Raw genomic sequence first — 72,089 nt, 5'->3', positions numbered from 1 at the left:
AGATTGGGTACTGCAAAAACATTTACAACTAATGAATAAATGGTTTAAAAGCAAGTGTGAAAGCCTGCATAAGTACTTGCAGTGTTACAAACAGGCCAAAACATGAAATAGCCAGTTTTACAGACTTACAACTCATGCATATGATTAATAAAACATATGTAACTAATATTGAAAGACATTTGTCACTGTTCGTCTAGATATTAATGAATGCAATATACCAACATGAGTAATGTGCTATCAAATTGTAAAAAATGCCTTACTAGCCATTTGTTAAATAATTTGAAAATGTTTAAAAGTTTATTACCTAAAGCATGAATTATCATTTAATGACATTTATAACTATTTGGATGACACAAATTCATGGTCTGTTAAACATTACATAATGCTTGTTAATACTTTATTAATGAAAATTATTAAGTGTTATCACTGCTTCTTCTTTGTCTGCTCTACAAACATCGATTCTGCTAAATTTATTTTAAACAATTACTGTTCGTTTCTTCATCTTTACATTCATCTGCATAAGAACATTAGGAATTTGACAAACAAGATTAGATCATTGGTGTACCGAAACATGTGTTTTTTGCATTACAGCAAATGCTGCTGGGAAAATAATAATGCAGTTATTTTTACTTAAGTAAAAAACAGTACTGTGTTAGGTTATTCATTATTTTAACAGTAATCAGACTACATTATAAACGTTACCTTTAACATGTTACTCTACTGCTCTTGAGACTGTACTGCTGATCTTAACACGGTATGTTGAACTCATCAACATCGACAAGTTTAGCAATTTCTGAAATACGGAGACCGATTATGTCTACCACAAGAAGGAACAATGCTATCGTTCGAGCATTTGCCTCTGGAAATTTATTTTGTGGAAGCTTCTGCCCTTGGCTGCTGAATGTGTGTGTGAAGCAAATACATGTACAGGCTGACAGTGCAACGGAAATGCGCAGACCACAAAATCTTTAACAGTAACCCAGTTAAGGGTTTACATGGATTTATAATCACGTTACTCATGGAGGACTGTACTCCCGTTAACCTGATTTCTCAAAGACCAATACCCTGGTTTCTCTAACTGAAATATATGTTGACATGGCATTTTTTAAATATGTTTTCTGTTTAATAACTGTGTTTTTAAAGTTCATGTAAACACACCGAGTGTTTCAAATCTCTTCTACACACTCACTCTTCTTATGCTTTCTTCACAGTTCCTTCTTTGATTTTGACTGCATCACCTGGAGGTTTTTTGACAGAGAAAATCTCCCTCACCCTGACTTGCACATGGAAGGGAAATGGAAGCTTGAATTCTAACTCCAACTTCACGTTTTGGAGAGATGGCATGATTGTGAGGAATAGCAGTAGCTTTTCAGTGTTTCAGATCAAGCACATTGATAAACATCATGCTGGATGCTACACGTGTACTACAGAGCTACAAGGAGGAGTGACAGAACACAGCAACAGACTTGAGGTCAAAGTACAAGGTGGGGACAAGCATTCTGCCATGGAATAATATTGTTATATTTAATCCAATGCAGGTTCGTAAGAGGTCAGACCCTATAACAGTAGTAGACATTGGTTAGGATTATGAAATTAGAATAAATATTTTTCTTCTTAAAATTCTATCAAGGTAACATGAAAAGAAAAGTATTTGAGATGAGTCCAAACTATAACTTCTAAACTAGCCTCACTGAAACCAGATATATAATATAAACATCTGGAGACAACCATGATTGAATTTTGCTTAAAAACAGGTGGGAACAATTAGATGGTTCACTGAGTGTCACATTTCTAAACCAATCCAACAACACTGAAGATAGCGCTCAAAGAACAGGCGGTGATTTTGAACTGCAAAGAGCTGTGGTGTTCTTGTTAACTTGTTCTGACAGACAGCAAGCTTCTGTTTACGATGAATCGTCTAAAGTCAAAAAGTCTCCCAAAAAACCCTATTTGACATGCAAATGTGTGTCATGTGTGCAGAAAGTAAACTGCACAATTCAAAAACAAACATAACTTCTTGCAAGGGAAAACCTTTCTGTAGATCATTCTTTGGCATTCAATGGCATCAATAGACGGTTGGTGAAAGTGAAGGATATTTTGTTGCAATGATGTCAGAGTCAATGTAGGCCCGAAAGAATTCACAGCCATATTGATGAAAACATTAACTATAAACACTCCATGATATGAAGTTTCACACCCGTTAAAAAGACTGCCATTTAGAGAGCTGATAACACAGAACCACAGGAGATGCAGATTTGAGTACTAAAAACATTCAAATCACTAAACCTTGTAACAATTCATCCCGCCACACTGACACGAGACGATCGCTACCATTAACCTGTCCTAAGTGGCGGCAGATGATAAAAGGATAGGCCAATATCACACCCCAAAAAATTCCCCGTATACCCCTTATTCTGAAAGGTTCAGTCATCCCTGATGCCGGCGCATTTATAGTCCTCAAAAAAAAAAAACTAATGGCAAATCTGTATGATCACATGAGGAATATATTACATCAAAAAACAAGAATACAATTCCTTACATATTAAATAACCCTTATATGTGGCGCTACAAATATATTTACATATATATATTGTCAGGGATGCCAGGGGCCATGACCCGGCCGGGACGTCATGAGGGACCGGATGTGGGTCTGTGCCCACCCTGGATCACGTGGGGGTTGCCTTCCGGGTTGCTCTGGGGGCCACGGGTACAGGGCATGGAAGCTCCACCCTGTAGGGGCCCGTGGTCACCGCCAGGAGGCGCCCCAATGCCTTGGGGACCTGTTACCCCAGCACTTCCGCCACACCAGGAAGTGCTGGGGAAGATTTAGGGCGGTGCCGGAGAGCAGCCGGGAGGACAGCCGGCACTTCTGCCACGCTGGGGCGTGGCCAGAGGAGGAATGCCGGGAACACCTGGTGCTCATCCGGGAACTGTATAAAAGGGGCCGTCTCCATTCATTCGAGGCTGGAGTCGGGAGGTGGAAGGACGAAGCTCAGGAGAGCTGTGGAGACAGCCCGAAGAAAGGCATTGTGGCCAGGATTGTGTGATTGGGGTAATTGTGCACGTGACTGGGGTCTGAGTGACCAATGGACTGGGGTCTTTGTGACCATATCATTTGTAAATATTGTAGAATAAACGTGTGGTGGTTTGATAACAACATGTCTGCCTGTCTGATATACATACTTTGTATGTTTTCCTTAATTTTTCACTTAAGTTGGTACTGAAGTCTTCAATCTGCCTCAAGAATGATTTAAGATATGAAGAGGTAGGGGATGTTATGGCAAAGGTGGTAGGGAATGAGAACGACGCCTGTACGCATGCCACATGGCCTCCCTGCTGGCCGCTGCTAAGAGTTGATTCTACAATAAAATAATAAGAGGAATAACCTTGGTGGTCAATCATCACCCCGAAAGCGTATAGTAGACTTCACGTAGTATTTCTGTACCAAATTTCAGGTCAATAGTTCAAACGGTTTGCGAGCTACAGGTGATTTAAAATCTTGGACAGACATATGGACAGCTACGGTAGCGTATTATATAAGAAGATTTATTTGTTCTCAGTGTTAAGTCTTTTGTTCAGTATGTTTTGATCTCTCCCTGAATCCCTGGCGGTGGTTAAAAACTCCTAGACTGGCGGGTGTTTTAGGAAGAATCCCTGTGGGTGAAGCGTTTGCAGTGCAGGATTTCGTTGCTATTCACTACTTTTTTTTTTTCTGGTTTATCGCTAGACATTTATTCTCACTTGAGAATCATTTCTGGCCCTGTAAGACAAGAGAATAAAAAAAAAACTTTCATAACCACCAACATGAGATTTCCTTTTCTATAAAGGTCTAATTCATTAACTGCGACAATGGCCTTTGTTCTGTTCTGTTTTCGTTAGACCTCTCAGCTGCATTTGATTCTGCAAATCACGAGATTCTTTTGCAGTGCTTGAGTATTCATCTGACTGTATCAGGAACTGCATTAAAATAGTTTTCCTCTGATGTATCAAATTGAGGGCAGTTTGTCGAAATTTATAATTTTAAATCTGCTATCGCCCCACTCTCATGTAGAGTTCCTCAGGGGATCGATTCTTGGCCTCATTGTACTTATAATATGTTAACTATCTCTGGGGAAAATCACTTGTCGGTTTGGAATTCATTTTCATATCTATGTTCTTGATATTCAGCTTTATGGATCATTTAGTAATCATCCCTCTGCACATTCTTTTCTTTTTTGCTAAATGTTTTAATGAACTCCACATTTTATTGTGTTTTAACTATCTGCACTTAATTGTACATACAACTGAGGTGATATTTATGGGACCCAGAACAAATCTTACTTCCATATTTTTAATTTCAATTAGTTTAAGAAGAATTACGTTTAGTGTTAGCACAGGTGTGCAAAACCTGGAAGTTGTGTTTGATTCTGAATTATCACTCTAAGCTCATATAAAAGGTCTTTACAAATCTGCTTATTTTCACCTTAGCAACATTTGCATATTCTGTCCTTTTTTGTAACTCCACACATCCATCTCAACATTGTCATTTCTGACACATCCAACTTCTCCCACACTGCTTTTACTGCCCACGTCTCAGCACCAAAGGAAAATAGCGAAATGGATGTGTGGAGTTACAAAAACAAACAGAATAAGAAATGAGATAATAAGAGGGGGCGGCACGGTGGCGCAATGGGTAGCACTGCTGCCTCGCAGTTAGGAGACCCAGGTTCGCTTCCCAGGTCCTCCCTGTGTGGAGTTTGCATGTTCTCCCCGTGTCTGTGTGGGTTTCCTCCCAAAGACATGAAGGTTAGATAGACTGACGACAAAATTGTCCCTAGTGTGTGCTTGGTGTGTGGGTGTGTATGTGTGTGTGCCCTGCGGTGGGCTGGCACCCTGCCTGGGGTTTGTTTCCTGCCTTGCACCCTGTGTTGGCTGGGATTGGCTCCAGCAGACCCCCGTGACCCTGTAGTTAGGATATACAGTGGTGTGAAAAACTATTTGCCCCCTTCCCGATTTCTTATTCTTTTGCATGTTTGTCACACAAAATGTTTCTGATCATCAAACACATTTAACCATTAGTGAAATATAACACAAGTAAACACAAAATGCAGTTTTTAAATGATGGTTTTTATTATTTAGGGAGAAAAAAAAATCCAAACCTACATGGCCCTTGATGGACATGTGATGAACAGAGACAAGCAATATGTGGGCAAAAGAATGATGGGAATGGAAGTCCTGGGAAAGGGAAAGTGAGGAAGACCAAGGCAGAGGTGGAAAAATAAAGTTAAAGAAGATTTGAAGAAAAAGGCTTGACTGAACTATTTGGGGAAAATTGATCAGGCATATCGACCCCACATAGAGGTGGGAAAAGATAAGAGAAGAAGAATGTGTTACATATTTGATCTTATCTAGACTATCCTGTGTCTAACTTTCTGATTCATGCTTTTATTTTTTTCACATTTTTACTGTAAAGCTCTTTTTATCTGATCTTCGTAAGCATTTATTACATGAACTTCAGACGTTTCAAAATGTAGCCAGTCGCTTGCTAACACCCACAACCACAAGAGAGTGTCAATGGAGTACTGTGTCATTTTAATATAAAGAGATTCAATTACAAATCTTAATGTTTTATATTTAAAGGTTTATGTGGAAATTCACCAATCTAATTGCCAATACGATTAGTCCAGTGCAACACCGTTACATTGATAATACAAATAGTATCATACAGTCATCTGATCAGTGGGTATTACACAGTTGTCACTTGTCAAGTGCAGTAAAGTTCATCCTCAACAACCTGCACTTAGGCCCAGACATTCTCAACAGAAAGGCCAGACATTACCTTAACATTTTTCTTAAACAAGAAAACAGGAGTACAGATGTGAACAAGTTTACCACAAAAGGCTGGAAGTGTTTCTTCAACCCAAAAATTGTAGATATTTGGTACAAATTAGATTTGGAGGTGTGTACAACAGCCTGGAAATAGATAAAAACAAATATGATATGCCAGGTCCTACTGAAGAACAAGTAAACCAGTGAATGCATTTAGTACGCCAATTGACCTGCAACTCATTTTATCGATGTGTTTATGTAATTTGTGTCTCTGTCGTTCTTAGTTTCTCTGTCAGGGTGTCTGTCTCAAGTGCAGTACCTCCAGGTCATCATTTTGTCACCAAGTTATTGAGAATGTCCTTTAAGCCATTGGTTCTCAACCTGTAGGGCAGGCCCCACTAGGGGGGCGCGAAGTAACAAAAAGGGGGCGAGAAGATGTAAAACAATGAAAACAAGAATCAAAAATATGAAAAATTCATCTGTTGAAACCAAAACAAATGAACTTAAACTACATTCTGATACTAGAAAAATAAATATAGAGTTAGATAAATGTTGATAAAAGTTAAGTAGGTATAATAAAATATGCATCTACGTTTCAAAAAAACGTTGGGGGTGGCGCAATTAAAACTGTTATGAAAACTCGGGTCGCAAATACTTAAAGGTTGAGAAACGCTGCTTTAAGCCGATGTCATATTAAGTGACTTATTGTCATAGAGTCGCTACCCCACTTCAAATAACCCAAAGCCTGACTTGCACATGGAAGGGAAATGGAAGCTTGAATTCTAACTCCAACTTCACGTTTTGGAGAGATGGCATGATTGTGAGGAATAGCAGTAGCTTTTCAGTGTTTCAGATCAAGCACATTGATAAACATCATGCTGGATGCTACACGTGTACTACAGAGCTACAAGGAGGAGTGACAGAACACAGCAACAGACTTGAGGTCAAAGTACAAGGTGGGGACAAGCATTCTGCCATGGAATAATATTGTTATATTTAATCCAATGCAGGTTCGTAAGAGGTCAGACCCTATAACAGTAGTAGACATAGGTTAGGATTATGAAATTAGAATAAATATTTTTCTTCTTAAAATTCTATCAAGGTAACATGAAAAGAAAAGTATTTGAGATGAGTCCAAACTATAACTTCTAAACTAGCCTCACTGAAACCAGATATATAATATAAACATCTGGAGACAACCATGATTGAATTTTGCTTAAAAACAGGTGGGAACAATTAGATGGTTCACTGAGTGTCACATTTCTAAACCAATCCAACAACACTGAAGATAGCGCTCAAAGAACAGGCGGTGATTTTGAACTGCAAAGAGCTGTGGTGTTCTTGTTAACTTGTTCTGACAGACAGCAAGCTTCTGTTTACGATGAATCGTCTAAAGTCAAAAAGTCTCCCAAAAAACCCTATTTGACATACAAATGTGTGTCATGTGTGCAGAAAGCAAACTGCACAATTCAAAAACAAACATAACTTCTTGCAAGGGAAAACCTTTCTGTAGATCATTCTTTGGCATTCAATGGCATCAATAGACGGTTGGTGAAAGTGAAGGATATTTTGTTGCAATGATGTCAGAGTCAATGTAGGCCCGAAAGAATTCACAGCCATATTGATGAAAACATTAACTACAAACACTCCATGATATGAAGTTTCACACCCGTTAAAAAGACTGCCATTTAGAGAGCTGATAACACAGAACCACAGGAGATGCAGATTTGAGTACTAAAAACATCCAAATCACTAAACCTTGTAACAATTCATCCCGCCACACTGACACGAGACGATCGCTACCATTAACCTGTCCTAAGTGGCGGCAGATGATAAAAGGATAGGCCAATATCACACCCCAAAAAATTCCCCGTATACCCCTTATTCTAAAAGGTTCAGTCATCCCTGATGCCGGCGCATTTATAGTCCTCAAAAAAACTAATGGCAAATCTGTATGATCACATGAGGAATATATTACATCAAAAAACAAGAATACAATTCCTTACATATTAAATAACCCTTATATGTGGCGCTACAAATATATTTACATATATATATTGTCAGGGATGCCAGGGGCCATGACCCGGCCGGGACGTCATGAGGGATCGGATGTGGGTCTGTGCCCACCCTGGATCACGTGGGGTTGCCTTCCGGGTTGCTCTGGGGCCACGGGTACAGGGCATGGAAGCTCCACCCTGTAGGGGCCCGTGGTCACCGCCAGGAGGCGCCCCAATGCCTTGGAGACCTGTTACCCCAGCACTTCCGCCACACCAGGAAGTGCTGGGGTGAAGATTTAGGACGGTGCCCGGAGAGCAGCCGGGAGGACAGCCGGCACTTCTGCCACGCTGGGGCGTGGCCAGAGGAGGAATGCCGGGAACACCTGGTGCTCATCCGGGAACTGTATAAAAGGGGCCGTCTCCATTCATTCGAGGCTGGAGTCGGGAGGTGGAAGGACGAAGTTCAGGAGAGCTGTGGAGGCAGCCCGAAGAAAGGCATTGTGGCCAGGATTGTGTGATTGGGGTAATTGTGCACGTGACTGGGGTCTGAGTGACCAATGGACTGGGGTCTTTGTGACCATATCATTTGTAAATATTGTAGAATAAACGTGTGGTGGTTTGATAACAACATGTCCGCCTGTCTGATATACATACTTTGTATGTTTTCCTTAATTTTTCACTTAAGCTGGTACTGAAGTCTTCAATCTGCCTCAAGAATGATTTAAGATATGAAGAGGTAGGGGATGTTATGGCAAAGGTGGTAGGGAATGAGAACGACGCCTGTACGCATGCGCCACATGGCCTCCCTGCTGGCCGCTGCTAAGAGTTGATTCTACAATAAAATAATAAGAGGAATAACCTTGGTGGTCAATCATCACCCCGAAAGCGGATAGTAGACTTCACGTAGTATTTCTGTACCAAATTTCAGGTCAATAGTTCAAACGGTTTGCGAGCTACAGGTGATTTAAAATCTTGGACAGACATATGGACAGCTACGGTAGCGTATTATATAAGAAGATTTATTTGTTCTCAGTGTTAAGTCTTTTGTTCAGTATGTTTTGATCTCTCCCTGAATCCCTGGCGGTGGTTAAAAACTCCTAGACTGGCGGGTGTTTTAGGAAGAATCCCTGTGGGTGAAGCGTTTGCAGTGCAGGATTTCGTTGCTATTCACTACTTTTTTTTTTTCTGGTTTATCGCTAGACATTTATTCTCACTTGAGAATCATTTCTGGCCCTGTGAGACAAGAGAATAAAAAAAAAACTTTCATAACCACCAACATGAGATTTCCTTTTCTATAAAGGTCTAATTCATTAACTGCGACAATGGCCTTTGTTCTGTTCTGTTTTCGTTAGACCTCTCAGCTGCATTTGATTCTGCAAATCACGAGATTCTTTTGCAGTGCTTGAGTATTCATCTGACTGTATCAGGAACTGCATTAAAATAGTTTTCCTCTGATGTATCAAATTGAGGGCAGTTTGTCGAAATTTATAATTTTAAATCTGCTATCGCCCCACTCTCATGTAGAGTTCCTCAGGGGATCGATTCTTGGCCTCATTGTACTTATAATATGTTAACTATCTCTGGGGAAAATCACTTGTCGGTTTGGAATTCATTTTCATATCTATGTTCTTGATATTCAGCTTTATGGATCATTTAGTAATCATCCCTCTGCACATTCTTTTCTTTTTTGCTAAATGTTTTAATGAACTCCACATTTTATTGTGTTTTAACTATCTGCACTTAATTGTACATACAACTGAGGTGATATTTATGGGACCCAGAACAAATCTTACTTCCATATTTTTAATTTCAATTAGTTTAAGAAGAATTACGTTTAGTGTTAGCACAGGTGTGCAAAACCTGGAAGTTGTGTTTGATTCTGAATTATCACTCTAAGCTCATATAAAGGTCTTTACAAATCTGCTTATTTTCACCTTAGCAACATTTGCATATTCTGTCCTTTTTTGTAACTCCACACATCCATCTCAACATTGTCATTTCTGACACATCCAACTTCTCCCACACTGCTTTTACTGCCCACGTCTCAGCACCAAAGGAAAATAGCGAAATGGATGTGTGGAGTTACAAAAACAAACAGAATAAGAAATGAGATAATAAGAGGGGGCGGCACGGTGGCGCAGTGGGTAGCACTGCTGCCTCGCAGTTAGGAGACCCAGGTTCGCTTCCCAGGTCCTCCCTGTGTGGAGTTTGCATGTTCTCCCCGTGTCTGTGTGGGTTTCCTCCCAAAGACATGAAGGTTAGATAGACTGACGACAAAATTGTCCCTAGTGTGTGCTTGGTGTGTGGGTGTGTATGTGTGTGTGCCCTGCGGTGGGCTGGCACCCTGCCTGGGGTTTGTTTCCTGCCTTGCACCCTGTGTTGGCTGGGATTGGCTCCAGCAGACCCCCGTGACCCTGTAGTTAGGATATACAGTGGTGTGAAAAACTATTTGCCCCGTTTCTGATTTCTTATTCTTTTGCATGTTTGTCACACAAAATGTTTCTGATCATCAAACACATTTAACCATTAGTGAAATATAACACAAGTAAACACAAAATGCAGTTTTTAAATGATGGTTTTATTATTTAGGGAGAAAAAAATCCAAACCTACATGGCCCTGTGTGAAAAAGTAATTGCCCCCTGAACCTAATAACTGGTTGGGCCACCCTTAGCAGCAATAACTGCAATCAAGCGTTTGCGATAACTTGCAATGAGTCTTTTACAGCGCTTTGGAGGAATTTTGGCCCACTCATCTTTGCAGAATTGTTGTAATTCAGCTTTATTTGAGGGTTTTCTAGCATGAACCGCCTTTTTAAGGTCATGCCATAGCATCTCAATTGGATTCAGGTCAGGACTTTGACTAGGCCACTCCAAAGTCTTCATTTTGTTTTTCTTCAGCCATTCAGAGGTGGATTTGCTGGTGTGTTTTGGGTCATTGTCCTGTTGCAGCACCCAAGATTGCTTCAGCTTGAGGTGACGAACAGATGGCCGGACATTCTCCTTCAGGATTTTTTGGTAGACAGTAGAATTCATGGTTCCATCTATCACAGCAAGCCTTCCAGGTCCTGAAGCAGCAAAACAACCCCAGACCATCACACTACCACCACCATATTTTACTGTTGGTATGATGTTCTTTTTCTGAAATGCTGTGTTCCTTTTACGCCAAATGTAATGGGACATTTGCCTTCCAAAAAGTTCAACTTTTGTCTCATCAGTCCAAGGTATTTTCCCAAAAGTCTTGGCAATCATTGAGATGTTTCTTAGCAAAATTGAGACGAGCCCTAATGTTCTTTTGCTTAACAGTGGTTTGCGTCTTGGAAATCTGCCATGCAGGCCGTTTTTGCAGGCCAGTCTCTTTCTTATGGTGGAGTCGTGAACACTGACCTTAATTGAGGCAAGTGAGGCCTGCAGTTCTTTAGACGTTGTACTGGGGTCTTTTGTGACCTCTCGGATGAGTCGTCTCTGCGCTCTTGGGGTAATTTTGGTCGACCGGCCACTCCTGGGAAGGTTCACCACTGTTCCATGTTTTTGCCATTTGTGGATAATGGCTCTCACTGTGGTTCGCTGGAGTCCCAAAGCTTTAGAAATGGCTTTATAACCTTTACCAGACTGATAGATCTCAATGACTTCTGTTCTCATTTGTTCCTGAATTTCTTTGGATCTTGGCATGATGTCTAGCTTTTGAGGTGCTTTTGGTCTACTTCTCTGTGTCAGGCAGCTCCTATTTAAGTGATTTCTTGATTGAAACAGGTGTGGCAGTAATCAGGCCTGGGGGTGGCTACGGAAATTGAACTCAGGTGTGATACACCACAGTTAGGTTACTTTTTAACAAGGGGGCAATTACATTTTCACACACGGCCATGTAGGTTTGGATTTTTTTTCTCCCTAAATTATAAAAAACATAATTTAAAAACTGCATTTTGTGTTTACTTGTGTTATATTTGACTAATGGTTAAATGTGTTTGATGATCAGAAACATTTTGTGTGACAAACATGCAAAAGAATAAGAAATCAGGAAGGGGGCAAATAGTTTTTCACACCACTGTAGTGGGTTGGATAATAGATGGATGGATAGATAATAAGAGGTACAGCAACAGTGGGAGAGAAATTTAAGAAAGTACCAGAAAGTAGGTTGCGGTGGTATGGACATGTGATGAACAGAGACAAGCAATATGTGGGCAAAAGAATGATGGGAATGGAAGTCCTGGGAAAGGGAAAGTGAGGAAGACCAAGGCAGAGGTGGAAAAATAAAGTTAAAGAAGATCTGAAGAAAAAGGCTTGACTGAACTATTTGGGGAAAATTGATCAGGCATATCGACCCCACATAGAGGTGGGAAAAGATAAGAGAAGAAGAATGTGTTACATATTTGATCTTATCTAGACTATCCTGTGTCTAACTTTCTGATTCATGCTTTTATTTTTTTCACATTTTTACTGTAAAGCTCTTTTTATCTGATCTTCGTAAGCATTTATTACATGAACTTCAGATGTTTCAAAATGTAGCCAGTCGCTTGCTAACACCCACAACCACAAGAGAGTGTCAATGGAGTACTGTGTCATTTTAATATAAAGAGATTCAATTACAAATCTTAATGTTTTATATTTAAAGGTTTATGTGGAAATTCACCAACCTAATTGCCAATACGATTAGTCCAGTGCAACACCGTTACATTGATAATACAAATAGTATCATACAGTCATCTGATCAGTGGGCATTACACAGTTGTCACTTGTCAAGTGCAGTAAAGTTCATCCTCAACACCTGCACTTAGGCCCAGACATTCTCAACAGAAAGGCCAGACATTACCTTAACATTTTTCTTAAACAAGAAAACAGGAGTACAGATGTGAACAAGTTTACCACAAAAGGCTGGAAGTGTTTCTTCAACCCAAAAATTGTAGATATTTGGTACAAATTAGATTTGGAGGTGTGTACAACAGCCTGGAAATAGATAAAAACAAATATGATATGCCAGGTCCTACTGAAGAACAAGTAAACCAGTGAATGCATTTAGTACGCCAATTGACCTGCAACTCATTTTATCGATGTGTTTATGTAATTTGTGTCTCTGTCGTTCTTAGTTTCTCTGTCAGGGTGTCTGTCTCAAGTGCAGTACCTCCAGGTCATCATTTTGTCACCAAGTTATTGAGAATGTCCTTTAAGCCATTGGTTCTCAACCTGTAGGGCAGGCCCCACTAGGGGGGCGCGAAGTAACAAAAAGGGGGCGAGATGTAAAAAAATGAAAACAAGAATCAAAAATATGAAAAATACATCTGTTGAAACCAAAACAAATGAACTTAAACTACATTCTGATACTAGAAAAATAAATATAGAGTTAGATAAATGTTGATAAAAGTTAAGTAGGTATAATAAAATATGCATCTACGTTTCAAAAAAACATTACGGGGGGGCGCGATTAAAACTGTTATGAAATCTCGGGTCGCAAATACTTAAAGGTTGAGAAACGCAGCTTTAAGCCGATGTCATATTAAGTGACTTATTGTCATAGAGTCGCTACCCCACTTCAAATAACCCAAATGAAGATCTCAGCCCATGTCACATTTACTGACGGAGTGCTGATCTTTAAGCACAGTCGTGCTTGCCCCTTTAATAACATGCTGCCTTATGGAGTCAGTGATTTACAAAGAGTTAATATCTGCAGCACATTTGGCAGCAATCTCTGCCCTTTGTTTCTCTGTTCCATTCTGTTATGGCATGTGAAATACAAGACATCAAACAGACAAGCTTCTCTTCTATTTGTGCAGTCCACGACTCCCATGCTGCCTGGTGGAGCTGGCACTGTGTGAATGGTTAATAGCTGTGGTGCGCTGGGCCCCAGTTTCAGGCCTTTTTTTCCCATTCACCATTAGTGCATAAAACAATAGATATCAGACAGACAATCTTTTCTTGCATTTGTGTCAAATGCATGTTCCTTATTCCTCGTCGCTACATTCTATGCAATGTACTGCTAGCTGAACACTCACTGATTCCCAACTCTTACAAGCAAAGAGCCTGCTCCTCTGACCAAGAAAAAAAATCAAAACTGTTAGATTTCATCCTAGCCAGTCGAAGACTAGTTGGTTTCCGTCATTGGGTAAGTCACATTAGATTGACCGGTTTCACAGGAACGTGCTGCTGGCTGCCTCTGACTGATTAAGTTTATGTAGAAGAAAGCTAAGACTGAAAATCACTTGAACAGTCGCATAATGTTACATGGCCTTTAAAGAGCTGAGAACTTTATTAAACTGTTTGAGTTCCCACATTTCTGATTTTGAAATAATTTGTCCTGAGTGACCTATTGGTGGTAACATCTGTGACAATTTATGATTGATAGTGACTCTTCTTGATGCAAATGTTTTACTGTACAATGGACAATTGAGCAGTCATTTTTTTCTAGATTTCTTTCATTAAATCAAATTCACACTGTCTCTTCTGTCTTTTATTTCAGCAGATTGCTTAACAGAGAATGGCATAAGGCTGGTATTATCAAGTCTGGTGCTAATTGTACTGCTGATCCTTGTAACTAATTGCTTCTGGATAAGGGTGACCTTGTTTTTTAAATCCCATGAAGAGATCTACCCCACCGAGCAGCAAGAGCCACAAAGTGACCTGGAACTGTGAATCAAACTAAGAGGACATTACGGGAGATGACAACACATCAGAGAGACTGACTGTAATTTAGACAGATTAGACCCACTTTAACTTTTTCCATTTTATTTCTACAATTGTATTAGATTGCAGACTTCAAAAAGAAATTATTAAGATTAGTTTCAATTTTTATTTAGCATACATTACCAACATTGGAAGGTTCATGTGTTGTCCAACACACCAAGCATATTAGGTTAAGGAAAAATTAGCTTACACAGCCCCATCCCTTTACTGACAGTTCATATCTATTAGCAGGGTGCTGCATCTTTTAACAGACATGGAACCTACAAATTATAGACATTGACTTATTGTGGTAGACATCACAGTTTGTGGCTGGCTTCCAAAACAGCAGCCTTAAGTGGGTTTTAACCAACACAAATGGCGTGATCCGCCATCTAAATGCACTTCCAGGCAAAGGCAGACTCTTGAGAAAAAGGGCCAGGGTGGCCTTATACAACACAAGGAGTAACAGACGGTTTATAGTCCATTAATCAACTACTGAGTTCAACATAGGTCCAAAAATAGATATACAGCATTACGACAAAAAAAACTGGTGGATTGAGGAGGGCAAAGATGACATTATTGATGGCAGCATTCAGCCAGTGGATGTGAAGGTGGTGCACTGCTACAGGTACTTGGGGTTAAACATCAGTGACGGGCTGGGCTGGCCATGTAACACAGAGAAAATACATATGAAAGGGGAAACTGAGTGCCATTATAAACAGTGCTGCACATCCTGACTCTGATACACCAACACTGAAGACTTTCAGCCATCGAATCATTAAGCAGAGAAGAAATGTGATGGGGTTCTCTATACCAATAGCAATACACCTGTATAGTGCCTCGCTGGGACTGCTCTCTTATCATTAGCCAAAGCAGACTTTGTTTTTCTTCTTTTTTGTAAATCCATTCTGTATTTGAAGTGGGTTGCTGTTTTTACTTGTTATAGTATTTATTGATCTCCGATCTTCAGGTTTGACTGGTCTCGGAACACAGAGGAACTATATAAGAAAGGGCAGATCAGACTCTTCTTCTTTAGGAGACGATGTTCCTTTAATACAGAACGTGACATGCTTCACATCTTCTACAGCCCTGAGATGGCCATTACTGGTCCAGTAACATCACTTCAAGAGAGGCCCACCAAACGAATGAATTAGCCTTAAGCTGAGTTAAAAGTGCAGACTCTGTATTAACCCCTACTCTCTCTTCTGTTTCCTTTTCCGGTGTCCTTTTGATGGTGCCTTGCGCCACCACCATCTACTCAAAGCACCGTGATGTTCCCACAATGATGGATGGATTAAAAGCCAGAAGTCTGTATGATCATCAACATCAAGTGACTCCGTGAGAACCCTAAAAACAAAGAGGACTATTTCATTTATGTTAGGTAGAATGCCCAGAGGGGACTGGGTGGTCCCGTGGCCTGGAACCCCTGCAGATTTTATTTTTTTTCTACAGCTGTCTGGAGTTTCTTTTTTGTTTTTTCTGTCCACCCTGGCCATCGGACCTTACTCCTTTTCTATGTTAGCTAATGTTGTTTAGTTTAATTTCTTATTTTGTCTTTTTTTCTTCATTATGTAAACCACTTTGAGTTACTTTTTGTATGAAAATGTGCTATATAAATAAATGTTGTTGTTGTTTTTGTTGACTCAGTTATGGGATGCCAGGTAGTGGCAAAGGAGGGAAATTGAAACAAAAGAATGAGTGCCACTATGAACAATGCTGCAAATTCTTTCTGTGACACAACAACACTGAGGACTTTCAGTCAATGACACAATCAGCAGCTGTGTGTCAAGACACTAACTAACAGCAATATGCCTGTATAGTGCCACAATGGGACTGGGGCTGCCAAGTCAGACATTTTCTTTCTTTTCAGTCATTCTGGTGCGTATTCAGACCATTATGTGTGTGTGTATATACATTTATTTCTTCTTTTATGACTTAAAGAGCTTCTGTAAAAAGTCAAATTTCCCCCTGGGGACAAACAAAGTTATATCTATCTATCTATCTATCTATCTATCTATCTATCTATCTATCTATCTATCTATCTATCTATCTATCTATCTATCTATCTATCTATCTATCTATTATATAGTGCCTTTTGTCTGTCTATCTATCTATCTATCTATTATATAGTGCCTTTCACTCTATCTATCTATTATATAGTGCCTTTCACTCTATCTATCTATCTATCTATCTATCTATCTCTATCTATCTATCTATCTATCTATCTGTCTGTCTGTCTGTCTGTCTGTCATGATGAAGTGGGGTCCATGGATAGATCAGGTTCAATGCTGAGCAATGCATTGTGGTAATGTAATACCTATTAATTACTGCAAGGTCACTTTAGCAACAAAGTAATCACAGCAACAATAAAAACAAATCACAACACAAATGATGATTTTAAACTTAGTTTGTATTAAATCTTTCAGTTCTTGTGCAATCCCCCAGTAACACTCTTGAAATGAAAAGTGCCAAAGTTGCTCTTCAAAGCAGTGCTGTAGGGGACACATTTTGGTCCCTGATAGATCCATCCAAATGAAGGTTCCAGAAAGAACCTTTTATTTATTTAGATCTGCAGCAGACTCTATAAATTGCCATGAAAAAAACGGTACCAGATTTGTGAAACACCAATGGGTTCCTGAGCATTCCTGCTGCCTTCATTAACTCATCCTAAGTTCAGGTTTAATTAATCTGTTAGTACCCTGCTAAGTACTACTATACATTAAAGATTTCTGTTTTTTCCAGTCTTTTAAAAGCCCAAATAAACAATTTAATGTGCAACAAATTCTTCTGGTATATAATGTTTTTTTTGACAAGTTATGGTTCTATGAGGAACCACCTAACCTATTAAAGTGCCATTAAAGACCCAGTATTATTAAGAGTGAAGGCAGTAAGGAGGCTGTCACTTTCTCTCACCCTCATCCTCTCCTCCTGTGTTAGCTCAGGTGCTCACAGTGCTCCAGCTGGTACCTTCTCCAGGTGCTATGGGGATTTAATCCCTTTTTACGGGAAATCTCTGGAAACAGCTTTTTCAGAATTTTTGCCATAGTGCAAAAATACTTTTCTCACAGACTAAGCATAGGAATAAACACAATAACTAAGAAAATAAAATATAAATCAAATAATTCAATTTATTGTAGCACTGTATATGAAAGAAAAATATTTCATAAACAGTTAATGTACGAGTGCAAATTAAATACTGAATATATATATATATTGTAAAAGGCACTATATAGGTGCCTGACCCGACACAGACTCACACCAGAGGCACTTGTAAAAGCAAAGCACTTTTATTTTTCTTCACCTGTGGGGCACGTCTTCCCCGTGACCCCCACAGGCACAACACAGTCCCACAAGTAGACAAACACAAGCACAAACACTCTTCTCTGGCACCACCACTCCTCCTCCAAGCTTCGTCCTCCTCCTTCCAACTCTGGCCATTGAGTTGTAGCCCTTTCATGGTCCACCCGGAAGTGCAGCGAACACACTGCCCATATGGACTCAGGAGTCCCAGCTGCAGCACCCCCTGGCTGCGCCTGTGGGACCCAATAGGGCTGCACCCAACTTCAATTCCCATGGAGCCCTGTGGGAAACCAACGTACTGCTCAAACCCAGGGGGAGGTATTGCACAATCCATGGCTGCTCCCCCTGAATATATAGCGAAGGGGCATTCTGGCCCGGGCATGGACCCTGGTCGTCCGCCACAATATTTTGATATATATTAACAGTATATATATATATATATATATATATATATATATATATATATATATATATATATATACATACACTGTTAAAGCAATTACCTTGTTATTTAACACTAAAATTACCAGAGCCTATGAAAAAACTCGTAGATCCATCTCACATTAAAACGCTTCGCACCTCTCCGAAAGCGTCTTTTGTCCTTTAAATGTATTGATAAGCAGCAAACAGCAAGCAGCCTGCTATCACATCTCCCACCCTCAGCTCAAGTCTGTTTACCTGCGTGTCAGTTGCTTCGAGTTGTATAGAGTGAAAAGTCAAGCAAAATGACACATTTTATAAATACTATATCATTATTTGGAACACTTGCATTTCATGTGTGTTTCGTGTCTACAACGATCTATGCACAGTAAGCACATCGTTAAAACAGAAATGTTTTTCATGTTTTAGTAATAACTGACAAAATGTAGACATGAAGTGTATAATGTGTGAAGCCTGAATTACAAATATCAAATAAACACTTTCACAAAACGTACAAGTATAATGGAACAAGTGCACTTTTATTCAAGAATATAACCAAAGAAAAAAGAAAGCAGCATACGGTCGGTGGTTGCATGGTGCAATGCTAAGAACTGCTGACTCCTTATCAAGAGCTCATGGGGTCGTTGCTGGCAGCTTCTCAAGTTTACCGTTTTGATTAGAGAGCTGCTATTATTGTTAATGTTATACAATAAAAACATACATTTGATTTACGTCTGTAACAACTGCTGTAAATTTATAGTGTTTGTCAAAGTTAGCGTCTTTTTTATTCAATTTTATTCTCTAGGTCGCGGTCACACTCACCCCGATCTGACACTGCTATTTTCAAATAAATAACAGAGGTGAACTCAGATCGGAGAAAACATAAGCCCTCCCCACAAGAAACGTCAACTCACATATAAGAACAACGCAGCTGCACCAGGCGTAAAGGCGAAAGTCCGGTGTCATCTTGTCAATCACCTGTCCTTCAAAGAAACAGCATGGCTTACAGAGCTTGCCAACGCCACACCGTCCAGATCTAAACACTAGCGTGGTGTATGTGACCAAAAAAAGTCTAACTGCATTCTCGTACTATTGCTCGCGTACTAAAGTGTCAGCAGGTATTTTTCGTGGCATTACACATGTAATTTGTGAGCATGCCCTTGACGATCAAACAGAGGAAGTTCTGCAGAATACTTGTGACTTCATGCTATAGGAAGATAAGTAAATAAAGTAAAGCTACTTTGTAGTAAAACTAAAAAAGATGCTAACTTTGACAAGTACTATACATTTACAGCGGCTGTTACAGACGCAAATCAAATTATGCTTTTATTGTATAATATTTACATTAAGAACAGCTCAAAACGCTTATTTTGGGAGACGATTAGACTCGAACCCAGAACATTCTGAATTGGAGTCAGTAGTTTTAACCAGTATACTACCCGAGAAGTCAGGACAACAAGCAACACTAATCTGATTTCTTTTTCTTCGGTTATAGTCTTAGAAAAAAGCGCATTTGTTCTGTTATACTTGTACCTTTTGTGAAAGTGTTTCTTTGATATTTGGAATTCATGCTTCCCACATTATACACTTCATGTCTACATTTTGTCAATTATTACTAAAACATGAAAAACGTTTCTGTTTTAATGATGTGATTACTGTGCATAGACCGTTGTAGACACGGAAAACATACATGAAATGCAAGTGTTCCAAATAATGATATAGTATTTACAAAAGGTGTCATTTTGCTTGACCTCTCACTCTATACAACTCTACGCAACTGACACGCAGGTAAACAGACTTGAGCTGAGAAAATTGTGCGCCAGTCGGGAATGTGATAGCAGGCTGCTTGCTGTTTGCTGCTTATCAACACATTTAAAGGACAAAAGACACTGACGAAGAGGTCTGAAGCATTTTAAGGTTGGACAGATCTACGAGTTTTTTTGTAGGCTCTGGTAATTCTAGTGTTAAGTCATGTTAAATGTTTGCCTATATATTAGTGCATAGACTATGGGAGGTTCTTATAACCTCCACAAGCAGAATTGAATTGATATATTCTAATTATTTCATGTCTCTCTGATTATAGATTAGTCTCATTTAGTGACCTGCCTTGCCGTGTGTAAGGTGTGGAGGGCACACGGTTTTAAACCCTGCCTTAACATGTGCCTAATAGTATGAAATGCAACGTACTGAAAACAAAAGTAAAGCATCTTTATGTATAGAAACAACTAAAGTCTGACAAGAAAAGCTAAGTTTAGAGGAGACATTTTTTCCAATTTTGTTTTTGCCTTTTATTCTACATGTGTAACTACCTTTTTTCTTTATTCATGTGGGGATTCATTGTTTTGAAATTTCACTAAATCTTTTAAAATGAACCTTTGGAATGAAATATGAGGATTCACGTCAAACAGTGTCAATGTATGAGTCTACTGCAGGTTTCTTTCAGTTTTGCATTTCTATAATTAATTCTTATTCAGACAAATTATTTTAATTGACATGTTTACTTGGAGAGAGACTTTAAGACTGATTTGTCATTTGCCCAATGCTAGGGCAGTTATTCAGGGATTTCATGGTTTTGTTTGATTCTATATTCTTTTGTTAATCATATGACAACAGATACTCAAATCAACAAAATTAAGTCATCTCTAACTCGCTCACATCAGTAACTTTTAAGGGATCTGTACAGCCACATCTCAATTAAAGCTATATAGCCTTTTACCGTTTATAAACAGTCAGTAAAAAATGGTCCCGGGTAAAACTAGTACTGTGCGAATCGACATGTCAGTAACATGCTGTCATTTGAACGATTCAGACAAGACTAAAATTACAGGGTCCTCTGGTAATAATTACTTTACCTCACCACACCCTCACTTTATACCCCATTGGTATAAAACTCATCCAGTCCATACAGGCCTTTGGATTCCTAATTAGTGTTTTGTTACTGTAGGTCTGGTAACAATCTTGGCCTACTGTTTTGTTCATGTTTAATCTCCTGATCCCTTTCATTAAAACTTTATCTGCCTTTCCCTGGCATTGGCAGAACAACTGAAAGGAAGTTTTGGCTTATGAGCAACATAATTTAAAGATGACTTCATTCTGCTGGGCTTAAATAGGGTATAAGTCAGGAAAATCATGAACAATTACAAATTACAAAAAACAGAAAAGCTAGAGAATCACATTAAAGTTTTTGTTGTCTTCTTAGATTGTATCCGTAAACTTGGACGATAAAGCGTCTGATGCTGACCTTCATACTGTCACTTATGTGATGCCACATGTGCACCTCTGGTCATCCTATCATAGCAAAGTAGTAGCAACTGGTAACAAAAAATAACCACATCCATCAAAAGCCAAGATGGATAGTGGGGAAGATCTGAAGATATCTTTATTTCCTGAAAACAATGCCAAATTAACAAATACATGCAAACTCACATTCAACATCTTCGAAAAGTATTACAGAAATTATAAAACTTTTATCTTTAAATCAAATCGAAGGGCACAATTAGAAACAAAAAACATTCATAACATCAATAACGTATCATGTGCAGTAAGTACAATTATTTTTAAATATCATACTCTTCTGAGTGAATACAGTCTAAACGCGTTGGTTTTATTGCTTATCACAATTGGACTGCTGGCAAGTCATGTGACTTGCCCCAAATCCTACAGCTGAGTCATTGGGGGCTGATTAATCCTGCCGTCCTGAGGTTTCATGTCCACACCCTTAGACACAAAGCCACACTACATGAAACAATGAAAAGAAAGTCAGTGAAATCTTTAAATAATAAGAAATTAGTTGCATGTAACTTCTTGTTTTCTTTCCTTTTCTTCTGGTGACTCCTTTATTTGACTTTCTGTTAATTTTAAGAAGTACTGTATGAATATCCGTCAACATCTGTCCTGCTTCCACAAATCATTGGCTTTCGCCTCACCAAACAGCCTCTGTGTCCAGTCACCATTCAGGTCATGGATGTAGAGGTGGTCCACTCCTACAAGTATCTAGGGGTTCACATTAATGACAGGTTTGACTTGTCTTGGAACACAGAGGAATTTTAGAAGAAAGGGCATTGCAGGCCCATCTTCCTTAGGAGACTTTAATGTGGGTAGCGACATCCTTCACATCTTCTGCAACTCTTGTAATGGTCAGTGTGGTGTGCTGGGCTGGTAACGTCACTTCAATAGAAGCCCACTGAATCAACAAGCTTATTAAAAACGTAAGCTCAGAATTAAAGCAAACCTGAGTGGCATTATTAGCAATTGTGCACATCCTCTGTCTGATACACCAAAACAGAGGACTATCAGCCATTTAATTATTCAGTAGAAGTGTGTCAAGAAATTCAATGGGGGCTTCTTTATACAAACAGTAATACGCTTGTATAGCACCTCAAGTCTTCTTTTCTTTCTTCGTAAATTTGTCTTCGTTTTTAGTTATTCTGGTGTGTTTTCATATCATAGTGTGTGTGTATTAGACATATATAAATGAAAGAACTCTTATCTCATGTTTCTCTTTTCTCTAGGAGTTTTCACACCCAGTTCGTTTGGACCAATATTGTCAAACTCTGGTGTGATTTCCAGGAAAGTCGGATTCGATTAGGTAGATGTGAACATGGCAATCTTACTTTGGTGCACACTACAGTACCAAGACAAACCTGGAGCAGTTCACATGAGGCCTGAATGTGCTCCAGCATGGGGCCAATTTAACGACATGAAATGTTGCGCATTTTTAAGATGAAATGCAGCAAAATATGTTTATTACATTATACAGATAAAATGTTAACATCATTTAAATAATCTATATTGTTAATAATTAAACATGTGAGGACATGGTGTCACAGCGCTAGCTAGTTCAGGGATTGTTCCTACCTTGCTCTGTATTCTTGATGGGACTGGCGCAACACTGGAAGGATAGATGGATGGAATAATTAAACACGTACTACGAAGATATTTCAATGTTCCTTAAAAGCTTTGAAGAATCGGCGTTCTAAGCTGACAGATGGCTTAACATCTATTACAAAGCTGATTGATGTGGTGATTGGTTATTGGGGAAAGAAAAGGAAGGACAGGAATTGGGGGTTAGTACGTTTGAAAGAGACAATACTGCTGCAATAAATGATTTCATCGAAGGTCGTGCACAGCGCAGCAAGCATCTTGCGCCAGGCAGTCTCTGGACAGGGTGCCAGCTCGTCACTATCACTGCACCATCATGTTCCCATGTTTAATAACATGTTTTAACTTCTATCATCATGAAAATGATATCTATACTAATAAAAGGCAAAGCCCTCACTGACTGACTCACTCACTTATCACTAATTCTCCAACTTCCCGTGTAGGTACAAGGCTGAAATTTGGTAGGCTCATTCCTTACAGCTTACGTACAAAAGCTGGGCAGGTTTCATTTCGAAATTCTACGTGTAATGGTCATAACTGGAACCTATTTTTATCCATATACTGTAATAGACTGCAGCTCGATGGCCGTGGGAGGCGGAGTTGCGTCTCGCATCATCACGCCTCCCATGTAATCACATGAACTGACTGTGAACGCAGTACACAGAAAACAAGAAAGAGCTCCAAAGAGCAGTGAAGAAAAAATGCATTACACAATTGAGAAGGCAGCAAAAGCATATGAAGCGAGTGGCGCATACAAGCATATTCATAAGTGCAGCTAATGCGGAAACAAAGCACGGTGTAAACCGTAAATTTAAATTAAGTTTATAGACACACTCCTGCTGCCGTTTGTAATGCCTACGACGAATACCATATTCGCGAGATACAAGTTTAATGAGAGGATGCAGATAAAAATATATATGAGAGTTTTGATCACTTTGTAAGTAAGTTAAAATTGCTGGTGAAGGACTGTGCTTATGAAATTCTGAGAGACTGTGTTTGTGGAGGGATTGACAGTTAGGGCGGGTGGGGGAGTCATGTCATCATCTACCCTCCCATTCACCTCATTTCATTCACTTCATTTCACTCTGAGCTGAGCTCCGCACCTGACGTGGTCTTGCCGTTCTTTTTCCTTAGTGTTTAGTCCTCTCTCCTTTACTGATTTATATAAAGGAGAGTTGAGATCCGAGAGAGTGTGTTTGTGGAGAGATTGAGAGTTAAGGCGGGTGGGGGAGTCACATCATCATCTCCCCTCCCATTCACCTCATTTCATTCACTTCATTTCGCTCTGAGCTAAGCTCCACAGCTAACGCGGTCTTGCGGAAGCAACTTCGTCATGCTGCCACCAAATACTCACAGAAAAATCCACAAGTTAATACACACGCTGTTTCCAGAGTTTCTCCACACTCTGAATGTATTCCTCGCATCCCCGTTATACCCTCTGATCTCCCATTTCAATTCAAATGCCTCCAATTTCCAGTAAGGCTCTGCTTCGTGATGACAATTAATAAGTCTCAGGGACAGACCCTACAAAAGGCTGCCATTGATTTGAGGCAAGATTGCTTTTCTCCTGGACAACTATACGTTGCATTCTCAAGAGTAAGCTCGCACAGCTTGGTCATATTACAACTGGAGTGCTGAACTGACAATGTGGTATACAAAGAGATCCTTAACAAATAGTTATTGGTATATTTTCCCTCAGTTTAAAAAGATTTTCTTTTCTTCTTAATAAAAATTTAAAAGCAGTACTTCCCAAGCGGCTGGATTTTGCTATGTATATATATATATATATATGTAGATATGTATATATATATATGTGAATGTATGTATGTATGTATGTGTATATAAACTGCTCAAAAAAATTAAAGGAACACTTTGAAAACACATCAGATCTCAATCGGAAAAAGAAATCCTCCTGGATATCTATACTGATATAGACTGGGTAATGTGTTAGGAACGAAAGGATGCCACATCGTTTGATGGAAATGAAAATGATCAACCTACAGAGCCCTGAATTCAAAGACGCCCCAAAAATCAGAGTGAAAAAATTATGTGGCAGGCTAGTCCATTTTGCCAAAATTTAATTGCAGCAACTCAAAATTGTACGCAGCACTTTGTATGGCCCCTGTGTTCTTGTATACATGCCTGACAACATCGGTGCATGCTTCTAATGAGATGACAAATGGTGTTGTGGGGGATCTTCTCCCAGATCTGGACCAGGGCATCACTGAGCTCCTGGACAGTCTGAGGTGCAACCTGGTGGCATTGGATGGACCAAAACATAATGTCCCAGAGGTGTTCTATTGGATTTAGGTCAGGAAAGTGTGGTGGCCAGTCAATGGTATCAATTCCTTCATCCTCCAGGAACTGCCTGCATACTCTCACCACATGAGGCCAGGAATTGTCGTGCACCAGGAGCCACTGTACCAGCATAGGGTCTGACAGTGGGTCCAAGGATTTCATCCTGATACCTAATGGCAGCCAAGGTGCCTTTGTCAAGCCTGTAACGGTCGGTGTGACCCTCCATGGATATGCCTCCCCAGACAATCATTAACCCACCACCAAACTGCTCATGCTGAATGATGTTACAGGCAGCATAATGTTCTCCATGGCTTCTCCAGACCCTTTCACTTCTGTCACGTGCTCAGTGTGAACCTGCTCTCATCTGTAAAAAGCACAGGGCACCAGTGGTGCATCTGCCAATTCTGGTATTCTATGGCGAATGCCAATCGAGCTGCATGCTGCTGGGCAGTGAGCTCAGGGCCCATTAGAGGACATGGGGCCCTTGGGTCACCCTCATGAAGTTTTTCTGGTTGTTTGGTCAGAGACATTCACACCAGTGGCCTGCTGGAGGTCATTTTGTAGGGCTCTGGCAGTGCTCATCCTGTTCCTCCTTGCCCAAAGGAGCAGATACTGGTCCTGCTGATGGGTGCATGGAGACACAGCAAACCTTCTGGCAATGACACGTATTGATGTGCCATCCTGGAGAAGTTGGACTACCTGTGCAACCTCTGTAGGGTCCAGGTATCGCCTCATGCTACCAGTAGTGACACTGACTGTAGCCAAATGCAAAACTAGTGAAGAAACAGTCAGAAAAGATGAGGAGGGAAAAATGTCAGTGGCCTCCACCTGTTAAACCATTCCTGTTTTGGGGGTCATCTCATTGTTGCCCCTCTAGTGCATCTGTTGTTAATTTCATTAACACCACAGCAGCTGAAACTGATTAACAACCCCCTCTACTACTTAACTGACCAGATTAATATCCCATAAGTTTCATTGCCTTTATGCTATACTCTGATTAAAAAGTGTTCCTTTAATTCTTTTGAGCAGTATATATATGTAGATATGTATATATATGTGTCTGTGTGTATATATATGTGTATATGTATGTGTACATATATGTTGATATGTGTATCTATATATATGTATATATACAGTGCATCCGGAAAGTATTCTCAGTACATCACTTTTTCCACATTTTGTTACGTTACAGCCTTATTCCAAAATGGATTAAATTCATTTTTTTCCTCGGAATTCTATACACAACACCCCATAATGACAACGTGAAAAAGTTTACTTGAGGTTTTGCAAATTTATTAAAAATAAAAAATTGAGAAAGCACATGTACATAAGTATTCACAGCCTTTGCCATGAAGCTCAAAATTGAGCTCAGGTGCATCCTGTTTCTCCTGATCATCCTTGAGATGTTTCTGCAGCTTAATTGGAGTCCACCTGTGGTAAATTCAGTTGACTGGGCATGATTTGGAAAAGTACACACCTGTCTATATAAGGTCCCACAGTTGACAGTTCATGTCAGAGCACAAACCAAGCATGAAGTCAAAGGAATTGTCTGTAGACCTCCGAGACAGGATTGTCTCGAGGCACAAATCTGGGGAAGGTTACAGAAACATTTTTGCTGCTTTGAAGGTCCCAATGAGTACAGTGGCCTCCATCATCCATAAGTGGAAGAAGTTCAAAACCACCAGGACTCTTCCTAGAGCTGGCCGCCATCTAAACTGAGCGATCGGGGGAGAAGGGCCTTAGTCAGGGAGGTGACCAAGAACCCGATGGTCACTCTGTCAGAGCTCCAGAGGTCCTCTGTGGAGAGAGGAGAACCTTCCAGAAGGACAACCATCTCTGCAGCAATCCACCAATCAGGCCTGTATGGTAGAGTGGCCAGACGGAAGACACTCCTTAGTAAAAGGCACATGGCAGCCCGCCTGGAGTTTGCCAAAAGGCACCTGAAGGACTCTCAGACCACGAGAAACAAAATTCTCTGGTTTGATGAGACAAAGATTAAACTCTTTGGTGTGAATGCCAGGCGTTACGTTTGGAGGAAACCAGGCACCACTCATCACCGGGCTAATACCATCCCTACAGTGAAGCATGGTGGTGGCAGTATCATGCTGTGGGGATGTCTTTCAGCGGCAGGAACTGGGAGACTAGTCAGGATAAAGGGAAAGATGACTGCAGCAATGTACAGAGACATCCTGGATGAAAACCTGCTCCAGAGCGCTCTTGACCTCAACTGGGGCGACAGTTAATCTTTCAGCAGGACAACAACCCTAAGCACACAGCCAAGATATCAAAGGAGTGGCTTCAGGACAACTCTGTGAATGTCCTTGAGTGGCCCAGCCAGAGCCCAGACTTGAATCTGATTGAACATCTCTGGAGAGATCTTAAAATGGGTGTGCACCGACGCTTCCCATCCAGCCTGATGGAGCTTGAGAGGTGCTGCAAAGAGGAATGGGCGAAACTGGCCAAGGATAGGTGTGCCAAGCTTGTGGCATCATATTCAAAAAGACTTGAGGCTGGAATTGCTGCCAAAGGTGCATCAACAAAGTATTGAGCAAAGGCTGTGTATTCTTATCTACATGTGATTTCTCAATTTTTTTATTTTTAATAAATTTACAAAAATCTCAAGTAAACTTTTTCACATTGTCATTATGGGGTGTTGTGTGTAGAATTCTGAGGAAAAAAATGAATTTAATCCATTTTGTAATAAAGCTGTAACATAACAAAATGTGGAAAAAGTGATGCGCTGTAAATACTTTCTGGATGCACTGTATGTAGATGTGTATATGTATATATGTAGATATGTATATATATATGTATATATACGTTTATATGTGTTTGTGTGTGTATATATATATGACAGCAACACTCATAACAGTGACAAACCAATTACATTGACAATCATGTTACGTTATTTTTAAAATGTTTCCTTTTCTTTTTCATAACTTCTTTAACACACTTCTTCTCCGCTGCGAAGCACGGGTATTTTGCTAGTCAAGTATATATCTTAGTATTTTAATTATTCAGAGAGCTGTAATATCACGAATGTAATGGATTCTGTGTCCTGTTGAAGGAAGAGAAAACCTGTTTAAGAAGCACGTAGTGATTCATACACATAGAGCACAGAGAAGAACAAATACAAAACAAAGCATTTAACGTGCTACTTTAGTTACGATGATTTAAAGATGAAGTTTATGATGTTCTACTTTAATGACAAAATAAACTACATGATTAAAGTGATTAAAGTTGACATATGTGGAGCTTTGATATCTGACAATTTCTTTTTTATTTCGGGCACTGTGCGACTTTGTGAACTTGAGCTTTCGAGTTTCTACGACACTCTATGTTATTCGATCAACTTCTTTTTGTTGTTTATATCACTGTTTAAACCAAGAAATAGTATGTTTTTCATTGCCTGCACTGGGTATTCGCTGAAATTCTTCTACTTTCCTCTGTGCTTTTGCCATTGTCTTTTCACAGAGCGCTGAGCTTAGGGGCTATTTATATAGATTTGCATATTCAAAGAGGCGTAATTCTGGGAGGAGACGGGGTGGGACGGCTGGCACGTGTGTTACATTTCACGCTGACCAGGATTTATGGAGCAGAACGACGTGGAAGTTGGCGAACGCACAGATATATGCATCTGGATTTTTTTGTGTGTACGCACATTTACGGCTTTTGTCCGTACGCCATGTTTTAGTGTGAATTCTATGCATGCCGTTATGCATGAGGCCCCTGTTCTCAAGTGCATTTGGTGTGGCTGCTTGTTGTTTTGTTCTTTTCAAGTCCATTACACAATGAGGTGAAGTAACAGCTTTCCCCTTCCTCTGTTGTCAGCTGTTTTAATGCCCATGATGCTCATAAGTTTCAGGTACTTGAAAATGAATGCATGCATCTTCATGAGGTTCTAAATGTGTGACTTATTAATTATTTTTGTTTATTGTGCCGTTTTACATGGAAAAAAGATTGCAAGCAATGCATACATTTATCAGAGAACCTGAAAGCACCTCCACACCAGGTTCCCAATGTAGCAAGACCTTTTCTGACGCTGAGTCACATCCTTGTACAACGGATGTATGTAATGCTAAAAACTGTCAAACCACATTCTAAGTTTGGTGAATGTAATATTTATTTTCTACAGTGAGATATGCTTTGTTGCTTTTAATTATATTTTAGCTGCATAATATGGCTGGTTAAGGTTTATGACTTATCTTACTTTCTATAAATTAACACTGAATTTCCATTTCATCATTTTAAAAATGGATAATTCTTTCATTTAACTTTTTTTTGTTCCTTATGTTGCCTTATACAATTTCTTGCATTGGAATTTATTAGTTTTCGCATAACCCTTCGGATGAGGACACCCGGTCAGCCACTGTACAGCACCCCTGGAGCGATTGCAGGTTAATGGCCTTGCTTAAGGGCCGACCAGAGGAGGATCTCTTTTAGCATTAGCACAGATTCGAACCAGCAGCCTTCCAGATACCGGTGCAGACAGACTCAGAGCCACCACTCCACCCTTAACTTTCTCAACCAATAATAATAAAAGATGGAACTGGGTAAGTTCAGATGATGGGGATGAAGCTGTGAAAGTCCGGGTTGACTCCATGGTCCTAACAATTAAACTCCAGTTAACTTGAGGATGATAAAAACAACAATTCTAAAATTCAGATAAAATCTAGAGAAAAACATATCGGCATTGAGTTTTTCCTCAGCTAGCGAAGCGTGTCCTTCAATCTGTGTCTCCGCAGCTCACCCCAGTGGGTCTTCCAACAGGCAGAGACATTGACAGATATGACCACCTCGTATGATTCCTGTACCTCCCATCTCAATTGGCATTCTCTGGGACACTCATAGACAGACCCCCGTCATCCCATACACCAGCTTGGCGCTACCTGGATCCCTGGGAGGTTCGTTTCTTTAGCTTCTTACCTCTGCATTGTTCAATGGGGACACCCTTCGGTGTGGCATTCACTTTACTTTGTTCGAGGGGGACCTGGTAGCTCTGTCTCCTCTCTCACGCTCTCATGCTGCTATCGTCTGTTTTCTTCCCGACTGTCTGCCTCTCCAGCGATCCCACAGACTGTCTTTGTTTGGTCTCAACCAATTGTCCCTCCTGATTTTGCCACGCAGGATCCCTTTATAGCAGTGACTGGGTGCAATTGCTGTCCTCCACCTGCCCAATGGAGTGAATAAAGCACTTGACAGACCCCCTCACCTTTTGTACCCTCACCTGCCTAGAGCCTGCACCCTCTGGGACTCTGTTGATTTAACGTCCATCATGCCATGAATATCACTCATCACAAATGCCAGTACAGACCCAAAAGGAGTAGTTAAACACTGAAACAGCCCAAACATGCAAGAAGAGTAAGTAAGTATTAATGGAATAAACACCATGGATGTTTACTGAGGTGAAGAAACATGAAAGGACATCTCTGGTGCAGATGTCTATATGAGTGAGGTGTCTTATATTGGCTTGTACCCTGTGGTATGCTGTGGCCTCTTCAGATAATGCATGAAAGAAGTTTGAAACTGCCCTCCTCACATACTTTAAGAGAATAAGAACATAACAAGTGGTCATTAAACTATACTTTATTAATGCTGAATCTGTAATTTCCATCCTATCAAGATCACATTTGAGATTTTTATAGAAAATGACTAACTTTAGAACACAATTTTTTCACATGGCAAATGCTTGTATGTCATTTTCTTTTCCTAGTTAAGATTCTAGCAGCTGCATTCTGCACTCATTGTAATCAATTGATGTCTTTTTTTGTGTGGTCCTGAGAGAAGTGCGTTACAGTAATATAGCGGACTAAAAACAAAAGCGTGAACTAATTTATGAGCATCTTGCAAAGTTATAAGAGATCTAACCTTTGTTATATTTCTTAAGTGAAAAAATGCTGTCCTAGTAATCTGATTAATCTGTGATTTAAAATTTAGGTTAGACTCAGTAGTTACTCCTGAATTCTTTACCCCTGTCTTGACTTTTAATCCTAATGGATCAAGTTTATTTCTAATTCCTTCATTATATCCATTTTTGCCAATCGCTAAAACATCTGATTTCTACCTTATTTAGTTTAAGAAAATTACTACTCATCCACACAGAAGCACAAGTAAGACATTATGTCAGTGAATGAAGAGAGTTGGGGTCAGCACTCCCTCTCCTCTTAGCGATTGTCCCATCCAGGTTTGTTGCCTTCTTCTCACTGTTTTTTAAGGATGCTCCTTTCTCCCCCATTCATCTTTAGCACTTTTTCATTAGATAATGTATTCACCACACCGATTTTTTTCCATTGCTTCACCATAGTCACAACTCAAATGCTCCCAGTCAATGTATATCCTCTTTCCCCACTGTCCGTATCTCTCTGCTCTACATAATACAGCAGTCCAGATTACTGTTTTTATTATGCTTTTCTTTAGTGTTCTATAAATTCTGGTAGTGATTTTCATTTTGCACTAAAGGTAGCCTGGTCCCGAGGCTTTGTACGGTCTGGAGGTAATAGCAGAGAGGAGGATGTTGGTTAAGTTGCTGGTTATTAAGCATTGTATTCTGCATGATATCCTGTTCATCATGTGACATGCCATTAGCACAAGGCTAATTCTACCAAAATTATCCAGAGGATGCTATAAGAAGCCTTGTTTCAGATATGGTTATATCTAATATTAGATTAGATTAGTTTAGAAAAATGTTATTAATCCCATGGGGACATTCAGATGCATATAGCAGCAGAAACATAAAAAAACAAGGATACAGACTCATGGGATAGATAATACAGCCAGTCAATCAATCAATTAATCAATCGAGCACTAAATAAAAATAAATAAACATATATTGTGTAGATATTTCAAAATCATCTTAACAAGTACATTAGGAGGAAGCATTGAATTTCCTGATAGCCATGTGCAGAAAAGACCTCCAGAGGCAATTCATTAGCCTGTGGCTAAAGTGCTCGAAGAGAGCACCTCCTGGAGGGGATGGAGGAGATTTTTCATGATGACATCCAATTTTGCCACCATCCTCTTTTTCCACAATAGCTTCCAGTGTGTCCAGGGTTTGCCCTGTGATGGAGCAGGCTTTCTTGATAAGTTTGCTCAGGCATCGCATATGTTTTGACTTAAATTGCTTCCCCAGAAACACCACTCTGTCTATTATGGCCTGGTAGAACATTTTCAGCAGCTTGCTGCATACATCAAGATATGAGTTTTCCCAGCAGGTCCTGTCTGCTTTGGCCCTTCTTGTACAGCACTGCTGTGTTGTCAGACCAGCCCAGTTTGTTGCTAATGTGAAACCCCCCCCCACCCCACCCCCACCCCCAATAGTACTTAACCCTTAATAGTAACTGGTCTCAGAAGCTCATAAACAGGCTAGAAGTCCACCACCAGCTCTTTTGCCTTACTGATATGCAAGATCCCCAAATTCTCCAGCAGAATCTCTGAAGGACATTGACTTACTGCAGCTAAATAATCCAACAAAGACCACTGGGGCCAGAAGACATACCCGACTAGCCTCTGCTCCACCATGGCACCCTGATTCAAAGACAGAGGGACAGAAATATTGCTCATAACACTATAATATAAATATTGCACATGAGTCATTCACTGTCTAATTTCAACACGTTCAATGTGGTTTTGTAGCTGAGCGAGGTGTTTCTAATGGTCATTTCCTGAAAACAGAGACTGATGCTTAAGTTCTTATATTTTGTATCAGCAGTGTTCATCTCCATTTTATGACAATTGCAGGATGTGGACCTGTGACTTTTATCTTTTTATTGATGAGTACAACTATTGCTTTAAATATTTTAACTGAAACTTTGGTGTACTGACATCTAGTACTGGTCTTCTGTATTTAGTATTTCTTTATAAAATAAGAAGTTATCAAAGGCAAAAAGAAAAAGAATGATAATATGGTATATATGGGGTATTCTAGCAATCTGGACTTACAGACTTGGAGTAAAATCTAAGGGCTGCAATGGGACAGAGCCATTCACTGGGCCAGTGGAGAGTCCACAAGAGCAGCTAAAATGTTTAATAGGAGGTAGTGAAGTCCTAAGACACCAGAATTCTTAGCTACACGACACCCACAGAAATCTAAGTGATAAAAAAAGAACAAGGCCGAGAGACCAGCCAGATGATGTTAAAGTTCACTGTGAACAATAGGCATTAACAGAGAAAATCAAATTCTGGGAAAGTGTGTTTTATTTAAACTTTATAGAAACACTATGGAGTGCATTCATTGTTAAATGTATAAGTGATGGCACCATAAAGTCTCATCGCTGCCAGTGTTTACATAAAATGTTCATGGGTGTTCTGATTTCTTCCAGTATCATTTAGTGTTATGTCAGTTAATGACCCAAAATTCCCTTTTATTGGTAGGTTAGTTGCTTTATTTTCCATTCCTTAAGGTTAAGCAGCAGCCATGAGTACGAGTGTGCTGTATGATGGTCTGGCACCACACTGTGTGGTTGTTCTTTCTTTGTATGGAGTGCTTTTGGGATGGCTGTATCTCCTTATGAACCAAAAATACACAAAACAGACAAATAAGAATGGACAGAAGTTAGCATAAAGAAAGCAAAGCTGAACAGGGAACACTTCTCCTCTGTGCACTGAAGTTGTTATGCAGATGTGGAAAACTTTGTTAGCTCGCCTCCTTGAAAAAAGAAGAACTCACAACTGTCTCTGAACTTACTTGAAACTAACAAAAGTAATTGCCTCCCTTCATTGTTTATTCCACAACAGAAATCAGACTTTGTTTCGAGTTTTGATTCAACAGAATATTTCAAATAATAACACAAATGAAAACATTATGGACAGAAATGATGGGACCCTAAACCTAATATTTTGCAACACAATCTTTAGAGGCAATCACTGAAAACAAACAATTCCTGGAGCTCTAATGAATGAAGTAGTGTGGTTCAGAGTTGGAGTTTATGGTCTTTCAACACTGTGTGGATGGGACGGGTGGGTTTTGTTGGTCCGAATGCCCAGTTTTCGACAAAATTGCTCTAATGTTCAGAAATCACAGAGGCACAAGTTCTGAATATGGTCTGAGTCATTACTGCGGTTTCTTGTAATATAGTAAGAAAATCAGGGTTGGGTTGATTCATGCAAAGAGCTGGTGTGACAAATGAAGAGAGCAGTTCAAAAATATTTAACTTAATTTTTAAATGACTAAAGTATCCTAAACTACCACAAAAAAATTGTAGGTAATAATGGATATGCAAATTAATGAGGATGAGCACTCAAACACAAATGTATTGCTGATAAGGCAGGCATCCAGAGCACTGTAGTAGCCTCATTGTACATAAGAAGCCACTTGGCTATCACTAAACCTCTTGTGGTTTCTCTTTTTTTATTAAATTCTGGTGCTTATTTTATTGCTTGTATTTTCCCACTTTACTCAAGAAGGAGACGAAAGCCCAACATTCATGATACGTGAATCATGAAGCACACCTCCCTCTTTATTTTCTCATTCTTCTGTTTCAGATTATACTTTTTGTTTGTTTCTTAGGCCTGACTCAGGTGATGATCTCAGCCCGGGATAACGGTAAGTGAAAGAGCTCCTCAGTCTTTAATGTCCCTTCCATCTGTCTTTGAATTTGTGGCTTTGTCCTTTTCAGACATTTTAGTTAGCTCTTCAAACTGAAACTTCACGTCACTCTCCTTATATCCCCTTTCACTAGAGTGAGATCAACTATGAAATTTATAAAGCTTAAGCTTCAGGGCCTCTAAGCCCGGAGGGGCCCCAGAATCAAAATTAGTCCATATTGCTTAAAAGTCTTGGTGGCCTACTGTATGAGAAGGGTTTTTTTTTTAAATAACAATATTAATAATATAAATGTAATTCAGTTCAGAAATTTAAATCAAAATCTGAGATGCTCTGAATATATTTATAAAAAAAAAACATTATGAAGGTCTGCCGTGGAACAACCGCAGTGAAGAAGATAACAGTGGTTACCCAGACCCCGTTGCTGGTATATGAAGGGCCCCCCCCCAGTAGCAGTTCAAGCTTAAGGACCCCAAAATGTAGGTCTGCCAGTGCCTTTCACACTCTTATAATAGTTCGACTAACAATGCCCTGAGGCAGCGTCAGGGAAAGACTCAACTGGGCAGAACCATACAACAACAATAACACCAATTAGTTTTATAGCATAATTTCATGCAAAGAATGTAGCTCAAAGTGCTTTAAATGTCAAATAGAAAGTTACAAGAAAAGAAAAAAGATTAGGTAAGAACAGTAATGAATAAGTAACAGAAAAAAATCCATCTGATTTTATAGAACATAGATACATACCTGTAATTAGTAGGGTAGCATCCTAATCTACAATATCAAGATAAAACTCTCTAAAGATTAGTCTGGTGGTAAGATCAGATGGCCGGGAGGACAGAAAAAAAAAAATCAATTCCCATTAAGCTGGAGAAAAAAACTAAATCTGCAGGGGGCCAATGTGGGCCAAAAGACCACCAGCCCCCACTGTCATTCTGCGTAACATAAATGTGCTTAAGTCGTTCTTTATAGTTTTTTTTTAGGCTTCATCTTAGTAGATTTGACGCAGTGGATCTTGTGACAAGTTCCGGTATCTGCTTTCCTTCAGAAATCACGAGCAACTGATCAGGCGGTGCTGGCATAGAACAGCATATTATTAGGACAGCATTTTTCTATTTAAGGATTATTGCAAAAGTTAGACCTTTTATAGCACTGCAAGATGCAGAGAAAGGAATTCATACTTTTGTTTATTGTCGGTTAGATTATTATAATGCACTCCAGACTGGCTTCAGTTCGTTTAGAAGGCAGCAGCAAGAATTTGAGCCAGAAAAAGAAAATCTGAGCACATCACGCGAGGTGTAGCCTCATTACATTGGTTACCCCTCAATTGACTTTAACCCTTAAACTGCCACATACTTGGGTGTTAATGCACCCCTGGACGCCAAATACTTTTTTTAAGTTTTTTTTTTTAAATTTTTTTAATTTTATTGCAATCATTTCATACAAACCAATCAATTTTTACAAAAAGTAGTATTGAAAAATAGAAAAATTAGCACTTTTTAAGTAAATGTCACAATTCACCAAGAAAAAGTGAAACTTTAATGGAACACATTTTTTTTTCATGCAAAGAGCATCACAATTACTGCAACAGTAATCAATTTATCCACTGCCAATGAACTGTAAAAACTATAAAAAAAAAAACAAACTATTGGAACATTATGTACAAGGTGCAACTGACGAAATTCAGTAAATCATCGAGCCAGTTGCTCTTGAACTGGCTGCATGTAAACACACAGAGGCCAATGCTGAGGCAAGCAGGCTAGTCTAGTGCAGTGGATGAATCCCAGGGACAGTGATGCTGATACGCTAGGGGGCAGCAGTGGTCATGAGCTGTATGAGCTACAACAAATGTACGACACGGACTGATCAGCTCCGGCATGCTGGCAAATTCCACTGGGAACCGACTACAGCCAGTTCCGGCTAGTTCGATAACACCTACTGGAATACTTGGTCCTAACAGACAGAAGCTAATTATATTGGACAAATAAATATAAAATAAAGCCTAGTACGGAGAAATATCTGTATTTTTATTGTTGGGCATTCTCCCCAGAAATGCAGTAACAATCTGACATCACGGAACACTTCACAAATGTTCATTTCAGAAGGTCAAAAGAGAACTCCTTGTAACAGTGAAACAAAGTCTCTGCAGATGGGATATAATGCTTAGCACAACAGAAATGTTTAACAAAACTAAAAAAAAAACACAATTTGTACAGTTAACTAATTTTTCTTAGCATCATTTCTGAGAGTAATTCTAGTCCCCATACACGTCACACTCAGTGACCGAACTTCGCTATCCCAGCAACTGCAAACTTTTGGAAGGCTTGAAAAAATGCCACTACAATGTGATACTGCCTACAGAAACAAGACAAGCCATTCAACCAACAGAGACATGGGGTTCAACTCGCGTATGGTTAGGTCCAGAAAGGCACAGGTTTATTGTTTTATCTTTATATACTTGTATTTTTTAAATTTTCTGTTTGATCTTCCCATCCTTGACTTTATTTTTGTGAATAAAGCTGTGCTTTAAGTTAATTTCACCTCTTTGGTGTTTGTTTGCCTGTGAATGGCTGTCACTAACACCTCTTCCTCTTTGAATACTTAACAATTAGAGTAATTTTCTGAAAAGTGGTTGAAGAATTTGCTTTATGCGAGAGAGCATGATTGGTTCTTGATTTTGTTTCTTTTGTTTTTTGAACTTCTTAATAGTTCTTATTGAAATTTTATATGATTTGTGAATTTTATGCAAAGGTCCGTGTATCTGTTTGGTCAGTTGTTCAGTTTTTATCTTAAGACCAGCCATTGTCTTTGTTTCTGTGTCTTTTGTGCCAGCCTGTAATTTTCATTTCTTGTTCCTTGCAGATAAACCAAATGTGACCCTGACATTGAAAAATGATGAAAAATCTGTGTACATCGGTGATACAGTGACTCTGGTATGCAACATTGATGGGAAAATTACTGACCTGACATATCTCTTTTTCAGAGGAGATGACAGAAAATTTTGGACTGAATTTAAAGCAACCAAAGAGAACTCTTACACCATCAAATCTGTGACTCAGTTTGACAGTGGAGTGTACCGCTGTGATGTCTACAGTGGCAATCCTCCTTATGTCTTACAGTCCAGCAATCCTGTCACACTGACTGTCCAAGGTAAGTGTGTGACTACAGGGAGATCAGTAGGCAGCAGTGACCACTTGCTTTGTAGCACAGAAAGCCCCTTTTAGGCTTTAGAGGAGAGCTAACCTTGATGACAGCTTGAAAGTTCTTTAATCGGTTCATCATAGCTTTGAGAATAAAAATCTTGTGCAAACTCACGCACGTCCTTCCCTTCCCTGGCATTCTGATCTTTAATTTCCTGTCAGCAGATCCAACCTGTCTCTGAGTTTGTCCCAAGTCTCTTAAAGATGCATTTATACTACTTTTTTGCAAACTGTTTAAGAAGCTCTAGGGCCTCACGTATAAACAGTGCGTATACACTGCCCGTTTCCACACTCACTTCAAGATGTATAAAAACTAAACTTAATTAAACATGTACTACAAAGATATTTCAATGTTCCTTATAAGATTTGAAGAATCTGTGTTCTAAGCTTACAGCTGGTTTTACAATTATTACAGACCTTATATTGTGGAGATTGGATATGTGGAGAAAGAAAATGGAAGGGAAGGAATTAGGGCTTGGTATGTTTGACAGTCACAGTACTGCTGCAATAAATTATTTTATCGAGGGTCGCGCACAGCACAGCAAGCATCTTGCGGGAAACAGAACAATCCCTGCTTGGGGCGCCAGCTCTTCACTACCACTGCGCCACCATGCTTCCATATTTAATACATAGGTTAATGCATTTCATCATGAAAATGATATCAAGTATACATCTTAGTAATTTAAAATGTTCAGAGAGCTGTAATATCATGAATGTCATGTATTCTGTGTGGCGATCACTGCCTGTGCGCTCCTGTCTGAGAATGAGAAAGCTCGTTTAATAAGATGCAAGTAGTGATTCACACACATAGAACACATGGAATACAAAGCATATAATGTGCTACTTTAGTTAGGATGGGACATGAGAAACTTTAATAAATTAAACATCAATTTTAGGATGAAGATTACGACATTCTACATTAATGACAAAATAAACTACAAGATTAAAGTGGAAATTTCAAGACTGAAGTTGACATTTCAACTTTTTTTTTCCCACTGTGCCCCTAGTTTTTTTTTTTTTCTCTGTGCCCTAATACGCTGCCGCATGACTCTCAGACAATACACAAATCGCCTTTTCATGTCGACTGTGATATTTGACCAGTTCTTCTTTATTTCAGACACTGTGAGACTTTCTGAAGTTGAACATTTGAGTGTCACTCCATCAATTTCCTTTTCTTGCTCATACCACTGCCTAAGCCACCAAAAAGTGTTTTTCCTTGCCTCCACTTCATTGAGTAGGACCTCTGATTCGCATTTGGTGATATTATTTTTTCCACATGCTTTTGCCATTGTCTTTTAACTGAATTAAAGGGGCTATTTATATTGATTTTCATATTCAAATATGAGGGGGAGTTGAGGTGAGGCTGTAGGCACGTGCATCTGCGTTGAATTTCACGTTTATTGAGACTTATAAAAGGGAAGTGCAGGGAACTTGGCATACGTACAGTTTTATGCGTCTGGATTTCTTTGTGCTTACGCACATTTCTGTTTTTTCTGTATGCCATGTTTTCGTGTGAATTCTACGCACGGTGTTATATATGAGGCTCCTAGTTTTCTGGTCCTGTTTGGTCAGCACCATTGTCAAATTGTGATTTCAAGGCATTGTGAGATTTGGAGAAAATATGAATATAATTGTCCCATAGGAAAATTTTACTGCTCAAAAGTTAACTTTTAATGGCTCAAGAGACTTAATCTCACTTATGTTTCATTTAAAAATCAAACTTGTCACAGATGATTCTCCTAAAATTATTGAGCAAAAATAGCTTTAGTCAAAAAGATCACATGCTATAACTGAGTTAAAATGAGTCAAATTTGATTTGAAAAATATGATATATTTTGTGAGCTCTCTTTCTAGTCTTGTTTTAATCACTTTCAAGACTTTTTATTGGACTGATGCCTTTATCCAAGGTGACTTACAACATTTGACATACACTCAATTACATGTCTTTCTTTTTCTAACTGGAACACGGCTAGATAAAGCGACTTGCTTGTGGTCACACAGGTGTCAGTAGTGGGCTTGGAGTCCAGAGCCTCATTGCTTGAAGTTCAGAGTCTTAACCACTTCACTACCCTGCCTGTTTTTTCTTCCGGAATGAGTTTGTGGTGTACATTAATATAAATTAGAGCAACTGATAGTAGAAGCAAGGACTACAGTTATGCAATCATGGTAAAGTGATTTATTTCCACAAATAACTGGCCATACATACCGGGGTTTTGTTTCTAAGGAGAAAAATCAGAGAAGCGTGAGACAAAAGAAATTGTCTCCATTATATTTCTTTCTAATCTCATTTTTGTTTAGAAGAAACCAAAAAGATGTTAAGGAGATCTTTTATAGACCAGTAAAATGAGATTAATAATTTTAACGTAGTGCTCTTTTCACCAACACTCTCTTTAATCTCCTGGTAGTGTTCTGTAAAGTTTCCATGTGCTGAGCACACAGTCACAGTCCCAGAGATGAAGACTTTGAGCAGAAACAGTATCATCTATGGTATCAGAGTCATGGTGTTTATTGACACAAAAGCTGCTCTGCTGGTGACCCAAATGCCAAACACATCCACTGTGGTGGAGGACCAGAATGAACAGATTTTCAGATCTGATCTTAGACAACCACTATAAAATATTTTTTGAGTGACGGCTTTCCAGCCATGTCATGAAATGAAATGGACTCAAACACTGTGAATGTCTAGTTTAAGGTTTAAGGCAGTAATTCTCTGCTTCACTATGCAGTATCCCTCCATCGTTCTTCTTGTCTCTGTCCACTATGCATTATGCAGTCCATGTTTGAACTGAGACTGTAATTGGGAGTGACAATGCCGGTCAATTCTCTCGGTAAATTCAATTCAGTTCAATTTTCTTTTTTATATTGCTCTTCACCAAGCACTGTAACAGAGTGAATAGACAATAATAGAGCAATTTTAATTTGTTAAATATATACAAAGCATAAAAATTTAGGTCTATTAATAGGTGAGATATGCCAAGGAAAACAAAAACTCCAGTCAAAAGTATTTAGCAGTCATAAGCACAGTCCCGGTGATCTATGCCAATTGACGCACTCTCTGGGCATTCAGAAATATTATACGTTTGTACTGGGCAGTAAATAAGATTAAATCCTTAGGTAGATGCCTCTAGAGTCACTTGTAATGGGTAGGCCTAGCTACATGACAATATAGCATTGGCACCAAATCTCACTGTGTCTCACTTGGATGGACACTCTGTAGGACTGGCATCAAAAGCATTTAGATGTAGCATTGATCTTCATTGTCCCTCACCAATCCAGAATGAATTTTTATGTTTTTTAACTGTGCCTGGTTTGGTTGAATGAGGCACTGTAAGTTCCTACAGGAAAATTATGGGGTACCAACCTGGTCTTTCCCATTTAATAAAGATTCACAAAACAAAACACAAACACCTCAACAAAAACGATGAAAAGCACAGTGAAAAAGCCACTTCTTTCTCTTTAATGGTTCAAGCCCCTTTCATTGATCCAGTCGTTCCAATGCTGACCACCTCCTCCTGGCAGTAGTGAGTTTTAAAGATGGGAGACCAGAAGGGGCAGAGTCAGATGCCCTCACTGGGCATCTTCACAAAGTTGCTGAGGGAAAAGGAAAGGAGAAGGTTAGCGCGAGCACCCCTTTTCGGCCTGGGGTGGTAACATCTGCTTCAGATGATTTTGGAGGGTGCACATTTGTGACACTGGTGATACAACGAAAACGTAGTAGGGACTTGAGTTCACCAGAATAATTATGATTTTATCACTTTCAATAAGATTTCACATTGAAAATGTGAGTTTTTGTCACTCAATGTCCTTTTCTACTTTAGAACATTAGAAAAACTGTGATGAGAACAGACCATCCAGCCCACCAAGTTAGTCCAGCTTATTCACCCCAATTGTTTTAAAATATCATCAAGTTGAGATGTGATTGTTCCTAAAGATCTATTCTCCACCACACTACTTCATAATTTATTCCCTGTGACTACGGTTCATTGTGTGAAGAAACACATTCCGACATTTGTATGAAACCTGACCTGAACAAGTTTCTAACCATGTATCTGCATTCTTGTTGAGATGTTTCTTTGTTCTTGTTGACCCCACTGCTTTCATCCTTTTCATTTCAGTACGGACAGCCAGACTAGAAGTGATCTCAAGAGGTCCAGATGGGCAAATATTTGAAGGAGACAAGGTCAGCCTGACCTGTCAAGTCAATGGCCATCTTGTTGAGTGGACATTTGAGCTTTGGAAGATCAGAGAAGAAAATCCAAATGAAACACGTAAAGAGAACACCTTCACCTTCAGCCCTGTGACTCTCTCACACAGAGGACGGTACTCGTGTCGAGCTAAAAAAGGAGACCTTCACTCAGAATTTAGTGCTTCTGTTCAGTTAAACGTCTTAGGTGAGAGGAGTATGTCTATTTTGTTCATTTTTTTTTAGCTTCCTTGACTCTTTTATAGTCAAAATCCCAAATGCATTCTATCTACTCTAGAACAAGTTATCATACCATCATTTTAATGTTAGACTCGCTAAAACTGAAGGTTTGCACAGAAGCTGCTACATTGATTCTCGATTCTCCTCAACACATCTACATGTGAATACTGAGTCCAGTGTCAAACAGTAACATTTTTGCTGGTAGTCGGTAAATGATCACAAAGTTTGCGGCTCATCTTTGTGGAAGTTTAAATCTATTTACAGTATAAACAGCTAATCTTGATCATTTTAGACTGCATCTCATTTTTTTATTATTTAATTGACTACGTCTTTACTGCTTTACTGACCCGGACTTTACTCCGTTGTCTGTCTCCCCCTAACAGTGATCAGCTTCTCTTTACACTCACCTTATTTCTTGGTTTGGGATTCTCTGACTTCTGAATGCTCATTTTAATGTTTGATTATTTTTATGATATAGCAACTGTTTGATTAATCAATGTATTTCACATTTTTATTTTATTGTTCTGAATTAGACTCTAGTGTGTACTATAAAACATCCTGAGACAGAACCCGACATAGGTACTACATAAAAAAAAACACTTAATTGATTGATGCATTGATGGCTCAGTTGTGTTTAAAGGTTTCATGTTCTCCCTTTACCTTTGAGAGTTTTGTCTGGGGAGTTCTGGATGGTCCAGGTTGGGTCCACCTTCTCTGGCAGTTTGAACCTGGAACCGCTAATAAAGAAACCAAAGATGAAGCCAGACAAATGAGGACACACACAGTCAGCAAGGGTTTGTGTAAAAATGGTTAAGTGCTTTAATTAAAACAAGCAAAATGTTCAAAAAGGGCAGTGCTAAAGTTCTTCTAAGATAAACAGTCCATAAAATCTATGGTTATTGTCCAAATAAATAAATAACACTAAAACCCAAATAAATAACACTAAGTGAATCCATAAAAATGTGGTTAAAATCTAGGCACATCTTTTCTTTAAACTTTGAGCTCCAGTCTTCGTTGAATATCCTGTAAGAGCTTTGCAGAACAAGGAAATGCCTGCCAGTAGGTGCAATCAACCATCGAAATCCAGCTTGTGTCCCTCGCTGTCATTCCTCAGCTTTACATGGGGGACCCCGTGAGCTCTGCTTACTCCTACCACCATTATCTGGCATCTGTGGAGGCCTACATCGAGCTAATGGGCTGCTCCTGCTCCATGTAGTGCTCAGCAGGAGCAATTCCCTTCAGCCCCGTCGAGTGTTGGCCTCATGCTCCTCTCTCTGAGGTTTTCCAATATTTTTTCTAAAACATCCCCTCCATTAAAGATGTCAGTGTGGTCTTCCCTTCTGCTTTGTGAAGTGTCTGACCAGCTCTTTGGTTTTACTGATATTAAGGGTGAGACTTTTGTGACAGCACCACATAACAGAGTCTGCCATTGCTCTTTGAAAACAACGCACATTCCAGAAAGTGAAAGAGCCTGGAGTGTGACAGCAAAACCCAGTATTTTACTTTAACGTCTTTCAACCTTCTTCCTGTTTACCGAAACTCTGACCACAACTCTTGACGTTAATGTCCTGTTACTGTGGTGTGACCTCTCACTGGAATCAAAAGAGGTTTTGGCATGTAGTTCATCTGACTCCTTGTTGTAGCTGTACAAACATCATCATGTCCAACTGCGATCAAAAAAACTGGTAATTGTAAATCCAAATCATAACATTTTGAAACTTTTATTGATGGCAATGTAATGCTGTAATTATGTTATGCGTAATTTATGACAAAAAGAAAATGATGCTCTCCAAAATCCACTACTGACTGTGATTGGCCCATAGTCGCACACTGAAGCAATGTAATTTGGTAAGCACCATCATATTCTCAACACAAAGCATTCAAAGGTTTTCATGTTTTAATATTAACAAGTTTACTGGAGGTGGGAATGAATATTAAAGATTATGTAATAATATTTATGCTTTTGACATCATTTTGTATAACTTTAGTTTGCATTTCTTAAACACAAGTCCACTGAACTCTCGAGCTCAGATCTGTCCAGCAATGGGTGTGTTGCGTGACAGACGTTGCTTTAGTAAACAGTAACAGCTTTAGACCGAAGTTTATCATCTGTCCCTTCTCGTTTTTTGTTTCTACAGAGTTGTTCAGTAAGCCCACCCTGACAGTGCAACCCAATGCTTCTGTGTGGGAAATGGATAGTGTGGACATGAGCTGTCAGTCTGAGAGCAAAGTGACAGGGACACGGCTGACATACAGATTCTACCGAGAAAACATGACTGTTATTCAAGGAAAATTGGAAAATGTGTTCAGAATTACATTTGCTGTTAAAAACAATTCTGGGAGTTACTGGTGTGAGGTGGGATCAGAGGAGGAAAAGACTGAGAAAAAAAGAAGTGACCCTGTGCAAGTGACTGTGAGAGGTGAGTACAGATGTGTCTTGCATGCCTCTATCTTTATCGGTTTATTCCCTCTCCAATGGCACTGTACAGTTGCAAGGAAAAAGTAGGTGAACAACAACAACAACATTTATTTCTATAGCACATTTTCATACAAAAAAGTAGCTCAAAGTGCTTGACATAATGAAGAAAAATAAAAGACAAAATAAGAAATTAAAATAAGACAACATTAGTTAACATAGAAAAAGAGTAAGGTCCAATGGCCAGGGAGGACAGAAAAAACGCAAAAAACTCCAGACAGCTGGAGAAAAAAATAAATCTGCAGGGGTTCCAGGCCATGAGACCGCCCAGTCCCCTCTGGGCATTCTACCTAACATAAATGAAAATGAAATAGTCCTCTTTGTATTTAGGGTTCTCACAGACGCTCTTGATGATGATGGTCATGCAGACTTCTGGCTTTTAATCCATCACTGTTGGAACATCACGGTGCTTTGAGTAGATGGTGGTGGCAAAAGCACAAGAACTTATCTAGGGATGGCTCATAAATACGTAATGTCACCTTCATGTAACTCATCAGCGGGTACAGGACATAAAGTAGCACTGAGTAAAATAAAAACGACATCAAGTGAGAGCAGCAATCCACTAAGTAAAGTACATCTGTTTATACTTGCATTAACATTCATCATGAATTGTTGGGGTAACAGACAAGATCCCAGTTCGAGGAGGTCTCCACCAGGGATCTTCTTTAATTCCATACATCTTTGGTCTAGTTATGGATGTGTTGAGTCATGGGATAAAAGAACAATCGCCCTGATGCGGGCTTTTTGTGTTGTGTAGCACCAGAAAAGAGGACAAAGATTGAAGAAGGGCATTGGAAGACAGGGGACTGAAGATAAGAAGAAGACAGAATATCTGAGGTTTAATGATGATCAGGATTTAGAAGTTAGTCTGGAGGGAAAGCTATTGAAAAGAGTGGATCAATTTAAACATCTAGGATCAGTGGTAGCCCAAGATGGAGAATTACATGTAGTGATAACCCAAAGAGTGCAGTGTGGAAGGAAACATTGAAAGTAAGTATCAGGAGTATAGTGTAATTGTAGAATTAAGACGAAGGTTAAAGATAAGGATTTTAAGGCAGTGGTAAGAGCAGCAATGATATATGGAGCTGAGATGTGGGCAGTACAGGGAGCACAGGAGAAGAGGTTATATGTCGAAGAAATAAGAATGTTGAGATGGATGTTCTGAACAATCAAGAAGGACAGAAGAAGAAATGAGACAATCAGGGGGACAACAAAAGTGGGAGAGATAGCTGAGAATGTGGATTGAAGTGGAATGGACATGAAATGAGGAGAAACAATGAATTTGTGGGCAAAAGAGTGATGGGAATGGAAGTCCAGGGGAAGAGAAAGTGAGGGAGGTAAGAATGGAGGTGGAAGGATAAAGTCAAAGAAGATCTGAAGCAAAAAGGCTTGACTGGCGAGGAGAATAAAGGACTGAGCTTTCTGGAAAAGGTTGATCAAGCACAGCAAGACCACATAAAAGTGGAAAGAGATGAACGGAAAGAAGAAGAACGTTTGGTTTTTTTCAGCCTTTTGCCACATTTGTTTAGGATAAGATGACACAGAGGTGGCACCATCACATTAATCTTATAGGTTCTGTGGAGTATCTTATAGATTCTAAAGCTTTGTGCCCCTTGGTTCACACTGAAATGTTTCTAATTTTGTGCTAGTGCTCATTTTAAAGGTGCTATATGGTATCATGATTAACTAATGGAATTAATGATGAAATGAAGCATGTACCTTAAAGGAAAATTATTCACATGATGAAACAAGCAGCAGAAGTTGTGTTTATGTCTGCATGTCAGACTGTCATTCTGATCTCTTCTTGCCTGCAGAATACCCAAAGGCGACTCTGACTATAAGGAATGACAGTAAAAACGCGTACATTGGAGATATGGTGACCCTGGACTGCAGCATTGAGGGCAGCTTTACTGGCTGGAGATATATATGGTACAAAGGGAACCTGACAAATTGGGGAAATTGGATTAAAGATGCCACAGGAAACGCTTACACCTTCCCGTCTGTTACCCTCTCTGAAAGTGGAGAATACTGGTGTAGTGCCTTCAGAGATGTTTCTCCTACTCATCCTCTTCACCTTGGTGGATATGATTCTCCTCGTCACTCACGGAGCAGCAATGTTGTTACTCTGATTGTTAAAGGTGAGTGTGCGACTACTAAAGGGTCAGTAGAGGTCAATCTCTGTCAGGATAGCAAAGGCAGCCCCCATCACTACACAGCTGCTCTTTGTTTTCAGAAGAGAGAAATGTATTTCTTCAAAGATATGGTGGTATTTTTTTTTTTATTAGTCAGTTTAATCAGATGTCCAAAAAACAGGTATGAGGTCATACCTAGATTATGAATTGAATCTCCAAGCAAAATCAAAATGCAAACATACAATAAAAAAAATGGTTAAAACAACAATCAAGACACTAGAATCGCAACGGGGACCCAGAATGGTGGCTGCTGCAGAGCTACACAAGTACATAATGTTATAGCAATGACACAATTTGAGATCTCCCTTTTATTTCCCATGTTTCTCCTATCATGTGGTTGCTGCATATGTTCTGAAGCCTAGTGAAAACATCCATACTGGAGAAATAATGGATAAAAAGAAGAGCTAGAAAGGGTCCTACTTTAAAATCCTGTCATTTGCCTTCTACGTTATCTTTTTCTTCTTCTCTCTCTCCTTTTCCCTTTAAGGGTTGGGTCATCTTGTTTCTATCTTTTGGTTATTCTCCTTGTTGCAATCCACCCATCTCCTCTTTGGTTTTCCAGTCACTTTTTCTCTCTTCCCATTTCTATGTTATGGTTATGTACGCTGGCATATAGTTGCATACTCGTTTAGGCCTTTTTTATTAATTGTTAATTCCCATTATGCTTGTTTGAGGAACCAAATCTGATTTTTGCATTTATTATTACTATTATAAATATTGTTTTCATTTATTAAAATATATTTTGTATCTTTTTAGTTGCCATTTTATTTTTCCTGACTACTAATGTTATTGTGTTTACGGACATAATGATGTGACAGCGGTTGCCACGGTATGCGATCCCATAAGTTATGTGGTTGACGTCATCAGTACACTGCACTTCAAGAGCGGTGTTTGAGGTAGCAAGTGGGGCGACCACCCCAGGCACCGCGACTAATGGGGCCCCACTTTTGAGGTCCGCGTGTCCTGTTTGAACAGATTTGTCAAGTTATATTCTCCAGTATATATATATATATTTGAGATGCTTCCAAGAGGAACCCTTTTAAAATCCCTCTTCAATGTCAAATTCCATACATGTATGTCTTTGAAAATATTCCATAGTCCACCTTCATCGCCCGAAAAGGGTCACCAGTATAATCCCTTCCTAAAACAGGTATAGCCCATTAGTCACTGGGTTCCTGCATATCGAGACTCAGAGTATCCTTGCATTTTGAGTACTTTTCCAGAAGAGACCCTGCTAATTTCTGCATGACACAACATTGCATTTCGCACTGTCGTTGTATTGTCATGAATTATGAAGTGCACTTTTTTATTAGATTATATTGTTATATTTTGATAAAGTCCTCGTGTTATATTGCAAAAAATTAGCTGAATACTGTAATGAGAAAATCCGGTGTATGTTAATATTATTTTTATTAAATTCACACACAAGTTTATACAGTCCACACATACCGGTAACAGTGTTTGATGTAACCGGCCCCGCGTGGGGTTGGTCAGCCCTAGGCCCCGCCCACCCCTAAGGCCATCTCTACTGCACTTAGAGCCTGTGGGTCAGATGTGTCACTATAAAAGTTAGCAGAAGCTCAAAATAAAACAACCTTTTTACATGTTTTCGTATTTTTTTTAAGACTTTCTGGTTCTTGACTTTTGATGTCTATTTCCTTACTTTCCTAATAATCTAATCCCCTGAGGAATTTGCCCATTATCCTGAGCAACCTCTTTTCTACAAAACATGGTAGAGGAAAAAGGGCAACAAAATTACACTGAAGTGAATGTGAACTTGACGTATTACTGACTGAGGTAACTTTTTGCAACTTCAGGACCGTGAAGGAAAGAAACAACTCATTGTTCACCTGGTATTTGCAGGAACCTGTTCTTGTGTTTCATTTCACTTTTTAACAATAAGCTCAGCTAAACAGGCTCATTTATGAGAAACGTGAAATCAGAGCAAAGACAAAATACTATCTGGCACCATTATGTCTTCTCCTGCTGTGTCACAGACACCCAGAGCTTAACCTGGCAGTACAAGGTGCCAAGTAGTTATCAACACAGGAGTGGCTATTGGTCCATTAGATGGCACACTCACTTTCCCACTAATGTCCACTCATATTCAGCTTGTCAGCTGTCACCAATGTTCCAAACTTACATGTTTTTGGGATGTAGGAGGAAAACTGAAGCATCCATAGAGAAACTTAGTACTGATATGAGAACTGCATGCAAACTGCACAACAACAAGGTTGCTACTAGAGCTAAGAGGTAAGAGCACCAACCATGATGACAGCATGCTGCTCCTTTCCTGGTTCATTTAGTTCAATAAAACTCAAATATACTCAAACGCAGGAAGACAAGCCTGCTGGATGCAGTAATTAAATGTTTTTCTATTTTTGTTTAACTGCAATGCTTGCCTGTTGCTAAGCTTTATATTTTTCTGATATTATGAGCTTCAGGGGGAGTAGTGAGAAGCACCTCAGTCTAATATTCTTTTTTTCCCCTCCACCTTCCTGTGTCTTCTACAGACTGGGCAGCCAGACTAAAATGACTGAAGATCAGGGTCTCCTGCTTCTCCTTCTTTTGCTTTCTATTGTTACACCCACTAATTCTCCTCTTGCTCTCTTTCCAGCTATGAATGTAACTCTGGAACCATCTCCTAGCAGATCTGTGAAGGAGGGAGACCCCCTTAACCTCACTTGCATATGGGGAGGGAAACAAAGCTTTCCCTCAAAACTCACCTTCAGCTTCTTACAAAATAATGTGACTGTGGAACACAACAGGGAGTCTCCAGTGTTGAGCATCACATGGGTTGAGAAAAGACATGGTGGAAGCTACATGTGTGCTACAGAATTACCAAGAGGACGAAAAACTTACAGCAAAACCATAGAGATTGAAGTGTTGAAAGGTAGGTCAGAACGTTTATAGAGGGAGAATGTTTAAGCAGCCGCTGTTTCAATATGAAGTGGCATAGTAGCAAAGCTGCATTGCAAATACAGAGTTTGAACCTGGTGCCAAAAGAATTATTGGAGTCAATGTGATCTAAGACTTGTTTTCCTTCTATCTTCCCAAAGACATTACAGTTTGGTTAACTGTTGACTCTATAATTGGTCCCAGTCAGAGTACAAGTATGGTTGAGTGTGCCCAATGATGGACTGACACCTGTCAAGGACTGTATCCCACCTCACTCCGGCCTTCATGGCCTTGAATAGGATTAGGGAGTTTAAGCATAACTCACTTACAGGTGTAGATCTGCAAGTTGTGGACTCACCTAACACTCAGCATGATATAACATTCCCAAAAATGCTTAATCCAATGCAGGGTCACTGGGCTGGGATTGGCAAGAAATCAAAGAGATTAGCTACTTTTGGATGCTAAATGGCAGCTCCCCTGGAGTATAGCGGTACTCCGGGGTATACTATTGGTACCCCGCTATTCCCACAGGGCATCCTGGAACTTGGAGTTGTCTAGCTCTGCCCTGTTAGGTGCCGTGGGTGTCGCCATGGAGTGCTATGGAAGGACCTGGGGAGTCATGCTTCCCTTAAAACAACGGAACTGTTGTCGAGCCATGAGGACAGAGATCCAGAAGTACTTCCGGGCTGATGAAAAACTTAAACTCTCTGTCTGACCCAGAAGTGCTGGCAAATCACGTGGGAGGAAGAACAGAAGCACTTCTGGGTCAAGGACTATTTAAAGGATTGTTGTGAACCCAGCAAGCGAGTCACAGTCGGGAGGTGTATGACAGAGCTTGCTATCTATCTATCTATCTATCTATTATATAGTGCCTATCTATTTATCTATCTAGTGAATGAACTGTAAACCGTATGCAGTATTTAACAGGCCACAGGATGTTCTGTGGTGAAGAAAGATTCGTGCTTCAGCATTCTGACATTTTCTTTGTGATCTCAGTTGGTGCATGAAGCTCTGTTTACTTTATCTATACTAATAAAAGGCAAAGACCTCACTGACTCACTCACTCACTCACTCACTCACTCATCACTAATTTTCCAACTTCCTGTGTAGGTAGAAGACTGAAATTTGACAGCCTTTTTCCTTACAGCTTACGTACAAAAGTTAAGCAGGTTTCATTTTGAAATTCTACACATAACGGTCATAACGGTCGCTAATGGTCACTAACGGTCGACAACGTCCGCTAACCGAAACCGATTTCCGTACTTATTTCAATGGTATGACGCCACTGTTGGCCGCAATATTGAACTTTCCAACGTGACTAATTTTCCAACTTCTCGTGTAGGTAGAAGGCTGAAATGTGGTACTTATTTCGGTGGTATGATGCCACTGTCGGCCGCCATATTGAACTTTTCAACGGTCTTTGTTACTTATGGGCCCATCTTCAAGAAATTTGATACGTGGGTTCTTAATGCTAACTGAATCCTACTTACGTACATATATACGTCCATAGCTTGCACCTCGGTCACCGTGTGAGGCGGCGTTGGGTCCCCCATCCTGACACCTCTCACGTTGTTGGCTGCCTGCCTATATAAGGCCGTCCGTCGCTCCAGTCTCTACATTCCCTTCCTTGCATCGCCACTGGATTCACGTCTCCCTGCTGATAACTACAGCCTTTTTATTCAATCCACGGCTTCTCCGCTGTTTTATTGTTCATTTATTACGATTATAGTTATTGTGTAGGTATTTTAGACTTACTTTACATTGTTCAGGTACCCATTTTCTTTATCATTCCAACTGTACCCGCATTAACATGTCTATCGAGGTGATCACCATCGATCAAACAACTGTCACTTACCGAGTGGTTTCCATACCCAGAGATGGCACCTGCCTTTTCCATTCTCTTTGTTACATATTGCACGGCCATATCAGGCTCACTCTTGATATCCGCAGGAACATTGTGTCTTATGTATTGAATGACTGGGACAGGTTCAAGGTGTGGACTGATGACGGTACAGGAGATAATTAGACTACACAGGAGCACTAGAAGAGTGAAATGCTTAAGCCCTTCACCTATGCCCCTGCATGTGAGTTGATGGCTGCCGCTGAATTGTTCGGTTGTCGCTTTCAAGTGTACCGAAATGGCCAAATATTTTACACCTTTGGACAACCGCCAATGCCTCTTAAACATCTTAGATTCACAGGTGACGATTTCAGTAGTGGACACTTTGATGTTTATGAATGTTTAAACTCTCAAAAGCTGGATGTGAAGTTATCGATGAAACCGGTTATATACTTACAACGCTTGACAGATGCCGACTGTCACTTCAACACAAGTCCTACAAATACTGTCATAATTGAAACAAACCATGAAACTCAAACCGATTATGATAGCAGCAATCCAAGCTGTGAGATTTGAAACAAGATTACTGTTCACATGGCCAACTGTACGTTGCATGCTCAAGAGTAAGCTCAGCGCACAGCTTGATCATATTACAACCGGAAGGCCGAACTAACAATGTGGTATACAAAGAGATCCTTAACAAATAATTATTGGTATATTTTCCCTCAGTTTAAAAAGGTTTAATTTTCTACTTAATAAAAATTTTAAGGCAGTACTTTGCCGCTGCGAAGCACGGGTATTTTGCTAGTTTGAAAATAAAATTAAAGTTACCAAATGGTGTAAAACTTGTTGAGTCTCCTTACTTTTAATTGAAGAGTTGCATTTAAATAAAACCGTACTTTAAATAGGTAAATGTACTTAACCAATGTAAAATTATTTTTTTAAATACCATTCACAAACCAGCATTTCTTGTCATGGTGTCTTTTTTCCCTCTCTGTCTCCAGGTTTCCCTCTCACTACTGTCTTAGTCAGTGTCGGACTCGCTCTGTTTCTTTTACTACTCCTGTTGCTGCTGTTTGTATGCGGTAGGACTCGAGGTAAGTGGACTACACAAATCTTCATCTCCCACAGGGGGGCACTGTTTGGATTGTAGTTTTCCTCTTTTTCAGCAATGGAGCATTTTACTGAAATGCAGAAGTTAGCCTGCAGGGAGAGCAACTGAAAAGAGTGGATACATTTAAATATCTTGGATCAGTGGCAGCGCAAGATGGAGAATTAGATGTAGAGATAACCCAGAAAGTGTAGTGTGAATGGAACAATTGGAAGAAGGTATCAGGAGTATTGTGAGGACAAAGAGTTAAGGTGAAGGTTAAAGGTAAAGTTTTCAAGATAGTGGTAAGATCAGCAATGATGTATGGTGATGAGATATGGACAGTAAAGTGGGCATAGGAGAAGAAGTTAAATGTGGCAGAAATGAGAATGTTGAGATGGATGTGTGGAGTTACAAAAAAGGGCAGAATAAGAAATGAGACAATCAGAAGTACAACAGAAGTGGGAGAGATGGCTAAGAAAGTACAGGAAAGTAGGGTGATGTGGTATGGACATGTGATGAGGAGCAACAATGAATATGTGGGTAAAAGAATGATGGGAATAGAAGTCCAAGGGAAGAGAAAGCGAGGGAGGCAAAAACAGAGGTGGATGAATAATTAATCAAGCATATCAACACCACATAGAAGTGGGAAAAGATGAAGATATGAAGAAAAAGAAAATATATCTAAGAAATAAGGTAAAACAAACAAATAAAGAAGTATTTTGTTTGAGAATAATGTGTTCAGAGAAGTGGAAAGGATTTTTGATAAATACTTTACAAGTATTTCCCTTGCAGGATGAGATGATTACGGATGAACATGAAGGACAAGCAGATAGTAACTGCCTGTAACGTCTCTCACGCTGTATTTGTGATGAACTAGTGTCCATTAATTGTGTTCTTCAGCAGAAAATTGGAGCTCTACTAATGCAGACCTACCAGGAGGAGCCAGCAGGTCCATATGGTCCTCCTTTGTTAATGAGTTTTAGATACTGTATCTAGAGAACTTGAAGAACCTTTAAAATAGTAGTGTTTTGGGGTTTTTTTTTAATATTATTAAAATCTGCATTTTTAACTGCAGGTTCAACATTCACTGAGGGTAAGAAGGCCAGGTGAGTGTTGATACTTACAAAAATTAATTTATGTTGCAATAGACCATCAAATTAATTTTACCTAACTTAGTATATAAAGATGTTTTGTTTTCTTTGAAATGATATCTGGGCAGCCTTACAAATATGAAGGTAATTTTATAGAATACGTACTGTTGTAATGGAAATCAAAATCTAACCCACTTACTGATTTCCACATCATGGTGGAAACCAACTATTGGAGGGGTGCCAGTGCATCACAGGACACACTTATGAGCACAACCACCATGGACACCTCACAGTTTCCTGTTAGCCTAACATGCATGTATTTGAATGTTGGAGGAAAACCCATAAAGACACGAGGAACTTTAGCCCAAAATTAAAGAAATGCAAGGTGCCAGTGCTAATCACGACAGTAGAAATAGTAAAGCGCTGAGCATGGGAAAGGCGCTATATAAATAAAGTCTATTATTATTAAAATAGTAAGGGTTACTCAAAAGGTTTTCTTAATGTCTTTCTTGAATTTATACACATGCACATGTCCAAACCAACGCAATCTCGCCTCTCTGACTTTGTCTCCCAACCGTCCAACCTGAGCTGACCATCTAATGTCCTCATTTCTAATCCTGTCTATCTATCTATCTATCTATCTATCTATCATCTCTGTCTGTCTATCTATCTAATATTGCCTTTCATATCTAACTTGTCCTACCCCAAAGGTACTTTCATACTGATAAATATGTATGATTACTTAATAAATTTAGGAATACTCTATAAGACTGACCTCTAATTGTATCTCACTTTGCTTATTCGCACTCAGCAGTGCCACTGTTAAGAAATGGAAAAACTCTGTGTTCTTAGTTAGTAATGTGTTAGTTTTTTTTTTTGCCTTAGAAAATGTTTTTGTGTCTCTCAGACATTAATATTTTAAAAGCTGAATTTACAAACTTCATTTTCATGTATGTTTTGTTTGATAAAGATTATTTTTTTTTGTTTATTCTTAATATTTTTAAGTGCATCACATTGCCATTTTAGAATTAGGGTTGCTAGCATGCATTGCATGGTTTCTAAAGACCACCTCCCAGGAGTCATCGTGTTTAGCATTAACAGACTCTTAATATACTGCTAAAAAAATTGAAGGAACTCTTTTTAATCTGAGTATAAGATCAAGTCAATGAAGCTTGTGGGCTATTGATCTGGTCAGTTAAGTAGCAGAGGGGCTTGTTAATCAGTTTAAGCTGCTCTGGTGCACTAGAGGGGCAACAAGGAGACAACCCCCAAAACAGGAATGAACGCTTTAACAGGTGGTCTCTTTTGTCACTCGTTTTGCTTTTGTCAATGCTCAGTGTCACTACTGGTAGCATGAGGCCATACCTGGACCCTACAGAGCTGGCCCAGGATGGCAAATCAAAACATGGCATTACCAGAAGGTTTGTTGGGTCTCCCAGCACATTCTCAAGGGCATAGAGGAGATTCCAGGAGACAGGTAGTTACTCTAGGAGAGCTGGACCTCTAGCAGGTCACTGGTGTAAATGTCTCTGACCAAGCAATCAGAAACAGACTTCATGAGAGTGGCCTGAGGGCCCAACATCCACTAGTGGGCCCTGTGCTCACTGCCCGCCTGGCACCGTGGAGCTCGACTGGCATTTGCCCTCAAATACCAGAACTGTCAGATCCACCACTGGCGCCCTGTGCTTTTCACAGATGAGAGCAGGTTCACCCTGAGCACATGTGACAAATGTGAAAAGGTCTGGAGAAGCTGTGAAGAACGTTATGCTGCCTGTAACATCGGTCAGCATGACTTGTTTTGTGGTCTAGGGAGGCATATCCATGGAGGGGAGCACAGACCTCTACAGTAGCGTTTCTCAACCTTTAAGTATTTGTGACCTGAGTTTTCATAACAGTTTTAATCGCCCCAACGTTTTTTTGAAACGTAGATGCATATTTTATTATACCTACTTAACTTTTATCGACATTTATCTAACTCTATATTTATTTTTCTAGTACCAGAATGTAGTTTAAGTTAATTTGTTTTGGTTTCAACAGATGTTTTTTTCATATTTTTGATTCTTGTTTTCTTTTTAACACATCTTCGGGCCCCCCTTTTTGTTACTTCATGCCCCCCTAGGGGGGCCCGCCCCACAGGTTGAGAACCACTGCTCTACAGGCTAAACAACAGCACCTTGACTGCCATTAGGTATCGGGATGAAATCCTTGGACCCATTGTCAGACCCTATGCTGGTGCAGTGGGTCCTGGGTTCCTCCTGGTGCACAATAATGCCCGGCCTCATGTGGCGAGAGTATGCAGGCAGTTCCTGGAGGATGAAGAAACTGAAATCATTTACTGGCCCCCACGCTCGCCTGACCGCAATCCAATAGAACACCTCTGGGACATTATGTTTTGGTCCATCCAATGCCACCAGGTTGCACCTCAGACTGTCTAGGAGCTCAGTGATGCCCTGGTCAAGATCTGGGAGAAGATCCCCCAGGTCACCATCTGTCGTCTCAGAATGCTGTCAGGCATGCGTACAAGCACGTGGGGGCCATACAAACTACTGACTACGATTTGGAGTTGCTGCAATGAAATTTTGGCCAAATGTACTCGCCTGCCTTTTGCATCATTTTTTCTCTTTGATTTTCGGGGTGTCTTCGAATTCAGCCCTCTGTAGGTTGATCGTTTTCATTTCTATCCTTTCGTTCCTAACACATCACCATATCAGTCCATAATAGTAGAGAGAGCCAGCAGGATTGTTCTTCCCATTGAGATCTGATGTGTTTTCAAAGTGGTCCTTTAATTTCTTTGAGCAGTTTATATTCCAGCACAGCATCATTAGTCCTTGCTCTGAGATTAGATATTATAACTGTAAATTAGTTTACTGATTTAGGTTTTGATTTTCCAGTAATGACTATTAGCTTTCCACATTCTCAGTTTTAGTGTTTTTGCCTCTAATTTATTTTTTTGTTCTCTTGTTAACAACTCCTGGCAATGCTTACTTGACTCTGATAATGGTGGAACCCTCTGATTTTTGATAGCACTCCACAGTCTATCTATACTGTACCTGTTTCTGTCTCGAAAACATCATAAGTCTCCTGGTCTGTTGTTAACATCTAACATTGTCAGCAGGCTGTCTGAAGAGAGTGGCTGTAAATTAAAAAGCAGGCGTAGAGCGTCTGTCTGGCAATGCTGTTGAGCCATTTTGAGTACTCGCGTCTGGCACATCAGGCCCAATGTCTATTAAAGTCAAAGTCAAGTCAAAACAAACTTTATTGTCATCTCAACCATATACAAGTATACAGATAGACAAAATTGTGAAGCAGTGTAACAACATGAAGTGCAAATAAAAATTAAATTAAAATTAAAACACAAACAAGACAAGACATTGTGCAAAGACAAGACAAAGAAGTAGCAGCAATATATCACTTCATGTTTTAATTGTATGGCTGTAAATAAAATTTCAAACATTTCTGTGCTAAGATTTTAGTAAATGAAAATGTAAAATAATATGTACAATATGTTCCTATTCATTTCTGATATGTTTGTTTTAAAATTTTGGAAACTATTTTTAAGCTCTGTATAAATACAGCATCTGTTGTAAGCGGAAACCCCCAAATAGGTGTCACTTATCGTTCATTTTTATACTGCACCAAAAAACCTGAGATACTAAAAATAAGAAAAAAGTGAAGTCGTGTGCAGTGCAGCAGTGACCCCTGGTGGTCAGAGGCACATTACAGTGCAAAGAAATGACAGGCGAATAAGCACTTCCTGTCCAGTGTGTATTAGATAGATAGATAGATAGATAGATAGATACTTTATTAATCCCAAGGGTAAATTCTCATAATCCAGCAGCAGTATACTGATACAAAAAACAATATTAAATTAAATAGTAATAAAAATGCATGTAAAAGCAGACAATAACTTTAAATAATGTTAGCATTTACTCCCCCAGATGGAATTGAAGAGTCGCATAGTGTGGGGGAGGAACGATCTCCTCAGTCTGTCAGTGGAGCAGGACGGTGACAAAAGTCTGTCACTGAAGCTACTCCTCTGCCTGGAAATGACACTGTTCAGTGGATGCAGTGGATTATTCATGATTGACAGGAGTTTGCTTAGTGCCCGTCGCTCTGCCACAGATGTTAAACTGTCCAACTTTACTCCTACAATGGAGCCTGCCTTCTTAACAAGTTTGTCCAAGTGTGAGGCGCCTTTCATCTTTATGCTGCCTTCCCAGCACACCACGCGTAGAAGAGGGCACTCGCCACAACCGTCTGGTAGAACATCTGCAGCATCTTATTGCACATGTTGAAGGACGCCAACCTTCTAAGAAAGTATAGTCGGCTCTGACCTTTCTTACATAGAGCATCAGTATTGGCAGTCCAGTCCAATTTGTCATCCAGCTGCACTCCCAGATATTTTTAGGTCTGCACCCTCTGCACACAGTCACCTCTGATGATCACAGGGTCCATGAGGGGCCTGGGCCTCTTAAAATCCACCACCAGCTCCTTGGTCTTGCTGGTGTTAAGGTGTAAGTGGTTTGAGTCGCACCATTTAACAAAGTCTTTGATTAACTTTCTGTACTCATCCTCCTGCCCACTCCTGATGCAGCCCACAATAGCAGTGTCATCAGCGAACTTTTGCACGTGGCAGGACTCTGAGTCGTATTGGAAGTCTGATGTATATAGACTGAACAGGACCGGAGAAAGTACAGTCCCCTGTGGCCCCCCCGTGTTGCTGACCACAATGTCAGACCAGCAGTTCCCAAGACGCACATATTGAGGTCTGTCTGTAAGATAGTCCACGATCCATGCCACCAGGTGTGAGTCTACTCCCATCTCAGTCATCTTGTCTCTAAGGAGCAGAGGTTGGATGGTGTTGAAGGAAACATAATTCTTACAGCACCACTGCCTCTGTCCAAGTGGGAGAGGGATCGGTGTAGCATATAGATGATGGCATCCTCCGCTCCCACCTTCTCCTGGTATGTGAACTGCAGAGGGTCGAGGGTGTGGCGGACCTGTGACCTCAGGTGGTGAAGCAGCAGTCGCTCCATGGTCTTCATCAGATGTGACGTCAGAGCAACAGGCCGGAAGTCATTCAGCTCACTAGGACGTGATATCTTTGGGACTGGGGTGATACAAGATGTTTTCCAAAGCCTTGGGACTCTCCCCTGTTCCAGGCTCAGGTTGAAGATGCGCTGTAGAGGACTCCCCAGTTCCAACGCACAGGCCTTCAGCAGTCGTGGCGATACACCATCTTGACCCGCTGCTTTGCTGGCACGAAGTCTTCTCAGCTCTCTGCTCACATGGGCTGGTGTAATTGTGGGTGGGGATGTCTCACCTATGCTGGTATCAGCAGAAGGATGGTTGGAGGATGCAGTACTCCGAGATGAGAGTGGGTTAGGGTGATCAAACCTATTAAAGAAGTTGTTCATTTGGTTTGCTCTCTCCACGTCTTGTTCATTTGGTTTGCTCTCTCCACGTCTGTCTCGATGGTGGCACCCCGCTTCGAGCTGCAGCCAGTGATAATCTTCATCCCATCCCACACTTCCTTCATGCTGTTGTTCTGCAACTTCTGCTCCAGCTTTCTCCTGTACTGCTCTTTCGCCGCCCTGAGCTGGACTCGGAGTTCCTTCTGCACGCACTTGAGCTCATGCTGATCACCATCTTTAAAAGCCCTTTTCTTCTGGTTCAAAAGGTCTTTGATGTCACTTGTAATCCATGGCTTGTTGTTAGCATAGCAACGTACTGTTCTTACTGGAACTACAATGTCCATAAAGAAGTTGATGTAATCAGTTGTGCATTCAACAGCCTCTTCAATGTTCTCACTATGTGACCCAAGCAATATATCCCAGTCCGTAGTTCCAGTCTCTCAGAGCCTGCTCTGCCTCAGGGGACCACTTCCTGAATGAGCGTGTGGTTGTAGGTATCTCCTTCACTCTTAGTTTGTATTGAGGCTGAAGCAGAACCAGGTTATGATCTGCTTTCCAAAGCGCAGGCAGCGGGGTGGCGCTGTATGCGTCTTTAACGTTTGCATACAGTAGGTCGATAGTCCTGTTTCCCAGAGTTTTACAATCCACATACTGGGAGAAGGCAGGTAATGTTTTGTCCAGTGTCACATGGTTAGAGTCTCCAGAGATTAGCACAAGTGACTCAGGGTGCTGCGTTTGTAACTTAGCAACTGTGGAATGGATGATGTCACTCGCTATCTCCGCGTTCGCTTGAGGGGGGATGTAAACAATAACAACAATCACGTGTCCAAACTCTCTGGGCAAGTAATAGGGACGTAGACTTACGGTCAAGTGGAGATTTTAACGTTTACATGTCCTGAGTTGCACCACTTTGTATTGACATAGAGAGCGAGTCCCCCTCCTTTCTTCTTCCCGCAGGTACTTGATATAGATGCAGTTTGGCTTCAATCAGTATTCCATTTTGAAATTTGTGCTTCTTGTAGGAGAAAAGAAAAGAAAATGGATGTGATTACCCCCAATCGGGGGGCTGTCCAGATTGAGCCATTGAATAAGGAAGGTGAGAGAATTCTGTTTAGTTTTTTAATATAATGCTCTCTCTTTGAATGCGTACACAGATTTGCAAATATAATATACTGGAACAACAGGGAAATTCAAACTCATACTTTAAAAATATAACTGCACATACTGTGTGTAGATAAATTGAGTGTCACGACTGTGTTGCATTTTGTCCAGTTATTTTTTTAAACTGTTAAATGGCAGTTGCATGAATTGCTAATACTATTTTCATTATTTTTTTTTTTTATTTAAAGTAAATCAGAATGCTATATTATTACACCAAGCTTCATTTTATTAATTATTGAACATGACTGCTTCAATTTTAAATAAAACAAAATGTAACATCCTCATCTATAATATCCTATAGAAGAAAACATGGAAATCACATACTCGGAGTTGGTAGGCCTTCCAAAGGAAAAGAAAAAAGGTGAGAGTCTTCACTTGGTCATGTTCTACGCATTCTACTCATTTACACCCTCCTGATGACTCTCTTTGTTTTTAGGAGGACCTTCTGTGAACAGCAGTGCTGCTACATTGTACTCCGAGGTTAAAATCCACAAAGGTTTGTATATTCTTGATTAATATGGTGTGTTGCTGGAGGGAGCTGCAGGTACACAATGAGAAAATGTTCAGGTGCCATCCCATTTAACTGTGACAACAGGCCAAACAAAACATGCGCTCAGTTGCGCTAAACAAACAAAAGTCAAGGTCCTAGCACGATAAATGTTTTCTTGGCTGGTAAAGCCTATGATAGTCATGGTGGGAAGGACCTCAGTCCTGTGTGGTGTGTTCTCATAGCTAGTGACACTTCCTTCTGGGATATGTGGTGGAGGGACAGGAAGGGGTGGAGTCAGTTGCCATCACTGGGCGCCGTCTCACCACTGTGGTGGGAAAAACTGATGATAAGGATAGCAGCAGCACCTCCTGTCAACCCAGGGTAGAAGTACATATCTCAGAAGAGCCTGGAGGATGATCCACTGATCCGCATGTGTGACAACGGCTAATACATTTTTTAGATGTTCAGCAGGATTGTAATAAGGGACAAAGAAGGATCAGTAACCACAGGACTTTTTGTTAGCTAAGGACAATTTCAAGTTGAGGTCAATTTCATAAAATCTTTTAAGAAAAGTAGTGAGCAGCTTTGGGAACATGTCCACTAAACTAACATTGTGATAAGACCTTTGCTTGTGGTTAATATGTAATCATATCTACATTTCTAAGGTGTAATTGGAATTGGTAGCAGTTAACCCTGGCAAAAATAATTAATGGGCTCGGACCTGTTGCACTTATAACAATATTTCAGATTATCTTTAATACTATCTTAAGACAGTATGGACTGCCACTCTCTCCAGTTTCTTGTCTGGGATGAATTTAATGCTTTCTACATTTGGTTGTGATAACGAAGTTCCATCAGAGTGAATGTCTCCAGCATCATGTGATTTATTGTTCAGTAATTTGGTGAATGATGCTAGGAAGATTCTTCATTGAGTCAACATCATTAGTGTGTCATGGAGTGCATCCAGCATGCTCCTCAGAAATATGTTTGTTAGATATTGCACCTTTTCACTTAGCCAAAACCTATCTTCTTATATGATACGCTATCGTGGCTGTCCGTTTGTCTGTTCAGGATTTTAAATCACCTGTAGCTCGCAAACCGTTTGACCTCTTGACCTGAAATTTGGTACACATATACTACGTGACGTCTGCTATCCGCTTTCAGGGTGATGATTGACCTCCAAGGTTATTCCTCTTTTTATTTTATTGTAGGATCAACTCTCGGCAGCGGACAGCAGAGCGTACGGGCGCCGTTCTCATTCCAACCACCTTCGCCATCACTTCCCCTACTTCTTTATGTCTTAAATCATTCTTGAGGCAGATTGAAGACTTAAGTACAAACTTAAGTGAAAAATTAAGGAAAACGAACAAAGTAATTGCGACACAAACACTGACTTAATCAGTTTTAACACGAAAAGATGCCGACGAAAGAAGAGAAGAAGCGGGCCACTAGGGTGGAGAAGAGAAGAGCTGCTCAGGAAGCAGCAAGCGCATCAACATCTGAGCAAACAAATGGTAAACGTACAGAGAAAGAGGATGAAAACTAGGAATGCTCAAGTCAAGTGTATTCACTGCACGTTATCATTCAGTGCGTCACAGTGATATGGCAGTAATTCTATGATAAAGAAAGGGAATAAAACTTAGAAAGGATATGCTTAGCTTGTGTTTAATGTCAACTTACAGTGCAGATTAAAGCCCGAAGGAAGCTCTTGACAAACCCCAATACTGTTGTGGGGTCCTGAAAGTCAGTCTTGTCAACTTCAAAAGTATGGGTTGCATTATCTAGGCACCGGTAGAAATGATGTTGTCCATCCATCCGTAGATGAGTCTCCATGTTCAAGGAAATTGTGAGAGCTTTTATACTTTCTTTACAGTCCAAGGTTCCTAAAATAAGAGCATGCAATTTCCAAACATGGATACAATCTTTTTATTGGCATAGCTTAGATTAAATAATAGCACACCGTCACTGCAGCAATATACACTGACCATTGAATGGGAGGATACAACTCAACTGTTTACTTGTAATAGTCTCTCAGAGTTGCCTCCACTTGTCTCTTCCCATCTCCCTGTCAGGCTGTATGGTGGTACTGGTTTCTCTATGTCAGCTGGTTTGTATAGTTTGGATACTTCAGCTGTGTCAATTCATGGCCTTAGTTTTCGGTGAAAATTATGTACTGTGGGATAAACGTCTACAGTAACACACATCAAACTTTTGGCTACAGGGAGTGATTTATAACCTTGCAGCAACCAATTACACACATCCATTTTTAGTGCTTCATATAAAGAATCTAAGGTTCTCACCTGCTTGAAGATGACAAGTACCCCTAGCTTAGGTTTGCCCTCATTGAGATAAAATACTTTGAGACACATGAAGCTTAAGGTGATGCCATATTCCTTGCATTTCAAAACATTCTGACACACCTGGATAATAAAAAATCGCTATGGCAAAGTCTTATTAGTATGATCACAGATGATCTTTAGACTTCTAGACTTGTGTGCTCTAGCACAGGCTTTTGGGCTTCCTAACTGGCAGATTCTAGCAAAACAGGCAGTTGAAAAGCAGAAGAGTGGACCAGAAGTTAAAAACAAAGAGGAGTTGATACTGTATCTAATAGGGAACTGTTGAGAACATGTTCCTTTAGAATTGCACCTCATGTTTTGAACCTTAACATATCGCTTCCCAGTAAATCGTGGTGGAGATGTTAAGACAAGAGAAATTTGGTACAAAAGAACAATTGGAAGAAGATCCATTAATAATGGAGTGGTGGCTCCGAGGATAGGGATCTGCGCCGGTAATCAAAAGGTTGCAGTTTTGAATCCTGTATACCCCAGAAAAGACTCTACTCTGTTGGGGCCTTGAGCAAGGCATTTAACCTGCCATTGCTTCATCCTGGACATGATGTTAATCTGCATCTAGCTCTGCAAGTAGGTCCTGTGAGGTCCTCCAACTTACAGGGAAAAGCTGAGGTTTGATGGCGGGATTGGCACTCCAGCCACTGTAAAAAACCTCATACTGTTCCAGTGTGGTGCTGAGGTGTCACCTGCTGCACTCGGGTCCCAATCCAGCTGGTGTGGTGGGTGTGACAATGCACTATCAGCGCATGCTCCCAACCTCTCACTTGTAACATGCACTACAGTATATGATATTGTAAGGTTTCTAAACTCATTTGGGACTCCCCCTAACGGGAAGACACACTGAAGAGTGTCCCAAAGCTCAATCGCCACGTCTATGGAAGACAGTTTATCAGTTGCCGGGCTTATCGATGTGGAAGCTGCTTGCTCACGGTCGCAGTAGAAGCACTTGCCATCAATGGGTGATGCAAAGAACATTATAAGTGCAGGGAACAGGATGACTTCGCCACTAACTTGGCCACGAACCTGCCTGATTGCTGTGTCTGTGTTTAGGAGAATGGTAGATTCCGCTACAATAAATAACCGTCCTGTTCCTGTTTCAAGTGGAATAAAGTTGGTTTTGCTAAAGTACTGAGACTCAGCCTTGTGTTTTGGGGTACAAGACAGGGACTCACACGTCACAATATAATTTGTACATACAGCCATGGAACAATACCGTTGTCTTGCAGTCCTTCAGTAGGGTCTTTGACTATTGTAGGTTCCTTTTTGGAGAAGTTGGAGGCATTTCTGTTAACCACAGACTTCTTCCATCTGTGCACAGTGGCTTCCAGCTTACAAGCCTTAAAACTCCTCATGTGACTTCTTAGTCCTAAAAATAGTCATCTGCACTTTCCACTGACCAGTGCTATATATGTATTAGGCCTCCTTCCACCATTTTAGCATATTCTTCTTTAGCATGCTTCAGGTTCTGTCAAGCTAGAACATTGCACATGATTAGTAAAAGTCATCTAATCACTAAATGTTCCTCACACAGCCTTCAGCAATCCTGCCAGAAAAATATATTTCCTTTTCAGCAAGTGTGTAGAAAATGAAGGAATCTGACTACTTTCTGAACATCTTATGATAAAAGTCTTACACACGTCTCCTCAGAAGAGTCGACAATAACACATAATCGGCAAAACACCCACAGGTTTAGTTTCCATTTCCTATCCTTGATGTTTCTTATGTCTTGAATGTATTTTGACCACTTGAGTAAACTGAACTAAATAACAGTTCAAATACTCAAACAGAATGAATTCCGAACGTAAGCCATGTTGTCCACCAATCCATTTTCTTTTATACCAAAACAGACTTCAGTCAGTGGGGGACGACCTTTTACATTTCTTTTAGAATTTATGTCGGTAACCTGGGCGAGACTTCCATGTAATCTAAAACTGTGAAATCTGGTTCTCAGGGTAAATATTTATTTATGACCGAGGTGTACTCACTAGTGCCCATCAGTTCCTCTTAACGTATTAATTTTCTTCCAGATAAATCTACTGCATCATCCGACAAAGATGTTCTTTACGCAAATCTTGCAAAAGAAAAATCAAAGAAGAAGCAAGGTAAGTCATCATCAATTGAACAGTAGATAAGGTTGGTTCAACTTCTCAAAACAAATAAACACTAATTTCAACATTTGTCACTTGGTGCTATAATTCTAACATGATGGTCTTTTGTCCTGTGAGGGTGTAGACATGTAATTCTATTTACATATAAACACAATTATCTTAATTTGTTTGCCTTGGCAGGGAGAATGCCTATTGTGTCTGATGCCCTGTACTCCAATGTCACATTAAACAGTCCTTCAGGTAAGGCAGCGTTGGCTGGGGAATTGACGGAGAAAACTGAGCAGATTTGAGGGTGCAAAGAGCAAAAATAGTGCAAATGGTTAGAATTCTAACAAGACCTTACTTCAGTATAGTTTGATTATTCACTAATAATTTCACTGGTTTTAACCCATCACACAGGTATAGAACATAGTTTTTCACCACAACTCTGCCATCATTTGACATCAGACTCTTTCTCAAATTTCAAGAACTTAAAACCTCTGTGTGACTCACAGCTACCATCTCTACAGCACATCTCATCTCTGGCACACCGAAAACTTGCTGCCTCTTTCACAGCTGCATAAGAAATTTGACAAACGAGAGGAGACCATTTAGTCCATCAAACTTGTTTGTTCAGCTAATAGCTAAAGTGTCCCAGTATCTCAATCAGATTCTTCTTGTTAAAGTTCCTGCTTCAAAAATCATGTCTCCATAATTTGCTCCAGAGTCCCACAACTCTTTGCATAAAGAAGTGTTTCCTGGCTTCAGTTTTAAATGCACTTCCCCTTAATTTCCACTGATGTCCTTGAGAATGTGATTTACCCTTAAGCCGAAAGAATGTTGCTGGATCTACTTTATCGATGTCTTTGTGGATTCTGAAGCCATAGATTAGGTCTCCTCCAGTTGTGACTAAAATAGGTTTAATTAATTGTGTCTGTCAGACATGTCTTTAAGTTCAAGTGCTGTTATGTCTTTCTTGTACTTTCTTGTAATGCTGTGACCAGAACTGCACACAATCCGCCAGATGCGGTCTTCTAGTGCCTTGCAGCAATGAGGTTGAGTTATGTGATGGAACACTCAGAATAAGGAGGTTCTTCATCGATGGAGGATATAACCTTCTTATTTTATGGGCAGTACTCTCAATCAAGCCAAGAACAGACAATGTAATATCTACTATAAGATAGAAACCAAGTAATGAAACCCACATCAAAATGGACACTTTAAACAAAACTTCCCCATTTTGCAGACTGCTCCTTCCACTGGATCCTTTTTTTCCTAACCCATTCTTAATCTCCTCTGTCAATCACCTAACTTCTTATCCATAATTCACTTGAAGAGTGGAGCCACAGTCCCCATTAGGCAAATATGTCACCAACAATACCCTTTTATCTGGTCCCTCAGATAAATTCAATATTAAATAATGTGGCTCATAACAGAGTAAATATCTTCCTTACTTCATTTATTGTAGGAAGGATCTAGGCAGAAGAGAAACAGGGAGACAGCTAGCAGATCATTTGTGGCAGAACTCTGAGACGTTAAGATGAACGATCTTCCAAAGTCCTGTGTAGAACACTTCACATCCCTCGATCGTAGACACTCTTTTCTCTAATTTTGGTCTTTCACAAGGCTTCAAAGGAAAACAGAAGAAGCTCATCTCATTCTTATCCTGGATTCACATTTTTCTCTTGGCCTCAATGACAAACTAGCTTGTTAATCTTTTCTTTCATCTTTAATCTTTTTAATCGTTTCCTTCATCTTCTCTAATGGCAGCTTTTTCACATTTTCTGTCTGCTTTTGCTCCTGTTATCTGCCCTGGTTTTGTTCCCTGCTATTTACGTATGACACCTGCTCTTTTCTCTTCAGTTACATGCCTGATTAAGAGTGTACAGTCAAACTGCTGTGTCTCTTACCTTCTCTTCTTTCCAACACGAAAATAACCTTTAACTGTTTCAATACATCCATCATGTATTTAATTAGCCAGATCACGCTTACATATGCCAGACATTTTCCTCACTTTTATTTTTTCCTCAAATTACTTTTGCTAATGAACATTTGTGATTTTGCAGATGATTCTCGTGCAACGTCTCACACAGCTAAGAAGAAATAAGAAGGTAATTGACTTTACTATTTTTTTGATAACGTTAAAGAAAAAAACAGATTTCTATTACTAAAATTGTCTCTCAGAAAATGGATGAACTTCCAGATAACAATTTTCAGTCCACTGGCACTTCCCGCTCCTCCATTTCCCTCTTTTGGCCACAACTACTGACTGATTTTTTTTTCTCTTTCCTTTGTTTCACAGAATAAGCATATTGTGGTTTCTAATGTCACAGCTGTGAAACCTCAGCCACCTCAAGGTCTTCAGCTGACACGCCTCTGCTTGTGCAGCCACACTTGTACTTCTAAATCAGCTTCTTCTGATCTGCATGGAGTAATAATCTGGATGTGTTCTGTGTCTATTCTGGTGAATAGAAATAGTTAATGAAAAGAAGAACACAAGGAAAATGTTCAGTGATAATAGATCCATTGAAAGCAATGGAAGTGACCACGGCTTACTCCTTTACTGCAGTGGTTCTTAATTTTGATTGCAGCACATTATGGGGGCCCAAAAAACAGTATGATGGAAAATAAAAATAAAATAGCACCAAAATCTTTAAAAATCAAGCTACGACAGGGGTGTCTAAATTAAGGCCCACAGGCCAGACCCAGCCCTAGGTCATTTTTAAAGTGACTTTCTTAATTAATATCTAAAACATATTACATAAGGCCCACAATGACTGTTAGTTTTCTCAAAGACCTGGTGTGGGACGGGTATGTATCAATGGCTTTTGAAAGTCTAAGTAAATTGCTTTGTCAACTGTTGCAGTAGCCCACTCAAAGAAATCTGACAGATTAGTTTGGCAGCATATTTATCTCACAAACCCCTGTTGGCTGTTGTTTAGTATACTGATTTTTTATAGGGACTTATCTAATTTACTTTTTAAGTTAGCTTCCTTAAGTTTGCATGGCACAGAAGTAAGTCTTACTGCTCTGTAATTACCAGGATCCATTTTGTCGACCTTCTTGGAATCTGGAGTAACTCAGGTAGTTCTCTTTTCTCAGGTTAATGTTCAAATATGCCAAATTCATAGATGATGTCTTTCATTTCTTCAACTTTAACCTGAAGATACAACTTGAACCACCTTTCTAGCTGTGCCACTGGTTACCACTACATACAGTGTGCCATGCAGTGAACAAAATAGAGAAAATATGGAGAGGCTAGCCTTGTATCCCTTTATTACAGGACATCAGAATAAGGAATATGGCAGTACTGAGCAGTTCAAGGGTTTATAGGTTTATGGAGATTACTATCAATATCTGAGGTCATTTAACAGTTTTTTCAATATATCTTTCATTTTTCATAATTATTTACTATTTTATTTTGGTCTGTCTGCTTTTCCCTGTTTTATTCTTAGTGCTTGGGTCATTGCAGACTAATAATTTTACTAAAATACCAGTAAGGAATAATGCATGCAGCAGCAGCGTGGGACGTCACAGACACCATTTGGCACACAAGTCAGCCACAATTCACACCATGTTTTACACCTCTCTCTGAATACTTGTGCTTTATTGCAGTAAAAACATTCATTTTAGAAACTTAAGGAAACATAAAATGCAGTCATAACTATAAAGCAATTAATGATAAACATCTAAATATGCACATATATAGTGCTGTTGTATTACTTTTTTTTTGCAGATATTTGCACGTGTTTCCTTGTCACTTTACCACTACAGCTATAAAACTCGAGTGGTTTGATGGTGTAGTAGCAACAGTGGATGTCTCATATTTTGAAAGCTGGCTTTACATAATAAATACTTTTTCTTTTTGGTATAACTGTAAATAACTAATGATGGATGTTCTGATTCACTTTGCTGATTTGTGCCTTTTAAAACTACCCATTGATTAATTTGGTTTGTGTGTGTCATTCACAGTCCTGGGTATATGAGAAGTCCAGTGGGGAAGGGGTTGTCTCTTCTGATTGTATCACAAAAATGTTTAATTTAATAAGTCATCCATTATTTTGATATGTATGTATGTGTGTGTATATAAATACTGTCAAATCCGGATAACTCAATATTTTTGGTGCTCAAATTAATTATTGAATTAACCGGATTATCAATATAGCTGTATACAGCTTTTTAAGTAATTTTTTATCCTACACACTTGGCGCAGTGCTTTTATTAAACTTCTCTAACTACTGAAGGCATGTTATTTAGCATTTTCGCCAATGAGAAATGATCTGAAAAAGCATGTTCATGAAGCTAAACAGCTGAGAGCAAAAAACAATCCATTGTATCAGATAACACCTGCACAACTGGCACATCCTCATGTCACAAATTTACAGCACATCAAACTCTTCTTTCTTCTTTTGTTGGTGTTGTTGTTGTTGTTGTTCTTCTTCCTCCCTCCCAATACTACTACACGTACACAACCGATGGATTGCGGCATCATTAAGAACATGAAGAACCTCTACTGAAGAAGGAGGAGGAGGAGGAGGTTAGGAGCACGCACTGATACAGCATATTGCGGCACCCACCACGTGACAAACCAACTCAGGATCTCAGATTAGGACCAGATTGCAGCCATGCAATGGGTGAAGGCTGGCGCTAAAGTGGCTGACAGATCATGATGAAAACATTGACTTTTCTTTCAATTTTCTCGATGCTGTGGAACTTCTCCAGGAATCATGGGATGCAGTGAAAGAAAGCACAATCGTCAACTGCTTTTGTGTAGCCAGCTGAATCAAGTTGAGCAGAAACTCCTTCTGAGATGATGGATGACTTCCACAACATCTTTTCGCTGACTTCAGGATCTCTTCAGTGTCCCCCCAGATGCAACACAAAATCACATGAAGATGGCTCAAGGCCTTTGATAATCTGTTGAGGATTCCTCAGCTGCAAAAGTAAAGCAGACATTTATCACGCAATTTTTTGCACCCTGTGAGAGGCCACCCGAGCACCATCAGACAAACACCAGTTCCTTAAAAAACACGTTTTATTCTCCGCAAAATGTCCCACAGAACACACAGGGCTCCTGCACCAAACACCCCTCACCACGGGCTTCTCAAATGTCCATGGGCTGCCTTTCTTCCCCCTGTCACTGGATCCTTGTCCTGCTCCAGCTCTTGACTCTAGGTTCTTGACTGTAGGAAGGCGGCCCCTTTTATATCCACCCGGATGTGCTCCAGGTGCTTGTTGATGACCGTCCGGTGGCGGAAGGTGCCGCAAGAGTACCCAGAAGCACTCCAGGTGTCCCTGGAAGGTTCTTCCTCCACCTGCCCAGGTGCGGTGGAAGTGCAGGTTTCCCGGGCTCCATGACGCTCGGGGCACCCCTGGCGGCAGCCACGGGACCCAATGGATTTGAGCCTCCTGGCTCCGTCCCCATGGTTTCCTCCTTATTCGGGGCGGTTGCCACCTCATGGCCCAGGGGATGTATAAACCGCCTCCTGGTCCTTCCAGGCGTCCTGGCTGGGTCTGCACACCCCCCAGCTTCCTGCCACAACCCGTAAAATGAATAAATGCAATGTGCATTTGGGCAGTAGAATATCAAGTTGAGTGAATTTTTTCCATTGGGGACGCCTAAATTTTATTAAATTAAGCGGATTATTGAGTTATCTGATATCAAGTCAAACTAATATTTTTTAATGTGCCACTCTGAATATTTAGTAGGGGTCATGGCATTTTATCTAGTTAGCAAGATTATTGAGTTAGGAGGTATGGAGTTATCTGGAGTTGACTGTAATATAATTATTTATTAATATATATAATTAATTATATAGTTAATATGATAATCTATATGCCATTGTCTTGTTTCTGTACACAAAGCATGGTCCCACATTTAAGATGCATAGTTATAATAAGATGTTTCATTACAAAATTAGAAGTAATTGAGAATTGTGCGATTTTTAATAATTAGTTCGTATGTCAAATGAACAAGAATTGCTAGACTGGTTCTTGGATACTATTTTGCGAACCAAATGAGTCAAGACTCATGATTCAAGCAGTTTTTGTGCATTCATTTTAAATACCTACTAGTGTCAACAAAACTAAAGACGTTGAATTATAGTGTGTTGTTGTATGCACGGTACACACAAAACTGGAAGAGGAGGATGTGGTGGGACTTTTTCACTTTTCCATTTTCAATCAATTCGTTCATCAGCAGCACCCAAAACACCCAGAAGAGGATTTTGCACTGCCATCAGATGCAGGGACAGTGGTGGGCATTTTTTTACCCATTCCTGTCTTTATTTGCTCTTTATGGAAGAGGCACACCTCAGACAATCATTCACCTTCTGGATTGCGGTGATAAGACTATCTTACATTATCCATTTTTTGGAGAAGCAGTTTACAACGGGGGATCATTCAAGCTTGTCTGTCCTTCCATTAACTGTTGTTGGCACTTGAGGATCCACACCCATCACATACAGTAAAGAC

General features: G+C 39.9%; 2 protein-coding genes across 2 annotated transcripts in view; both read left to right on the top strand.

Annotated features, from left to right (window-relative positions):
* Positions 1–5,706, top strand: part of LOC120519054 (Fc receptor-like A) — a 24,499-nt gene extending 18,793 nt beyond the window's left edge. The window contains exons 4-5 of the mRNA XM_039742135.1: positions 1,212–1,484; positions 5,119–5,706. Of these exons, the coding sequence (XP_039598069.1) occupies positions 1,212–1,484; positions 5,119–5,153 (308 nt within the window). The 3' untranslated portion in view covers positions 5,154–5,706. The remainder of the gene's footprint in view (positions 1–1,211; positions 1,485–5,118) is intronic.
* A 29,153-nt stretch (positions 5,707–34,859) lies between these two features.
* Positions 34,860–66,147, top strand: LOC120518889 (Fc receptor-like protein 2). The gene is made up of 13 exons (XM_039741899.1): positions 34,860–34,896; positions 37,759–38,046; positions 42,212–42,487; positions 44,658–44,939; positions 46,810–47,133; positions 49,805–50,080; positions 52,930–53,022; positions 54,094–54,124; positions 60,546–60,619; positions 60,986–61,045; positions 61,121–61,180; positions 65,556–65,630; positions 65,817–66,147. Exons 1-13 carry the CDS (start codon positions 34,875–34,877, stop codon positions 65,924–65,926), a joined length of 1,971 nt encoding a protein of 656 aa, XP_039597833.1. The 5' UTR covers positions 34,860–34,874; the 3' UTR covers positions 65,927–66,147.
* Positions 66,148–72,089: the final 5,942 nt, after the last annotated feature.

Source organism: Polypterus senegalus, chromosome 18, assembly GCF_016835505.1.
Source record: "Polypterus senegalus isolate Bchr_013 chromosome 18, ASM1683550v1, whole genome shotgun sequence".
Lineage (NCBI taxonomy): Eukaryota > Metazoa > Chordata > Cladistia > Polypteriformes > Polypteridae > Polypterus > Polypterus senegalus.
Note: the sequence above shows the minus strand (reverse complement) of the source record. Positions and strands in the feature narration are given on the sequence as shown.

Excerpts from the sequence above, each read along its gene's own strand:
- LOC120518889 (XM_039741899.1), top strand. The coding sequence starts at position 34,875 with ATGATCTCAGCCCGGGATAACG. Across the intron at positions 34,897-37,758 it reads GATCTCAGCCCGGGATAACG|ATAAACCAAATGTGACCCTG; the intron begins GTAAGTGAAAGA and ends TGTTCCTTGCAG. Across the intron at positions 42,488-44,657 it reads TGTTCAGTTAAACGTCTTAG|AGTTGTTCAGTAAGCCCACC; the intron begins GTGAGAGGAGTA and ends TTGTTTCTACAG.